This window comes from Miscanthus floridulus, unplaced genomic scaffold (genome assembly GCF_019320115.1).
Source record: "Miscanthus floridulus cultivar M001 unplaced genomic scaffold, ASM1932011v1 fs_116_1_2, whole genome shotgun sequence".
Taxonomy (NCBI): Eukaryota; Viridiplantae; Streptophyta; class Magnoliopsida; order Poales; family Poaceae; genus Miscanthus; species Miscanthus floridulus.
Window position 1 is genome coordinate 1 of NW_027096213.1, and position 60,000 is coordinate 60,000.

A 60,000-nucleotide genomic window follows, 5' to 3' on the forward strand; every position below is an offset into this window, starting at 1 on the left:
AGCATACCTCGTAATCACACATTCTAACAGATGCTCTCAAACTGTAGAGAGATGAACACACCAAAGTCAAAGACAGCACTCAAGCTTATGAAGACAGCAGCTCCATCATGCAAGATGTGGTTTACTTGTAAAGGTCATTTGATATGTACCAGGTAAAGGGCGAGGTTCAGTTGACACCTGAAATTTTAGGACTTCCAGACTTCTAAATCTACAAACAGTACATTTCATTTCAGCTGGTAACCAAATCTGCTGTGTCCTTAACAAGAATTCTTCCCCTGATTGTCCCAGTTCAAAATATAGTCAGCATTAAATTCAGTGCAGTAGGGTTGCAAATGCTGAAATATTGTTAACCAAGCATATCAACACTTACAGGGAAGCAAAGGAAAGCCTTCCTGCAATACTTCCATCACCTGAAAAAAGCAATGAACCACTGTCACCAGCGTACAGCATTTCAAGTCAAATGGGATCAATGGCACTAACTGAGTTGGAATACGAAGAATCAAGCCACAAAGGATACATTTCAAGCTCATCGGCTGCAACAAAAATGACTGAATGGGATTATCTTTTTGGAGGTGACTATCCTAAATATATAGACAGGATGTAACTTGAAAAAAAAAGTTCTGTAGTTCTTTGGACTCAAATATTTAGTTAAAATATTATACGCTCCCATATAAAACTTCCATAGAACGCCTAAGAGATTTGAAATTTAGTTATAAAGTCATCTAACATGAATTTTAGGCATCAGTGGTGTTTACAAATAAATTCAAGACATTACAACTTATGTATGTTTGTAATAAATTGTATTATTTACCTATGCTCAAAGTAATATGATAAATGAAACCTAGGGTTTGCACCCAAACACTGCAACAATTTAATGGGTTTACATAGATGCCACAGATTAAACCAACCATTTTTAGATCATGAAAAGACACCCATACTCACGTGTGGTATGTGTCTACAAAAAGGAGCAGTTTCTTATGTGAGCAGAATGAAGCAGCTTTCAGCCATGCACCCATGTGGTTGAATTTTCTTTTGAAGGTAGTCACACTGATTTTTCACTGCAATGATAACTCCAGATTGGGGAATGATAGTTTACGGATCATCAGGAACTGATGATGCGGTCAGCTTCTCCGAAACTGCTGCTCTACCTTCAGTTATTGGTGATACACACAAAACAACACCAGTGGCGCATTTTACAACTCAAGAACCTGATAGTGTCTACTTGTTGCTAGCATCAGCATATAATCAGGTATGTGTAGTATTAAGCAGATGGTAATGCTATTACTCGATATGGAAACACCAAAATAATCGGATGGTATCATACAGGAAGACGAACCCAGTGTAGATGAAGAAAAGTATGAGAAGCTTCAAGATTCATGTACTGAAGCTAAGTTGTTAAAGGAAGCTGATGATGAATCCAACAAAATCCAGAAAGCTGAAATGGACCTGCTTTCAGCACTTCAAAGAGTAAGCTTTGTTTTATGGGTTCACATTCACACTGCAGCTTGCATTATATGTAAAGCACAGTAATAAGTAGACCATCTAACCATTGTATTGAACATCACACACTTCTAAAGCACCTGCTATAATTGATTACTCATTTAGGTCCAGTATGACCAAAATGGCAAAATCTCCTTGCAGATTAAAGAGTTGGAAGATTCATATCTTCACGAGGTGAACCAGCGAAAAGAAATTGAGAAGACGCTTGCTAGACAAAGGCTGGAGATTGATGAAATGAGGAGACAACGATGCACATTATCTGATAAAATACAGGATTCCGATAAGCGTAAGCTTATACTTGAACAACGTATAACACAAATTAAGTCAGCTGCAAAAGATCACGTGGAAGAAATTACTGATCATTTTATAAAACAATCAAGTGAGGAATCTAAGAAACACCAAAAAATCAAAATGGATCTGCTTTCGACACTTCAAAGAGTAAGTGCATTGCATCAGGACTTCAGGAGTTTATGGTTCAACTAAGGAAGCATGTGCTACAAGATGTAAAGTATTCTTATACAGGTTAAAGAGGTTGAGAGTTTGCTCCAGAATGAGAAGGCACAGAGGGAATATATGGAGGAGAAGGTAGCAAGACAAAGGACAGAGATTGAAGAAATAAAGAGGCAACGAGATAAACTGTATCATGACTTACAAGATTTAAAAGAGCAGAAGCTCAAACTGGAACAAGTTGTAAGTTTGACAGTATATTATTAAGTTTCAGTGTATTGTTGAACATTGTTCAGAATATATGACTGATCTTTTGAAAAGGGTACGTCTGAAGAAACTAACAGAAGAAGAAAAGCTGAAAGAGATCAGCTCTCATATCTTCAAAGGGTATGTTTACTTCTTCCTTTTCTGCATCATTGGTCCTTAATACAAATAACAGGTGGTCATGAAAACGCTGATTGCTATTACAGATTAAAGACCTGGAGCATCAGCACATACATCAGGTGAAAAAACAGGAAATAATGGAGGAGACAATGACAAGACAGAAGGAAGAAATTCAAGCATCAAAAAGAAAGCTACATGAGATACATGGCAAACATATGACTGAGATAAAGTCCGCCGTGAAGGTTCATGAAGAAAAGCTTGCCAGCAGCAAACAGCTTCTCCAAGAGCTCCAAGCAAAGTATGACAAGCTACTGCATGAGAGAGACACTGCAGTAATGAAAGCCAAAGCGTTACACCAAAAGAACAAGCAAAGAGCTTTAGTGACAACTGAAACTCCGAACACTGAGTTCTCAATTGTCGAGCTGCAGAAAGCAACCAAAGGATTTGATGCAGAATTCAAGATTGGCGAAGATGGATTTGCAAGCATCTATAAAGGTTTCGTCCGCAACACAAATGTAGCAATAAAGTTGTTCCATCTGCGAAGCTTAAAAGGACAGGCGAGATTTTATCAAGAGGTAGTTGGCATCGCTTCCCTTTAATTCTATAGCACCCTTTTTTTCCGAATGAGCAGTGACATATCTATTGTTGCATCTGTGGCATCACTATTGACTCCTGCAGGTTGCTGTCCTCAGTAGAGTGAGGCATCCTAACATTGTCACACTGGTAGGAGTATGTCCTGACGATTTTGCACTGGTGTATGAATTCCTCCCAAATGGTAGTCTTGAGGATTGGATCTCATGCAAGAAAAACATGCCACCTCTGACATGGAAGGCGCGCACAAGGATCATTGGGGAGATATGCTCAGCTTTGGCTTTCATCCACTCACACAAGCCTTATCCAATTGTTCATGGTGATCTAAATCTGGGAAACATTCTCCTTGATGCCAATTTCGTCAGCAAGCTGGGAGGCTTGGGCATCTGCTACTTTCTTGGAGAACCTGATATAACAACGACCAGTCTGCAAAGTCACCCTAAAGAGAACCATAAGGGAACACTCTGCTATATGGACCAGGGTGAATTCAAGTCAGCAGCGGAGCTCATGTTGTGGTCCGATGTGAACTCATTCGGCATTATCATCCTTCGCCTATTGACAGGGAGATCACTACAAGGGATTGGTGAAATAGTGGAAGAAGCAATGGAGGAAGGGAACTTGCATTCAATCATTGACACCTCCGCAGGGGAGTGGCCTTTTGTGCAGGCCAACCAGATGGCACATCTTGGGCTTAGATGCATCACCTTGGGCTCGGGGCGCCAGCCAGATCTCGCAGGGGAAGTATGGGAGGAGGTCAAGCGACTGATGAAAGCCGCTTGCCTGACCACCGGGCCGTCTCAATTTGCATCATCGTCAGAAGATGCTTCACCTCCATCGTACTTCATCTGTCCAATTTTTCAGGTAGTTCACCGAATCCACAGTACAAAATGTCGTATTGATTCAATAATGTGCCAATAATAACGGTTTAGATGCTTGATACTGAAGCAGTTGAATTCTGAATTTACCCCCTGATTATCTGATGCAATGGTGGACAGGAGGTGATGAGTGACCCCCACATGGCGGCAGATGGGTTCACATATGAAGCCGAAGCCATCAGGGGGTGGCTTGACAGCGCCAGCACATCGCCGATGACAAACCTGAGACTTGCACACCGCAAGCTCACCCCAAACAAGGCGCTCCGTTCAGCGATTCTCGAGTGGCAACAGAAACAGCATGGGAGATGATGCTTTCGCCGGATGTGGATGTGAGTTGTGAGCAGCTCATCCAGATGCTTCATCCTGCATCTGTAACAGTGTGCGCAGGGTTTTAGAGACCAAAAGGGGATATTTCTGGTGTCGGGAACATAGCGCGCAAAATCAATTTAGCCCTATTATATGAAAGCATCCGTACCTTCGGCTGGGAACAGGCACGAGGGTAGGCGCCGTCGAGTCGACGGCCACAGCAGCGGCCAGCGGGCCAGCGGGCCTGCGGCGTACCAAACGACCCCGAAGGCTGGTCGGAGTTTGGTTGTCCCGCCCGAAGCCCCGAACCATACTGTACAGGCTCACGGCCTGAATCCTGGTCAGCTCCCATCGTCGTATGGCCACCAAGGGCACTTGGAATACCGGAAGAGCTAGGGCCGTGCCCCATGCACCCTGCCGCGTTGAGCGAAGAACAAGGAAGAAGAAGCAGACCAGGCCACGGATGAAGGACGCAGGCGTCTGTACAAGTTGGGCCGGGCTGCAAAGGAGGAGCAAAGCCCACCAGAACAAGGAAGACGGTCCAGATTGGGTGGCCCAGTAGGCTGGAGACTTGCCATGTAGCTCTTGTCTAGTGATTAGTCGACGGGAGGAGCAGGCAGCAGCGAAGCCAAGATTTTGAGGCTTTTCCGTAATTACATACAAATCATTAAAAAATGATCGTACATGAGTGCCATCGTTCTGAACTTCTTTGCTCTCCAAGCCATTCCATCGGTGTTCTATTAGTTTTTCACCGTTTGGAGTCCTGACAAGTGGGTCCGGTCAGTCAAAACGTCCATAATACCCCTCTTGTCACTATCCTCTCTCTCAAACTCTCTCTCTCATCCGACGCCGGGACGAGGTCGATGCAGCGCGAGACGGGCTCGTAGCAGAGCAACGGGCCCAAGGTGGTGCGCCAGAACGCGCATCCGAGCACGCCGACCCCAGATCGCGGCACGACGGTGTCGGCATCGGCGACATCCGCGCCCATGGTCCACTTCCACGCCCAGGACAAGAAGGACTCGAAGGCGTAGATGCTGTCCCCGACGGGGAAAGCGACGGCGATGTGGTAGTGGCGGTAGAACGGCTTGTACTCCAGGGCGTAGAGGACGGCATCGGCGCCGCGCTCGGGGTCGGAGTCGCGCGGGTCGAGGTCGAAGGCGATGACGACGGCGGGGTCGCCGTGGTCGCAAGATGGCGACGGGAGGCGTTCGTGGGCGAAGGTGGCCGGGTTGGCGACGTAGTAGGCGGCGGAGACGGCGCCGCGGAGGCAGACGAGGCTCGGGTGGAGGCGAGCGCTGCCACGGGCTCATCGAAGAAGGCGGCGAAGGTGGGGTCCGGGACCAGCTGCTTGCCAGCGTGGTGGTGGCCCACGGGGACCAGGGCGACCGGGTCAAAGGCGGCGTACGCGATGTCCCCGGACATCGTGTGTTGGAAGAGGCCCGAGAGCGACTTGGGCAGCGGGCGGAGGGGATGGCGGCCGCGAGCGCGAGCGCGAGGCCGGGCGTGGATGACGCCGCCGCTGACGGAGGGGATGGCGGCCACGAGCTCGAGCGCGAGCTCCGTCGGCCGCGGACGCGAGCGCAGGCACGAGCTCCGCCGAGCGGGGCTCTGCCGGCTGCAAGCGCGAGCACGAGCTCCGCCGAGCGCGGATGCGAGAGGAGGAGATGCCGGACGACGAGGGGCAGGCGGTGGCGCGGCGCGGACGCCCAGGCAAGGGACGACGTGCGGGGACCGGAGCGCGGACAGGATGCCCCCCTCGCGCCGCAGGTGCTCGGCCTGCTGCCGTCCCCGTGGGCGCGGACTTGACCGCGAAGAGCGCGCCCCGAGGCTTCGTCGGCGGCGAGCGACACCACCGCGCCCGAGCATGCGGATGCGCGTCCACCGGCCGCTGATGGCCGCTGTTGTTGCCTGTGCGATTTGCTGCCGAAGAGACGCGGATGAGAGAGATAGAGTTTGAGAGAGAGAATAGGGATGAGAGGGGTATTATAGATGTTTTGACTGACTGGACCCACTCATCAGGACTCCAAACGGTGAAAAACGAATGGAACACCGACGGAATGGCTTGGAGAGCAAAGAAGTTCAGAACGATGGCACTCGTGTGCGGTCAAATTTTGTAATGGCTTGTGTGTAATTACAAACTTTTTTAATGACATACATGTAAAAGCCTCCAAGATTTTAGGGTTGGGTATTCCTATTTCCTAACAGGAGTAATAAGTGAAATGAGATCTTACTTGGATTGTCCTGTGTTTTTGTTGTAAAAATAAATTGATTCTCGTGAAATTTCTGCATTTTAAAGATGTCCCCATCCATTAATTCATAAATAAGAGGCTTTCATCAACCTCGGTAACAATTTTAGCATGCAGCCAATAGTGTGCATGAATATAAGGGCCTGTTTGGAATGTGGGATTTTTTTTCATATTCCTGCGTTTTTTCTATGAAATTAAACTACTGTGAAATTCTTGTATGATTTCTGTAAAATTTCTGCGTTCCAAACATGCACTAAATACTGTGGCTTTCAAACCTTTGAGCTGTGCATCTCAATGATTGAGAAGACACGTATGCTTTCAAATCTTTGGCCTCGTTCGCTGGTCTGAAACTTGGCTGAAACTGGCTGAAAAACACTGTTCCGGCTGAATTGTTGTGAGAGAAAAACACTGTTCCGGTTGAAAAAAAAAGAAGCTGAACAAGCCATTTTTAAGAGCAGTACATTGTACTGTATTGAAGCTGCAAGTTTGGGCGAGCACCTTGCAGAGCACTGAATGCGACTACGATAAGAACGGCCCGAAGCATCTGCACGCCGAGGAGAAATCGCTGAGCCGTCGCATTCTATCAACAATCATCAACAGAAGGCCTCGTTTTCCATTTTCTGGGCGGCGCGCGGCGGTTCCAGGTTCCCCCCAAAAGCTAGCCGCCGTCTCTGAATTTGCGCGAAAACCCGGGTGCCGAACAGCCGAACCAGCCACGCCGCACCGCACGCTAACATTCAGAAGCTACGGAAGATCACGGCACGGTCCCATCTCACGGAGCGAGAGCGAGAGTGAGAGCGAGAGCGAGCATGAGCCATGGAGACAGGAAAGGGGCGACCAGCGGGGACGTCGTCCGCATCCGCATGCTCTCGCTCGCCCCAGAAAAGCAAAGCAAATCATGCATGCAGGGCTGCAGTATCAGCTAGTTGATAGAGAATAATAATTACTCCTAATCTCGAATCATACAACAACAAGGACAGCATTGGTCGCTGGCAGTTTGGCTGGCAGTGGATACTACTGGCATCTCGACTTTTGGAATGGAGAGAACGAAAAAGAATCGACAGGTATAATTCGGTTGTCTTCGCCTGCATGGTTCGTACTACTTTGTAGCTACTTTGCACCCCCGTTTTCCAACCTTCCTGTTTGCACCTTCTCCAAATAAGCTCATCGCCTGACCTGTCTCTTCTGCCAGTTTGCCCCCTTTTGCTCTGTGAACTGCGAACAAAGCTGAATCGGTAGAATTGTCAAAAAAAAGCTGTCGGTAGCTACGGAAGCAGGGAATTGAAGCAGAGCCAGTCATTAGCATGACCAAACAACCAGCACTGCCCCAAGTACGCGAGCCAGGCAGTGGCCCCGTTCGCTGGTTTGAACTTTGGCCGAAACTAGCTGAAAAACACTGTTCCGGCTGAATTGTTGTGAGAGAAAACACTGTTCCGACTGAAAAAACAAGCCGAACAAGCCAAATTTAAGACAAGCGAACGGGGCCTAAACTAAACTAATCCTGCCGATAATTTTTTATATACTTTATTATTAAAAATGTTTAATGAGAGTGGATTTATTAGCTCCTCACTCCTATCTGCAGCCGAAGCCAATCATTTGAACTCCTTTCGCTGGCCGTATCCAAAATTCCAAACACCATGGTTCCACCACGAAATTAAAAAAAACGGCAGTGGATTGGATGGTGACGTGGTTGGAGGCAAGGCAACGGAAAATGGCAGGCTGACGACAAAGGCGCGGTAGTTGGTGGCGCCGCCCAGCGCCCATCATGCCGAATTTTTTTTTTATTTTTTAGGTTTTTAAAAAAAATCACAAATAAGCCCCCGCAGGTAATATTTTAAAATCTGGACCCTTAACTTGGCGTCATCGTTGCTGGCGCCGAGGTTACACTTCTCGGCGCCATCGTTGCTGGCGCCGAGGTCTTGGGCTCGACGCAGACTTGGCAGTGACTTGGCAGGCAGCTCGGCGCCGTAGATCCTAGCGCCGAGCTTGGCGCCGTAGATCTTGGCACCAGGATCTATGGCGCCGAGGTGGTGTTTTAACTCCGCCCCCAACCTTCTTGCCCGAACCTTCTTCCTCTTCTTTCTCCTTCCTCTCGGATTTTTTCTCTCCCCACTTTGTCCTACCTCACGAATCGATATATTGGACCTTGGAAATTTTGATTTGATCCGTAGATCTTCGAGGGCAAGGTATCCTTGCTCCCCTGCTTGTTTTTTTCGCATCGATTCGGTATATATTAGTCGGGTTTTTAACCTAAAAATCGTCATTACTTAAAGTTTCATGCAATTTTTAATATTTGTATTATACAACCGTAGGATGCCAAGACGTGAAAAAGCTAGCAAAACAAGGTAACTGCAACGTATGTTGTTATGTTATGGGTTCATTGTTATGCATCAAATGGGAAACACTAGATTTAGGGTTTAATGTTAATTGCTTTCGGTTCTTAGAACGAAATTGATTGTATTGTAGTTATGACCGGATGATCGGAAATGCCTTCGACCCATTGCCTCTGCCTAGTGGTGTTCCAGTACCCATGTGTTTTTACGGCGATCCTTGCAAGGTAGCCAAGTCCGATGAAGAGGACACGTATAGACAGAGGTATTGGATATGTTCTAATTTTATGTTTGAGCTTACACTTCGTCAGCGCCGTATTAACAAGATGATGAGGAATTGATGTTTGTATCATATGACATCTTGCATGATTTTTTTGTTTTGTAATAATTACATTTTTTGCAGACCCCTCCACCGCTCTGTGATTTTGAGCAGTGGATCGACACTGAGATCAAGCCTGAAGGCAAGGAATGGATGCAGAACTATTGCGGTGGGAGGCAAAGGACAAGGAGATGATGGAGAAGAGACGCGGAGAGGAGGCTACAAAAAAGGAGCACAAGGAAGAGGAGAAAAGGAGGCATGTTGCTGCGTACAGGGAGAAGAGGGAGAAGAAGCTTGAGCGTGCACGCCGGGTAAAAACAGCGATGGAGAAGAATCCCGATGCCCTGAGGAAGAGAACGTGGCCTCGTTGCACTCAGTAGTCTCCATGACTTGCTAGTTCTATGGTTTATTCATGAATAATGTTGTCTACTGTCGGCACATACTTATAGTATTATTGTGTTGTTTAATGTGGCATAGTATTGGACTTTTCATAATGTGGTTGTTTTTTATTATTTGTGGTCATAATATTCAGCTTAATATTACGGACATAGTGAAATGTGATCACGTGCTGCAAACAAAACCTAATGAAGTAGGGCATTATATAATTCAACACACAAAACATATGAAATGACATGTGAGAACATGTACCGAACTAGGGTACAGAGTTCCTTCGACTAAACCTAGCATGCCTTAGGTAATTAAACCAAACAACAAACACATAGATATGACATGTGAATAAGATAAAGTTGTCATAGTAGTGTGGCCACATAGCAAATTGTGTTGCACCTTCTCCACAGTAGCCTTCCATTGTTGGTGGTGGGGGGTGACGACGGAGGCCCGTTGTTCTTGTGGTTAGGGCGGGTGCAATATGGATAATTGTAGAGTGCCTCCTATAAATCGACACTATTGTTGTTGTCGTCCTGTCCTTCGTCCTTGTAACCGCTGCTAACTTCTCTTTCTAGATCGAAGATACGGTCCTACAGGTAGTAGATGTACTCCGCATGCGGATAAATAGGTCAAGGATCGACCCACCTAGTGAACCCACGGTTTTCTTTGGCCAAGAAAGACTGCAACAAGTATATCATGTAAGTTGTATAGAAGAGGAACATATTGAAGAAACAAATAGTAATAGCAATTACCCATGCTCGTGGGCATTTGAAGAAACGACGACCTCCATTGTAACACCCCAGGTGTTTGCCACCAGTTAAGCAATGGGTTTGAGCTAAAACATGGTATATTAAGTGATGATGAAGATGTCAAGGTCAAACCTATAGAAACGAGCCCCAACCTAAACTTGGAGATTGCACCTTTGCTCGCCTATAGACCCCTTTTCAAGATATATGCTTGGGTGGTGTGATTGGGATATCTTCATGTGTCTCACATCAATATCCATCTATATTGGACACTCAGAAAGTTTCATGAAGTTTGGAGTCAAAAAAGTCACATAAAATGATAAGTTATATCCTTGTTGGAATGATTTTACTAAGTGCTTGAATTTCACTATTAAGTGAATGCGAACATGAGATGTCAACCAAACCTTGCAACCTTGCCAAAATGACTCTAGATGAACTCTACAACAAAAGTCATGAAAGGTTCATGTTGGGCAAATGCCAAGAAAATGCTCCAATGGATCAAAAAGGATAATTTAAGCTTCATCGTGATCCTACTTTGGTCAAAGTAGAACAACAGGTTCTATACCAGTTTTGAGGTTGGACCTTAAATGAAAGTTGTAGTCCATATCATGTAGAACAAACTTTGTTTTTGGACTAAGAGCTAGATCATCTTGGAAGCAAGTCAAATCGAGGTCACAAGATCAAATTTGCTGCTGATTTCAGCACTTAGAAATATTCTAAGTCTAGAATTTCGCTAAGCAACGACGTTGGCATTCCACGTTCTCCGAAATTCGTTAAGCAACTTGAGTTGGTCCAAAAATAAAAGTTGAAGGTTATATTATGGAGAAGAGCCTGCAAAAAGTTGCACTGAGTTTGACCAAGTTTTGACCTCTGAAGGTGAGTTCCCGTGACCGTTATCAACATGTTGACACTGTCATTTTGAGGCTTAATTACCTGCTGTTACAGAGCTCAAATGATCAGGCACCTTAAATGAGAAACGTAGAGTAGGCCGAGGTGAGCAAACTTCATTTTTGGCCCACTGTCTGATTCGGCCCGGATGCGGCCCAAATCTGCTCCCACCTTGCCCACCGCGACGCTCACCACATGTTTGACGCTTTGCCGACGTGGTTGGCGTGCATGGACGCCGCGCACCCCCACCGCTGCCGCATGCCCAGCCTCGCTGTCGCACCCCTGCTGCTTCAACCGAGTGCCTTAGCTGCCCTAGTCCCCATTCTCCTCTCCACACTCCCTCCCTGGCGTTTTTCCTTCGCGCTCACGCACGCCAGAGCACGGTCGCCATGGGCGCCGCCGCTGTGCTCGCCGCCGCAGCCGTTCTCGCCACTCCTAGCTTTTTCACTCCCCACGAGCATCACCCTCAGCTTCGCCGCCATCTCCTTCACGCCGTGCTCGTGCTCGCCATCGCAACCCGCCACCCTAGCCGTGGAAGCTCCGGCCGCCGCCGCCATAGCTGGCGCCCACGCGTGGCCAAGCCGCCGTGGGCCACCTTGGGCTAAGCCGAGTAGCCCCGCGGGTGCACAAGGGCCCCCTGTTGCTCCCCCACTAATCATCGCCATCAATTGCCGCCTCTCCGGCTGGATTCCGCGAGCCCCGACGACCTCCCTGTTCAAAATCCCGTCAGGGACCTCCTACAAAAATTCGACGAAAGTCAGGGTTCTAACTGCGAAGTCAGTGACTCAGATGAATAGTGCCTATAAGGACCTATATATAGTAATTTGCTGAATCTTTGGAAATTCATAGTAATTCGTAGAAAATTCGTAAAATAGTAAATGAGGACTTTTTGGAATCCTTGTGAAATTGTCTATGCAGTGGATCTATAATATGGCATGTTTTAGTTTAAATATTTTGCGGTAAAAATAGATTTGTGCAGTAAGGTTATAATGCTAGTTGAATTTGTTATTTTTCATAACTGTAGATCTAGGGCTCCAAATGAAGTGAAATTTTTGTGGCATGCTACTCAGGTGATAGTTGATGTGTGGTAAAAATTTCATGAGTATTGGATGAAGTATGAGTGAGTTATTGGTTTATCTTGCTCTCACATGAATTCTTGCTTTAGCAACTTGTCTTTTTCATAGAGGTTGCTATACATATCCAAATGGAGTGAAATTTGTACAGTAGACTATTGAGAGGATATGTGAGTCACTGTAATTTTTGTAGAAGTTATTGTGCACTTTTGGTATATGTTTATTAAGTCACCTTGTTATCTAAAATAAATTAAGAAATGCATTAAAAGAATTTATTTGGTCATGGACACTAGGTTTTCTGGTGTTCTTTAGTCATGTGTGAAATGTTGGTAAAGTTGGTTTTTCCCAATTATGTATTTGCAACATAAGTTAATAATTATTTTCTTGCCGATGTGGGTTATGGACAGATCTGAGAACTTAGCAAAGTTCTTCATGATAATGTGCTTTGTTGTGAAACTTGTTTATACAAAAGTTGTAGATAATTCATGTATCTAGCTTCTATTAAAATTTGGTGTCATTTGGCCAAGTAGTTTAAGAGTTACAGCTGTTTAAAGTTGGGTTTCAGAAATGGCTGTTTTCTGTCAATTGTGGACCAGTTTCTATAAATGGATATATTTGACTTAGTTAACTTGAGAATCATGCTAAGATGATTAAAGATGAATTGTAGAAAATTTCATAAGCTTTCCATAATGTCTTCTTGCAAGTCATTTGGATTTGTGTAACTCCAGTTATAGCTAAATCTTGTAGCTGCTGTTTTCATGTCCATAAATTGGCAGATTCCAATTATAGTGTTTGCTTGTATATTGTTAAGTGTGACTTATGCCTTGAATGATGACTGAGTTAGAGCACCTGAGATCTTGGGAAACTTGTGTCATGCTTGGTGTTGTTGTCTCCATTTGCCATCTTAGCATGATTGATTGTGTGATGTTTAAGTTAAGCATCGCAAAGTACTTAAGTGTGTTAGTGTAAACTATGCTTGTCTTGCTTGCTATTTTGTGATGTGTCTCATGGTACTATTCTTCATATTTATGCACTTGCATATTGCATCTCATCTAGGTACGCTAGATGAACCACGTGAAGGACGTGATGTTGGAGCCAAACCCGAAGACGGTGTTTGATGGATCTGTCCCGAAGATGGAAGGACTAAGCGAGTGCTAGGATCTGAGATGTCACCAGGATGGTGCAAGCTAACTGAACTGACTTGTGTCGGATCCCAGGCAAGCCCCGGAGCATTATAAGTCTCCTAATTTATAAAAGCAATTCTTTCTATATATGAGTTATATATTGTTGCATTAAGTTGTAGGAGTTGATTGAAACCGTTGATGCATTTATTACTATCCTTGCCTACCTTATTACCTTTTTACCCTGTTAGGTCAGGATCGAATAACTGCTTAGCCTTGCTTAGACCGGTAGCGATCGGTGATATCCGGTCACCTATATTTATAGGTGGTTACTGGAAGAATTTAGCTATGGAAAGAATGATATCATGGAATTAACTATGTGTGATGGATAATTGAAGACCGGACGGAAAAAGTTGGAGGCAACCAGACAGGGTTCTGGGGTGCTGTTAGTTTCCGTCTGTGTCGATTAAGGACCGACCGTTGTTGGGCCTCGAGTCATGTTGAACGCATGCCTTACATTTAGCTGGCCGGATAAAGTACCTTCCGACCGCGAAGCTGGGAGATTTTTTGGGCCGAGTAGATTGCCCGCAGCGCACTGTGCCGGAGCAGGTGTGGTAGGACACGGGGGCGAGATGATAAGACCAAAGTGCAGTCGGTCGGCCCCCGGGTACATGTGGTTCCTGGCAAACTCGAGATTCCTGAAAAGTTGACTCGGTGATCAATATCTCACTTTAGCGGGTGAGTGAGGTTTGTGTAAGGAATAAATCACCAGCTGGTTAGGAATCGATTCGAATCGCCATCGCTCCTGGATAGTGAGCACTTGACTCGAGTTACTTCATCGTAGTAATTATTATGGAACAATGATGGTTATCTGGATGGTATGGGATATGCTAAATCTAAATTGGTAACTGGATGTTATTGGTTAATCAAGTGATTGCTATAGTATAGGTGCTTACCTAGATGGATAGGTCATAATAAAGATGATGCAAAGTACATAAAATGGTTTCTTCATGATAGCTTATGCTTTTCGCAAATAAGTCAGCTAGCCTACTAAAGAAAGCCTTGCATAATCCTTGGTGTCACTTTATTTCTGGTTTACGACGGGTAAGTCTGGCTGAGTACATTCGAGTACTCAGGGTTTATCCCACCTTGTTGCAGGTGATGTTCTCGACCTGTTGATGATGGTGGCTAACCACCGGTGGGCTCGGTGATTCTATACTTACTTCTCATCTATATGCTTTTGTCGGATGATGTCACTATGCTAGCAATATATTTGGAACTTATATTAATGTAATCATTTGAAAGCTATGTTATTTTCACTAAGCGGTTTTGAAACCCAAACTTGTACTATTATTTGTTAACCCCTTTGTAATATTATTTCCGCTGCAACCCGATGTATGTGATGTGTATTTGCTTAATCACACGATCTTGGTTGTGATGTTAATTTACCGAGGTCTTTCGGGACACTCGGCGGACTACCGGGTTTATATGAGTGAAAGTATGGGTGTGTCAACGTGTTAGCGGGGACAACCGTACTTGATCTTGTATAAATTGGGCGGTTCTATCACAGCTGGTATCAGAGCGAGATTAAGCATAATACTGTCAGGTACATAGTTTTAAAAGCTAAGTTTTGGTTTTAAAAGGTCTATTTTAACTAAAACTTTAGCTACAGGCAAATTTGTCAAAACTTATTTGCAAAACTATGCTAGCGACATCTTCCTTTATGCCTAGTTAAGGACTATTAGGTGGCTATCTAAGTACTAACTTTAAGGGATGTACTTTATTGCAATTTTTCTTTCGTCGTCCATACGGCGTGCTATTGTATGGATGCCATTCGCTTGAATGGTACTGTATGGATCAATTACCTCTACGCCCAGGTAAGTGTGAGTTGTGAGAGTATGACCATCCAACTGTCGGTCTAGGGGAGAGTTAGCTGTGGTTACTGGAATATTTATATGTTACACACATGTATATATGAAGGTACTTAATTGTGGGTATATCTACCGGGTAGCTATGGATACCGAAGTATATATATCTGGGGATGTATATATGGAAAGTATCTTAGTTTACTGCTTTCATTATGTGCTTATTTATCTCTTATGGGAATAGGCTGCAATGAATTTGCCTGCAGGTACGCTAACCACGAATGCGTAGATTGAATGTAGCTGACGACTAGCTATATATCGAGAGAGTACGTGTTATGCCACCGACACAGAACGTGATTGCCACCTTAGGCTGGCAATTTCGTGAGGACGAATAGGACGAGCATGCATTATAATTGTGCTTGTGCATAAATATGCTTTCCTTCCTTTGTTCTAAGTACTAAGTAACTTGTGGTCGATGTATTGCACTATCTTCCTTGTGTGGAGTTAAACAAGAATGTCGTGTTCCATGTTGTTTGAATAGGAAGTGCTTGAGAAAAGTGTGTGCTTAGCCTTGCTAGAAATAATTGTGGTTACATGCTTAATGTCCTCTAGTTTAGCCAAGTGGTGGGTATGTATGCTTGTTATCAAATTAGTGCCATAGTTATCACCCCTTTTGTCCTCGGTAAGCATACGAGTGTTGAAGAGCGCTATCCTAGAACCACGTCCAAGTTTTGGTAATCACTTGGTGGACACAAGACGTATATGGAAATTTGGCAAGAAGTCCCCTGCTCAGTTGTCTTTGGCAATTAAGCTATGCTCTCTTGCGTTGTGTTTTGATTTTCGGATCCCTTGCTTGTTGACTCCTAACCTTGTGACTACCTTTGTTTGCTATCCCTCCTTCGCATAGTGCTTGCTCCTATGCAACCCAATTTATGCCATGTGAGATTTCTTGTGGGTTGTATGTTCAGTAATGGTGCCACGATTAGCGATCTATGGTGCCGCGATGAAACCGAGAGCCTCCTGTGGGCGCGCACACAAGGTTGTGCTGCTCGGCATGCGCTGGTATTGAGGTTTCTAGTCATGATCCATTGTAGATCTGCACCGATATGTTATTCTCACTTGAGCTCTTCCTTGGTTATCTCTCCTTATCATGTCAAGCGATCTATATGTCGAACTAGATGCAATAGGACTCCCTTGTGAAGTCATCCAACGGTTAACCTTTGAAGAACAGGTCACTAACAGGAACATAAATAGACTGCAAGAGGTGGTAGACAAGTGACTCTACTTGACGATCCCTATAATGATGTCGGTCATCTAGTGAGCAACTTATGTCATTTTCATTGGATCAGAAAGGTGCACCACACTTAAAGTTGAACAAGTTATCAGTCGAATGATAAATGGACCAGGAGATTATGTGCTGTAATAGGTCACCTGGTATATATGAGATTCCTATCCAAGTTCTCAATCTTTAGGTGCATAAGGATGACGTAGATGAACCGACCTCCTTTGGTGTGACCCCTTTCTGCTGACTTCAATGGCGACCATCTGTAGGCTTCGACTAAAATTTTTATTATCAAGAGTGAAGATTTGGAACCTTTTTAGTGTTGAGGGACAACTGATTTGTTACCAGTAGGAAAGTTAGCCTTCAGTTAGGTAACGACTATTTGGTAACTATGAAGGCCAGATCTCACAGAACAATGTTGATCAAGGAAATAGCAAACCTGGCCCCACGATGCAAGTGCTACTTCTTCTCCAAATGTGCTATCAAGTCAATTCCATCTTGGACAATCACGTAGATAGTACAAGACGTGGTATCGGCTAGGTAGGAGCTAGTGAAAGCACGTCCCTAGTTTTTAGTCAGCATCTTTGTGCCCCAAGGTGCCACTAACACATGTGTCCGGACTCTATTGGATGAAGTGCCGAAGGATATATAGGAATGGTTCCTTGTCAATGTAGAAATGCCCTACTTGTGGAATAATGTTGTGCCATGCGAAAACAGCCACAAGTCTAATGCTTGTGCATCGTCAAGTTGGTATCTAGATCAACGGCGGAAATTGTTACCAAAGAAGCATGTAAGGAAAACTCTAGCCTCCATCCTTAGCTAGGGAAAGGCTGCTGCTACTATGAGAAAAGTAGAGAGTGCAAAAACACACACCTCAACGTGTGAAGCAAAGAAAAGGGAGAACACGAAATCTATCTAGATTTTGTGGTACTAAACCGGTTATCTTCAAGCCAGCGATTAGTGACTCAAATGAAGTTGGATTGACCCCAAACTTGGTGACCTCATTCCTCACTTAGGATAGGTCGATGCCTCAAGTTTGTTGGAGTATTGGTTGAGTAAAACATTGGATTTGAGAGATATCTTGTCAGGCTCGGTTTGCTGCCATTTCAGAACAGAGCAGTTTTGGTAGAGGAATTGTTTGGATGGTCAAACGGTGTTTGGTTGAGTTGAATTTTGGTAAGTAGTTAGAAGACCCATGGATCTACATGCCCACCAAAATTTGTGTATATTGGAGTAGTAGTTTGTGAGATATGAATAGAAAACAAAAGGGTACAGAATCTGCAATTTTGCTGTGACTGCGTTCATCATTTGCATTAGACGGTTGTGTTTGTCATTCTGGCCAAGGAATTACAACTTGTAGGTATATTGCTGTTAGATAACCCTCCATACCCTTGAGAAGACTAATTGCACCCCTATGTGCCTTGCCTTTACCCTCTTAGATCAACAATGCGTGAGCAGTCAAGGTGTTCTAGAAGTCAAAATTGTGCCCTTGCAATTCGAAAGCAATTGGAATGGTGTCAAACCGCAGATTTTTGGATTATGGTTTTTGAGATATTGATTGGCCTAAGAATGGAAGCCTCGATGTCAAATATAGTAAGAAAGCTAGTTTTGCTACGATGCAAGTCAACCCAACTTGCTGTGCAACTGCACCACGAAGGCAAATTGTACTCAACCTGCTTGGTAGTAAACTAGTCCTTAGTTTTGTGATTACTTGCAACTTGTGTTGTCCTCCAAGCCTCGCTAACATCCTTCTACGTCAATGGTTCTCCAATGCTGACATGCCTTTGGTACCTTATATGTGTTTTTACCCAAGAGGTTGCATCAGATTCCACCCAGATCCCTATTGCAACCTGGATCCAAAGGCTCCCTAAGGAATGATCATCAAGAACGACAGAGTCAGCTATTACGTTTACCACTCACTCGGTAGACTCAGACCATATAATATTGTTATCAGAGAAAGGGAACTGCACACATGGAACCATTGCAACGAGTATCCTTCAGAAGATTATCATCTAGTGCAAAGTCCATATGGTCTGTGCTATATCCACTTGGGAAGTAGATGTTGCAAGTATTTAGTCTACGTTTGTATCGCTCTTCGTACATTGAGGACGAAGTACGTAGGACATTGCTATCTTGGATTCCTCCTAAAGTAACAATACATCGTGAAGGCCAACGAAGGAAATTCTTTAGACAAAACTTACTACAAAGGATAAGTATCAGAAAGTGTCTTGACAAAATTAGCCTCTCTTATGCTTGAAGCTATGTAGCCTAAAGCTATCGCTGATACTGGAAACTGGTAGCATGTCTCTCTTCCATAAAAGTCTTTCGTCCTGAATCTCGGGACGCGATTCTTTTAAGGGGGGAGGGCTGTAACACCCCAGGTGTTTGCCACCAGTTAAGCAATAGGTTTGAGCTAAAACATGGTATATTAAGTGATGATGAAGATGTCAAGGTCAAACCTATAGAAACGAGCCCCAACCTAAACTTGGAGATTGCACCTTTGCTCGCCTATAGACCCCTTTTCAAGATATATGCTTGGGTGGTGTGATTGGGATATCTTCATGTGTCTCACATCAATATCCATCTATATTGGACACTCGGAAAGTTTCATGAAGTTTGGAGTCAAAAAAGTCACATAAAATGATAAGTTATATCCTTGTTGGAATGACTTTTACTAAGTGCTTGAATTTCACTATTAAGTGAATGCGAACATGAGATGTCAACCAAACCTTGCAACCTTGCCAAAATGACTCTAGATGAACTCTACAACAAAAGTCATGAAAGGTTCATGTTGGGCAAATGCCAAGAAAATGCTCCAATGGATCAAAAAGGATAATTTAAGCTTCATCGTGATCCTACTTTGGTCAAAGTAGAACAACAGGTTCTATACCAGTTTTGAGGTTGGACCTTAAATGAAAGTTGTAGTCCACTATCATGTAGAACAAACTTAGTTTTTGGACTAAGAGCTAGATCATCTTGGAAGCAAGTCAAATCGAGGTCACAAGATCAAATTTGCTGCTGATTTCAGCACTTAGAAATATTCTAAGTCTAGAATTTCGCTAAGCAACGACGTTGGCATTCCGCGTTCTCCGAAATTTGTTAAGCAACTTGAGTTGGTCCAAAAATAAAAGTTGAAGGTTATATTATGGAGAAGAGCCTGCAAAAAGTTGCACTGAGTTTGACCAAGTTTTGACCTCTGAAGGTGAGTTCCACGTGACCGTTATCAACATGTTGACACTGTCATTTTGAGGCTTAATTACCCGCTGTTACAGAGCTCAAATGATCAGGCACGTTAAATGAGAAACGTAGAGTAGGCCAAGGCTGAGCAAACTTCATTTTTGGCCCACTGTCTGATTCGGCCCGGATGCGGCCCAAATCTGCTCCCACCTTGCTCACCGCGACGCTCACCACGTGTTTGACGCTTTGCCGACGTGGTCGCCGTGCATGGACGCCGCGCACCCCCGCCGCTGCCGCTGTGCCCGGCCTCGCTGTCGCACCCCTGCTTGCTTCAATCGAGCGCCTTAGCTGCCCCAGTCCCCATTCTCCTCTCCACTCTCCCTCCCTGGCGTTTTTCCTTCGCGCTCACGCACGCCAGAGCACGGTCGCCATGGGCGCCGCCGCTGTGCTCGCCGCCGCAGCCGTTCTCGCCACTCCTAGCTTTTTCACTCCCCACGAGCATCACCCTCAGCTTCGCCGCCATCTCCTTCACGCCGTGCTCGTGCTCGCCGTCGCAACCCGCCACCCTAGCCGTGGAAGCTCTGGCCACCGCCGCCACAGCCGGCGCCCACGCGTGGCCAAGCCGTCGTGGGCCACCTTGGGCTAAGCCGAGCAGCCCCGCGGGTGCGCAAGGGCCCCCTGTTGCTCCCCCACTACTCGTCGCCATCAATTGCCGCCTCTCCGGCCGGATTCCGCGAGCCCCGACGACCTCCCTATTCAAAATCCCGTCAGGGACCTCCTACAAAAATTCGACGAAAGTCAGGGTTCTAACTGCGAAGTCAGTGACTCAGATGAATAGTGCCTATAAGGACCTATTTGTAGTAATTTTGCATGAATCTTTGGAAATTCATAGTAATCGTAGAAAATTCGTAAAATAGTAAATGAGGACTTTTTGGAATCCTTGTGAAATTGTCTATGCAGTGGATCTATAATATGGCATGTTTTAGTTTAAATATTTTGCAGTAAAAATAGATTTATGCAGTAAGGTTGTAATGCTAGTTGAATTTGTTATTTTTCATAACTGTAGATCTAGGGCTCCAAATGAAGTGAAATTTTTGTGGCATGCTACTCATGTGATAGTTGATGTGTGGTAAAAATTTCATGAGTATTGGATGAAGTATGAGTGAGTTATTGGTTTATCTTGCTCTCACATGAATTCTTGCTTTAGCAACTTGTCTTTTTCATAGAGGTTGCTATACAGATCCAAATGGAGTGAAATTTGTACAGTAGACTATTGAGAGGATATGTGAGCCACTGTAATTTTTGTAGAAGTTATTGTGCACTTTTGGTATATGTTCATTAAGTCACCTTGTTATCTAAAATAAATTAAGAAATGCATTAAAAGAATTTATTTGGTCATGGACACTAGGTTTTCTGGTGTTCTTTAGTCATGTGTGACATGTTGGTAAAGTTGGTTTTGCCTAATTATGTATTTGCAACATAAGTTAATAATTATTTTCTTGCCGATGTGGTTTATGGACAGATCTGGGAACTTAGCAAAGTTCTTCATGATAATGTGCTTTGTTGTGAAACTTGTTTATACAAAAGTTGTAGATAATTCATGTATCTAGCTTCTATTAAAATTTGGTGTCATTTGGCCAAGTAGTTTAAGAGTTACAGCTGTTTAAAGTTGGGTTTCAGAAATGGCTGCTTTCTGTCAGTTGTAGACCAGTTTCTGTAAATAGATATATTTGACTTAGTTAACTTGAGAATCATGCTAAGATGATTAAATATGAATTGTAGAAAATTTCATAAGCTTTCCATAATGTCTTCTTGCAAGTCATTTGGATTTGTGTAACTCCAGTTATAGCTAAATCTTGTAGCTGCTGTTTGCATGTCTAGAAATTGGCAGATTCCAATTATAGTGTTTGCTTGTATATTGTTAAGTGTGACTTATGCCTTGAATGATGACTGAGTTAGAGCACCTGAGATCTTGGGAAACTTGTGTCATGCTTGGTGTTGTCGTCTTCTTTGCCATCTTAACATAATAGATTGTGTGATGTTTAAGTTAAGCATCGCAAAGTACTTAAGTGTGTTAGTGTAAACTATGCTTGTCTTGCTTGCTATTTTGTGATGTGTCTCAGGGTACTATTCTTCATATTTATGCACTTGCATATTACATCTCATCTAGGTACGCTAGATGAACCACGTGAAGGACGTGATGTTGGAGCCAAACCCGAAGACGGTGTTTGATGAATCTGTCCCGAAGATGGAAGGACTAAGCGAGTGCTAGGACCTGAGATGTCACCAGGATGGTGCAAGTTAACTAAACTAACTTGTGTCGGATCCCAGGCAAGCCCCGGAGCATTATAAGTCTCCTAATTTATAAAAGCAATTCTTTCTATATATGAGTTATATATTGTTGCATTAAGTTGTAGGAGTTGATTGAAACCGTTGATGCATTTATTACTATCCTTGCCTACCTTATTACCTTTTTACCCTGTTAGGTCAGGATCGAATAACTGCTTAGCCTTGCTTAGACCGGTAGCGATCGGTGATATCCGGTCACCTACATTTATAGGTGGTTACTGGAAGAATTTAGCTATGGAAAGAATGATATCCTGGAATTAACCATGTGGGATGGATAATTGGAGACCGGACAGAAAAAGTTGGAGGCAACTAGACAGGGTTCTGGGGTGCTGTTAGTTTCCGTCTGTGTCGATTAAGGACCGACCGTTGTTGGGCCTCGAGTCATGTTGAACGCATGCCTTACATTTAGCTGGCCGGATAAAGTACCTTCCGACCGCGAAGCTAGGAGATTTTTCGGGCCGAGTAGATTGCCCGCAACGCACTATGCCGGAGCAGGTGTGGTAGGACACGGGGGCGAGATGATAAGACCAAAGTGCAGTCGGTCGGCCCCCGGGTACATGTGGTTCCTGGCAAACTCGAGATTCCTAGAAAGTTGACTCGGTGATCAATATCTCACTTTAGCGGGTGAGTGAGGTTTGTGTAAGGAATAAATCACCAGCTGGTTAGGAATCGATTCGAATCGCCATCGCTCCTGGATAGTGAGCACTTGACTCGAGTTACTTCATCGTAGTAATTATTATGGAACAATGATGGTTATCTGGATGGTATGGGATATGCTAAATCTAAATTGGTAACTGGATGTTATTGGTTAATCAAGTGATTGCTATAGTACAGGTGCTTACCTAGATGGATAGGTCATAATAAAGATGATGCAAAGTACTTAAAATGGTTTTTTCATGATAGCTTATGCTTTTCGCAAATAAGTCAGCTAGCCCACTAAAGAAAACCTTGCATAATCCTTGGTGTCACTTTATTTCTGGTTTACGATGGGTAAGTCTGGCTGAGTACATTCGAGTACTCAGGGTTTATCCCACCTTGTTGCAGGTGATGTTCTCGACCTATTGATGATGGTGGCTAACCACCGGTGGGCTCGGTGATTCTATACTTACTTCTCATCTATATGCTTTTGTCGGATGATGTCACTATGCTAGCAATATATTTGGAACTTATATTAATGTAATCATTTGAAAGCTATGTTGTTTTCACTAAGCGATTTTGAAACCCAAACTTGTACTATTATTTGTTAACCCTTTTGTAATATTATTTCTGCTGCAACCCGATGTATGTGATGTGTATTTGCTTAATCACGCGATCTTTGTTGTGATGTTGATTTACCGAGGTCTTTCGGGACACTCGGCGGACTACTGGGTTTATATGAGTGAAAGTATGGGTGTGTCAACGTGTTAGCGGGGACAACCGTACTTGATCTTGTATAAATTGGGCGGTTCTGTCACAGACAGCTGGCGCGCTAGGTAGGGGATCTTGGCGCTTTGCGTTCGAGAGCTCGGTGGACCTTAAGATCAAGATTTGTCGCAGTTCTTGTTGGCCTCGTCGACAACTCACTGCAGTTTTCGTCGACAACTCGCTACAACTCTCGTCGATATGGACGATAACATCCGCACAGGATCCCAACTCCAGCAGCCGGTCAACAAGCACTGCCACTGAAGACTACAAGCGATCAAGCAACATGCAAGTCAGAGCTTTCCCTAGAACAAGTCGTCCAAGCCAGATAGCAAGCAAGCCAAGACCGACTACTCGGCCGAGGAGTCCGAGTACTCAAAAACAATTTAAGCGAAAGGAACACATGACCTCCGCAAACAACTCGGATACGATATCCGACTACGGTGACCAGCTACTAGGCTGAACGGCGCACCGATCAACTACCCGGCTGCGGTGGTCAACAACTCTACCATGAACCAAGCTAAGTGATGCTTTAATTTTTTACATTCCGGATATTATTCGTATGCCTCTGTGGCCATATCATCTTCCCTTAATGGTTGTTAATTTCCTCGGATAGTAAGCCTTAATTCGTGAAGCTTGTTTTCTCGAATGGATGGTCACGTCAATGAACCTCTAAACCATACGGATGGTCACGTCAAAGAACCTCTGAACCATACGGGTGGTCACGTCAATGGACCTCTGAACCATACGCGAGATTCAAGTGCTTAAACGTAACAGGCTACTACCTAGGAAATTAACCGACCTAGCAAGAAAAGACACAAAAAATCATCATGCGAGCAAACATAGTGCTCTACAATCATCATGCGAGCAAACATGGTGCTCTAAGTCTTCTCTTAACGGTCGCTAAAGTCCCCAGGTAGAACATGCCTTAATCCGTGAAGCTTGTCTACTCACATGGACGGTCACATCAATGAACCTCTAAACCGAATGCCAGGCTCACATGGTCACGTCAATGAACCTCTGAACCATACGCCAGAGATTCAAGTGCTTAAACGTAACAGGACACTACATGAGGAATTTACATGGCCTAGCAAGAGCAAGATGCGAAAAAAGTTTATATGCATTTTATGATGCCGGGGCCCACCCCTGATTGATTATTCAAATATGGGACATGCTCCCGACTTCATATCCGGAATGTCATTTACAACATATTTTTATGTTTAACATGCAGGGGAGCTACATCTGTACCATGAGATCAGGAAAAACACGCTCCTGAGAGCTAGCCCAGAAACAACCTGGTTTGATAAAAAAAGAACCCCAACAAGGTGCGGCAAGAACCAAGACAAACGCTTAGAAAGAACCCGGATCGATCAGAAAACAACCCCGAAGAGGTGCTGCAAGTACCAATACAAATTCAGAAAGAAGCCGGATTGATCAGAAAACAACCCGGATAAGGTACATACAAGTTCAGAAAGAACCTAGACGAAGTGCAAACAACCTGGAAGAGGTACATCAAGAACCAGAGAAATCTAAAAACGACCTGGATGAATAAAAACAACTCGGAAGAGCATCACGGCTTAGTCAAACACTAAGCTCGGGGGCTCGGCATTCGCTTCAACTACGCCCGAGGGCTCGAATTCAAGGATGAAAGACTAAGAATACAAGTACTCAAGACTACAACAAAGACAACACATCAAGACCCTTCATCCGATTTCTATTCTAAAGAAAAGTACTCGGAGAAGGCTCGGGGGCTGCGGGATACATAACCCCAAAAAAATTTTGAAGACAAGAATCTAGACCCTCCAACTTTTGCAAGCAAAAGCAAGAGACTCAGGGGCTACACTCAGTGAGTGTAATTTTTACGAAAAATTGCACCCACCGAAAAAGAACTCGGAACAACCAAGAAGACTAAAGGGACCCTCTGGCTTCTTGTCCCAACAAGCAAGAGGCTCGGAGGCTACACTCACTGAGTGCACTTTTGTCCAAAAGTGCACATCAGCCGAAGAAAAGACAAAGAAGACCATCTCAAGGTTTCACTTCAGAAGAACCTGGAACGGATTTACAACTCAACGAAGACCAAGAAGAACAAGAAGGCTTCTGAAGCTCATCCATGAAATGTTCGGGGGCTTGTCGATGTGGGACCCATGGGGTTTCCCATGGAGAAGAGAGAAGACCTAGTCCAACTAGGATTCCCTACATGTAATCATACTAGGACTAGTTACACATAATCCTACTAGGATCTCTACTTTGTAACCGACTAAGACTCCCGCCTCTCCTAGACTATATAAAGGAGGACAAGGGTCCCTAGATTAAGACACACATAACCGACAGAACTCGCAACCACAACATACCTCACAACACAACAAATAGCGCAGGGCGCAATATACTATCCACACCAGACTGGATGTAGGGCGCCGTGACTTTTCGGCGCGCCGAACCAGTATAAATCATTGTCTCCCTGCGTTTACCATCAAGTTCCTGCAAACGCCGATACCCCTCCGAACAAATCACCGTCCCGGATACCCCGTGGCGGGTTGCCGGTGGTAAAACATCGACAACGACCCAAAACGTAAATTTTGGGGGTGTGACATCCCATTAGATGCATAGTTATTAGAACCGGACTCGAGATTGAACCAGTGAGGGCATCGGTTTGCTGGTTCTTTGGTCCAACTATAAAGAACTGGTTGCACTGCTAGTTCGATAGTTTTGGACCAGATGAATTGAACAGCCCACAAATACTTCAAAGCGGTGCAATATCATAACAGACAATAGATAATTAGCAACAGCATTGCAATACAAAATTTTCCCAACATCCCTGAATAAATCAATTCATAAAGATGTCTCAAAGTCAACTCTTTTTATTTATGATATGACATCAAATTAATATCATTAGGTACACCAAAAAACTTATTAAAAATATGATTATTTGGTATCATAAATATTTGTACCTTTTTCTTAAAAACTAGTCAAACATAAAAAAGTTTGGGTTAAAACAATTCTAGAAATTGAATTATTCAGAGAGAAAAGGAGTATATGTTCATCAGATTCACCCAAATGCACCCTCCTATAATGCGACTGCATTTGGAGCGAAGCCAATTTTGTTGACAAATGTGGTCTGGAGATATACGATCTACTCGTACACACTTGGTCCAAGTCGGGCACACTGGATGCAGCAGGTTAGCCATCACCCCATTTATCCAATAGTTCAAAAAAACGCTGTGGCCTAGTCAATTTTACCCAAACCCCTAGGCAAACTCCTCCGTCTCTGAGCAAGTCAGCCTTGAAGTGTCCTGCCCGTAGACTGTCTCGTCTCCCATTGCGCTGCATCACGGTTTGAGAAAACAGCTGCAAGCACTGAAGTGCTGATCCAATGTTTGAGATGATATGAGCTCTCTCGAGCTTGCTTCTGCGTTAGTTAGTTTTCAGTTTTAAGTAGAATATAGTTGTGGGCATGACTAATTGATGTACACACATTGCAACACATCTCTGCCAAAATATGCCTAAGATGTGCCTATCAATTTGTTTGCCACACCTTAGGGCACGGTTTGACAAAGGTACCTATGACATGTGAGACATAATGGTAAAAAGTGTGGCCAGTAATAGAGTTGTGATATAGAACCAAAAACCCACCTAATAATATGTGGTGTAGGACGTCCTGCATAAAATCACAAACATAAATACACACTGACACACCTAATAAAAAAAGTATATGATTATATGCACTCAATTACAAAAAAGAAGAAGAAGTTATCAGATAGAACAACAGAGACATGAGAGGTAAAAGTTTCCATGACCAACGAGTTCTGGGCACGAAAAGAACAAAATATTATCAGATCTAGGGGAAATAAAGTATGAGACAGAGAAAACAAAAGAATTAATTTAACTCTGTATAATTTCACGAGTAAGCCACCAGCATAACCCAAATCCTACCACCCACGCCCCAGCTCAGACTAACTGCAGCTATCAAGTAGACTAACCTAAAGACTAGGTACTAAAGAACGGAAAGAAAAATGGCTTTCTGAGTTTGCAAAAAATGTACAGAGTTCAGTTGGGAGGTTGCACATTGGAAATGGGCTCCTGTGAGCAGGCAGCTCATGCAGTAATGACACCAGACATCCATGGCACAACGACAGGAGCAGTCGGATGAGAATCTCTGTATGTCTCAGAGTACCGGTCTTTGAAGTTTAATCTAGGGTGGTCAGCCTGAAATACAAACCAATACAGCCGAAATTACTTCTCAGGTGGAACAGGATCCATTCTGATAACATATATATGAATGGAATACCAGGATTTAAATGACTACATTAGATCAAACGTGAAAAAAACATGAAGTTTCATTTGGAAGGAAGAGTCCAAGAACAGCATCTCACTATTAAGTATCTAAAGGGAGTTTATTAAATAAAGAACCTGAATATTCATTCAGATTTCCTCACATGGTCAAAACTTAGAAATACAAAAATATGAATGTTAAGTCATGAAAGAATAAATTCAAGAGAACTAAAGATAGCATTTTATAGTTTCAAACCATCATGTACAAACATTAGATCTCCAACGTGTATAAAAGGGGGAGAGAATCAACTTCTGGGCATGAATATTTTGAACATGAGAGCAGTTTTTGTGCCTGGGTAGATAGCACCCTGGATATCTGGACCATCCATTTCCATCGGCCCGATCAACCTCAGACGGAGAATAAAGTGGCTACTCAAGTGTACACTATTGCAGCATAATTTTTTCACTTTCATATATATCATGGATTCCATTTTTTTTCCTGGTCAATGTTCCACCTTCTATAGATAGCGCTGGAATGTTCCAGCTGAGGTATCCAATAAATCAGTCATCGCAAAAATTTTGGAGAGCTTCAGAAACCATAATGAAACACATTCCAGTGCATGGTAAGAAATTTTAACCACTGCACGGTAGAAAATTTTCACCATACCAACATGAAAACTTCCATTAAAACGAATCCTAGCAATCGCAAGCAATGGCCTGGATGTCGGGGGTGCCATACAAAGTATCCTCTAACAAGTAACTAGATTTTGTGTTATATCAGCAATTCAGCCAAAATGAGCCACCAAGAAACAGATAACCTGAACACGCAACACAAACATGTTTCCACTAACAGTTTGTACAATACCGCGGACATATTGATTTATTAACTAAGCGATGGAACAAGACTGTATTATCAAGTAAAACAAAAAATAACTCAATGCCAGGCCACCAGAATTGTGTCGGCTGCACTTGCGCTGCCTGCTCTATCCACTGCCCAAAAACCATGATAACCAAGTTAGAGGCCCAGTAGCTACATTTCATGTGTCCTACCGTTGTTAATAAACCAATACTTGTATCATATATGCAACAAACATAACACAATTTGGAAGTCACTATCCCAGGAAACAGGACAAATTTGCTAATAATGAACTGACATCACCAACTATGCATGAGAGCTGGACTTAAGTATATTCTCTTATATCAGTTAAGTACTTAAATATACACATTAACACATAGAAGACAACAGAAAATACCTGCTTCAACCAGCATTCTTGATGTTTGTGTTCATATTTGTCTGGCGAGTAGCATCCATACTCAGACGGACAGTAAACCCAGATATTACACTTTAAAGCTCCTGGTCTGGCCCTCTTAGCCTGATCTATACAGGCTTGACAGCAATCTGCGGCACTTTCTTTGTGATGTGTTAAGCCCCATCTAACAGCAGTGCCACCATAATCAGTATGCAGTTCAGTATTGCATTCAGGGGGCAAAGGTGGACCTGGTATTATCTCTTCATCTGCAACATTAACATGAATCAAGAACCATTATTCAATTGTCTGTTATCTCTTGGAGCAATTTAAAATCACGGCACAATTTGGTAACGATTAATGACCCGTAAGACCTAATCAACAATGCTGGCAACATGAACAGTGTAAACGAAATAACCTTCTGGTTCATTCTCAGGCTTGTCATCATGTTCAATATGATATATAGTGGGAGGTATCCAAAGACCAATGTCCTCCAATAGCATTTGCCAGTTAAACTCCAAGGCTCGCTTTAACATCCCTAAATATCGAATCATTGGACATTACAAATGTTAAAAAAATAAACAAGTATAAATATGTCATCATAGTAACTTCAACTAAGCTCACATACTTGATTCTTCACTGGAGAGGCCAACATTTGATAAATTCTTAGTAGATGTACTTCTCATGTACTTAAGCTTCCCAACACGCCATGCTTCTACAGCTTCTGGCGTATATTAGAAAAATGGAAGGAAAAGATTTTATTTAGGTTAGTAAACATATTAAATAAATCATGTCTAACACTACATATATTTAGCCTTGCAATTAATAACTAAGTGGTACATATTTGTACAGATTAAATGCACAACCAGAAAACAATTTTAGATTTTTCTAACGGTCTAACCTATATCCCCATCGCTTTCTTTTTAAAGAAAAGGTCTCACCTACAACCCTAAAAGGGAAAGTAAGTGTGAAATTCAGTATGACTATGATAATAGTAAACTTTCCTAAACCATCAGTATCGCTTGGTACTTCCCTGTCATTATTTGTCTAAATACGAGACTAAATCATATCTTACAAGCACCTTTATAAAAAAAAACAAAGGAAATCACAGTTTGTCTTGTCCTATTGACTAATAATAGAATGAATGCCAACCAATAAGGTTTCAACAAATCAGACAAAACTTGAAGAAAAAATCCAGTGAGGACAACAAGCCAGATAAAAGAAGCAGCGCGTAAATGGCAAGTCCATGAATAAGTACGCTGGAGTTGTAAGCTGCCAGAACTTGGCTTAATAATTTTTGTACAAGGTTATCATAGAAATGATGGCCCATAGTTCTCAAAAGCATGGATGGGATTTATTGTTTTCGTGTGAAATTACAGGAACAAGTACTCCCTCCATTCCAAATTATAGGTCGCTTTGTATCTAGCCATACCGTATATTTAGGTGCATAGCAAAAGCTATGTAACTAGAAAAGCCAAAGCTACGTACCTACAAAAGCCAAAATGACCTGTAATTTAGGACGGAGGGAGTAGAAGAGAAAAGAGAAATAAAGAAACATGAAAAGTCCACAAGGACCTATATTCTGCTCTTTATCGAAGAAAGGAAATGGTCGGGTAAAGCTCGTCTCGATGTATCTTTTTCAGATCTAAGAGCTGGTACATAGGCGTGAGCCTAACAAAGCACCAGATTAGTAATGGTCCAACTAGCCAGAAGCAGGTATGTTTATGTACAGTCAACCACAGCAACATGGACACATGATTATACGAACTATAAAGGAGCACGACATTCCAGCCTGAGTACTGAAAACAGCAGAGCAACCATCCAGATGCACCGGGCAATAATTCCAACTTGGTAAGTCAACTAAATACTAAATGACAGCCTCGCAAAAAAAAATACTAAATGACAGAAATACAAACCTCGTTGTTCCGTGGTATTAGAATTTCCCCCCAAATCGTGCAGCCTCTGCAAAATCTCAAGCGAAACTTTCTGCTTCAGCTCGAGCGGCAGCCCCCTTCGCCTCTTCTCTTCCCTCGCGAATGCCTTGCGCAGCTTCTTCACCTTCTCGCACCAGACACCAAAACCCAATGTCTCAAAAGCTGTCACCGCTTCAATGGAACACCTGAACAAACTGAATTCCAGACACAAGAGCTCTGTAGAACAGCCATACCGCTTCAATGAGCTCGACGGGCTCAGCCTCGCGGCGAATCCGGATCGACTCGTCCACCCACCTCATCTGCTCCCTGGAATACTTCAGCTCCCCGCCTAAACCCACAGGCACGAACTTAATTGGCAGATTAATTTGATCAGAACAAGCGGATGGACCAACAGTGAGCTGAGGATAGGGAAAACAGCGTACGTCTGGGTGCGAACGCGAAGGAGCCAGGAGCGTAGAGCGCGCGGGCCACGAGCAGCGCGGCGACGAGGTTGCCCACGCAGAGCGCGACGGAGACGCGGCGGCAGGTGCACCACCTCGCCGCGGCGGCCGCGCGGCCACCGAGCCGCAAGCCCCTCACCATGGCGTCACGGGCGGAGCCATCCTAGCACCGCCGCCGGCGCCGCCACGCCCGCGCTAGGGTTGCGCACGCCGGAGTTCGCCTCGGGCGACGAGCTGTAATCACACTGCGGCACGGTAGGTCGGTAGCAGTGCGCGCTCACGAGAGGGATGTGTTCGATGCCTTTTCGTGCGCGTGTCGCCGCAGGCGGCGGTGCATTTTATTTTTGGGGCTGGCCGTTTGGGAAGCGGCTTGGAGTCTTGGACGGTAACTTGACCGGGGAGCTGAACCGGTGACGCCACTCGCTTGACGGCTGGACCTCCACCTACTCCAGATCTCCGACTGCCGACAGGTGGGTCGGAGCGGAAGCTGAGCTGCAGGTGCCATGGACCGATCTTCCGATCTTCGTGGCCCGCCCGCACACCGGTTCACAGGTCACTGTTTACGTTCGGTAGGATTAGTCATTGTTTACCGTAAGAATCTGAAGCTGATTGACTCGGTAGAATGGAGCCTGAGATGTTGGAATGTTCCGTCGTAGATTATTTTGGAGTAGTAGTACTATTATTATAGCTGTCTAATGACCAATTAGTCGTTACTGCGTCGGAAAGCCAACTTTTTTATGAGTAGTTGGTGCTGCGTCAGAAGCCATTTTTGTGGGGCTTCGAAAAGTGGCAGAAATGCAGTGTTCATTTTGCTCTGCATTTTACTACGTCAGCAGAGGTAAGAAAAAGTAAGGTACTACGTCAGCAGAGGTAAGAAAAAGTAAGGTGTGACTTGCTCCCTCCGTAAAAGAAAAAATACAATTCTCCCTCTTCGACAAACAATTTTAAATTTTAACTAAAAATATATAAAATTACTAACATTCATGATAAAAAATAAATATCATTATATTAGTTATGGAATATTTATAATAAATTTATTTAAAGATATAAATGCTAATAGTATTTGCAAAACTTTATCAAACTTGAGCTAGTTTGATTGGCAGGAATACTATAGTTGTATTCTTGTGCAGACAGCAGGGAGTATATTCTAGCTAAATCGATGTCTTGGCATCCAGCAGCAAAGCATGACATCCAAGTGTATCCATGACACCACTCGTAGAATTGCATTTCACCTCCACAATGGCCCCGTTCGCTTGGAGGAATTTGGAGGAATCTGAATAAATCGGGAGAAATTTATGAGAGAAAATCAGTCGTGAACAGTGACTTTTTGGAACTAGCCAAACGGAGCCAATGTTAATTTTTTTTACATAATTAATATTATTAAATAGATCATTAAATATAATAAATTTATTTAGATGTAGATGTTGCTAATATTTTTTTTATGAATTTAGCCTAACTTAAAAAGTTTGACCAGCACAGATAATGTAATGCTCTTTTTACGAGACGGAAGGAGTATTTCTCTTTATGCAGGGGGCGTCCGTCCTACCCATGTTTTTTTTAGTGGAAGCCGTTACCCATGGGTGAACCTTGAAGCTTGAGGAGGAAAAAGTGAACTATTGTACCTTCAAACTGCACCAGTTATAGCCTCTTTGGTAGGGCTCCTGTAGGGGCTTTAGCTCCGGCTCCTGCAGGAGCTGTGCCAAACGCCTGTTTTGAAAATGACTTCGCATGGGGAGCCGGTCAAGAGCCAGAGCCATTTTTTGCCTGCGCAGGAGAAGCCTCAAAAACGAGCTTCGCGCGGCTTCTTGCTGTGGGTTCACGTCGTCTAGCGCGAAGGAGCCGTTTTGCCAAACGTTTTCTAAAACGGCTTCAGCTCCTCCAAAGGAACTGCTCCTCCAGATAAGCCAGAGCCATTTTGAGAGGAGCCGGAGCCCTGCAAAACATGCCGTTAGCTCGCGGATCGCATTCCTACTGCCATGGCTTCGGCCTTCGGCCTTTCGCGTGGGCCTGTCCGGTTTCTGGCCCATGTCACTTCTGCTGCTACTACAAGACCAGGCGCCCAGCATTGCCGCCAGCGTTACCACCCCATTTCAGCCCAGCTTGACAGCCGCATTCACCACTGAGCAGATCAAATGAGCATGGCCGCATGGGTGCCTGCTGCCCGGAAGCATTTGCTACTGGAGTTTTTGAGGTGCCAACTGCCTCAGACCGTCAAGTCCGCAAGTGCTCCGGCGGTCCGGCCTCGCCATTCGACAGCGAGATGTATTTGCGCGCGCGACGCCGCGACGGATACGCGAAACGCGCTTGCTTAATCATCGGCCCGGTCTCACTGCCCTTGCCGCCGGCCGGAAGGGCGAACAAACCGCCGTGCGTCAGGTGGATTGCCTACTAACCGAGCTGTTCAGTGGCGTACGGCACCTGCGAAAATTAGCTGCAATGCCGACGGCGAGCTGAGTGGACACGCTGGAGACTGGAGACGTTCCCGGGGAACTGTGTGACGGCGAGGGCTCTTTCTCCTCCATTAAGCCAGTACATGAAGCACATAACAGAACTCAATCACCGCAAGTTAACAAAAGAGGACACAAATAAGAGGAGCATTGATCACACTGAAACACGAATAAGTTTTAATGTCTCAACAATGCGTGTCCAGGTAGCAACACTTTCAGTCAAATTGTCTGGACTGCGGCATTTCCACAAACACATCGCGTGCGCTGCCATGGATCGTGAGGCAGCAACAGGAAAATTAAAGAAGAGGCCACGGCCTCACCGCTACACATGCGAGCACACGACCGGAGAACAAAACGCGGAGAAAATTTCTCAAGGGAGCCCGCTACTGCTCCTCGGCGGCGGCGGCGGCGGGCGCAGGGTGGGCGGTGAAGATGCGGCGGAGGTGGGACGCGAGGGCGCCGGACGAGTCGTCGTCCGCCTCCCTGCGGAGCGCGTCCTGGAGGTCCCGCATGCGGTGGGAAAGGTCCTCGCGCTCGCGGCGGAGGGCGGCGTTGTCGACGGCGAGGTCGTTCAGGCGGTGCTTCTGGCCCAGGGACCGCAGGCTCATCATGAAGACGCCCGCCATCAGGAACAGCTGCACGAACCCTTCCTTGCGCTTCGCCGCGTTCGCCAGCAGCCCCGGCGGGCGCCGGCCCCCGAAGCCGCTGCCGCTGACGTCCGCCATCTTTGCCTGCGGGGTTGGACTCAGTCCGGTCTCCGGTGGGCTCTGGGCTCTGGGCTCTTGGGAGGTAGATCCGGTAACTTGCCTCTAGTAAGTGACGCGCTGTTGACTTTTCTGGCATCACAGGCGTTCAAATCGAATCCAATGGTCCTTAGCGATCCAAAGAAAAAAAAATAAAAGGGATGAGACTATTATGGGAGGGAGGCAGGCGGGCAGAATAGAACCACGGGGGCTCTTGGCGTCGCGGAATCGCGCTCTCCGCCGCCGCGCCACCGGGGGCCTGCAGGGGTGGGAGGTGGGCTGTGTCGGAAATTTGGCCTGGTCTAAATAAAAATTTCAAATAAATTCTAAAAGCATACTCGCACATATATGATATGGTGGGATACTTTAGTCCTTTATTGCTACTTTAAAAAAAGTGTGGCAACTTAAATAGTGATGAGTCGTCTCCAACTGTTTTAAGCTATTGAGGAGATGAAAGGAAGAAACACACGAGGCGATGCGATAGGGTGTGGGCGCGCGACATACACGTGAATGGTCCGGCAATTTCTCTCTTAGACCTTTTCACTCGATATTTTTTTATGCACATGGAGAAATTTTGCGCTGGCTTATTTTGTTAAGCAATTATTCTCACATTAATGGTGATGGCTCTAATTGCTATAGTCGACTAAGGGCACGTCAATTAACTTAATGTTGTGATTGCGCAGCTAATTACTATCCATACCTACGACACATGTATATATCTGGACGAGACGTCGTCCTCTGTGTATTAATGGTGATTGCTCTAGTTGCTATAGTCAACTAACGGCGGATCAATCACCTTAATGTTGTGATTGCGCGGCTAATTACACACACGACGTGTATATATATCGGACCAGACGTTGTCTTTAGTACATACAATTTATCTTCTCCTCTTACCACTGTGTTGCGTTGCCGCCGTTTTCCCAATCTCATCGCTGACGTGTCATCGACACCAGGAGAGCAGGTCTTCGAAGTCTACGTCCCCTCGTGTCCCTACACGGGTAGGGGCCGTATGAGGTTTTTGGGAAGCGCCGTCGTGACTGCTCGCAGAACGTTTCTTCCCTCTACGCGGGTGTTCGTGGATCTTCATCGACGGTCTGATTCGTCTACTTTTGCACTATCTCTAGCGCCGACACCCTAGTGTAAGAATGCCTATACTTTCTCTGTTGTTCGTTCTTGTGTTTCTTATGTTACTAGCACTAGAGAGTTTGAGTTTGTTTCAGATCGTAGTGCTAGTGTTAAATCGCACACCTATGTTATATGCTGTTGTTCTTTTTCTTAATATCAAAATTAATTTATGGTCACTAAATTGCTATTATTTATAACAGGCTGCACCGAGGAAGCTTTGAAGGAGACCAAGGTTGGTCGTGTAGCTCTCGCTCCTGCCTGTCTGCTCTTGCCGTTCGACATGCTACTCGACGTCTTGACCTCGCCCTCCCGCCGGCGCTCCTCTTCGCAACCCTCCGCGCCGGTATGCGGTGGAGGCGTTGCGCACTTATTGGTGGTGGTGGCGTGCGCGGTCGAGTCCATCTCCTACATGCTCACCTAAGGCCACGGTGCATTGTCGGCAACAAGAGCGATAAAGATAGTGGATGATTCTTGGAAGAAGTATATGTTTCAGGAAGCACAAAGAGAACGAGAGCATGCCGGCAGACTGCTCAACAGTTCACGTGAACCACACACCTTTTAGCTTGCTGATTACCTTTTTTTTCAAAAGCCATCGACAAGAGTATGCCGGGCATATATTGATAGAGAAGGAGTCAAATACAAACATAATTAGAAAAAAAAAGAAAAGAAAACCTCAACACTTACGAAGGCTTGTTGATTACATAATTGGTATTCTATTCCTAGCTATTAGTTATGTTTATCCTCACTCTGGTTGGTGGCTGCTGCGGTGTTGCCTCCACACTTGACATTCATTTCTTTGTGATGGACTTGAGATTGGTTTCTTCCAACAGAACATCAGTTGCTTCGGAGGATTTGTCCAAGAGCACCTGAGATCGCAGAATTCTAGATGGACTTACCTATGGTGGATTGTAGTGCCAAATGCTGGAACTGAGAGCATCTATATCCATAAAAGGTTTAGTATTGTTTCATCTTAATTATATCGAACCTGCAAAAAAATAGTTTGTTTTTGTACGCAACAGCTCCAACAGATAATCCTGTAATGTTCTCCTTACTTCTGGTGAATCTCAAAACTGTAAACCTAACTACAGTCTTTCCTGTACATGATTTGAATAGAAGAAAGGAGTTTGCAGAAACAAGTTCATGTGCACACTGTCCAAAAAAATATATTAGTTAGTAGCATGTAGCAACTGGGATCTAATTGCTTGAACTTGATGGATTCTTAACAAATGCAAAGTATTTGTCAGTTCATCCCAAACTTTAAACACACTTGGCACAAGATCCAAATTAATCCAAACAACTATTAGTATACCATCCCAATATCTTTACCGGGGAGGCGCCTGCCATCCTAGTATATATGAATGATACATCCATACATGTAGAGAAGCATTCAGTAGTTTCATACAAGTTCATTCCTCCCCGCCGAGTATTATTCTTTTGTACCACAACCTTCTTCCTTTATGTCGATCGCCTATTATAATAACAAATTAATAACACGTTTGATCCATTACTTGTACACGCGCTTATTAGTTGTCGTAGATGCGGCACTCGTCGGTCTCTGGGTTGTCCTTGCAGTACTTCTCGAGCGGGTCGCTGTTCTCCTTGAGGTTGTCGCGGGCGTGGCTCGCCGCGGCGCTGATCTCCTCCACATTGTCCCACGCCGCCGCGCACTCCGCGGTGCCCTTCTCGTCCGCGCACGTCGCCTCCGCCTCCTTGATGCTCTCCGACAGCTTGTCGGAGATATCCGGCGGCGTGGCTGGCCCGGTCGACCTCACGGAGAACCCGCCACGGCGCGCCACGGGGAACCAGACGCGGCTGGCGGCCTTCCTCCTTGGGAGCACATCGGCGGCCGCGAAGGTGGTCGCCGGAATAGAGAGGCTTGCCACCGTCGACGCCATTTCTATCTTAGCTAGCTAGCTTCCTGTTACAAACAAACTCGCTCTCTTGCGTCGACAAGGGTTGGTGTGTAGTGCTGGCTGTCACGTAGCTAGAACTGTGATTCAGTACTTGGCATTTTGCGCTGGAGAGACGAGGTTAATATATAGCTTTGTTCGTCGAAGCGCAGGCGTTTTACGTGCACTCGTTTCTTATCGCCTCTTGGCCACTCGTTGTGGTACACGTCGCTGCTGCGTTTAGAGATATTTGAACCCTTGACGGGTAAGCGTGACTTGGGAGGGGGGGCTTTTGCTCGATCGGTTCGGGAGATCGGAGTTGTTGGCAAGAAAAAACTTGCAGGTGTGCAAGCGTTGCACGGTCTTTTTGTGCTTGTTGTAAAGTTCGTGTAGAACACGATATTTCATGCGAGGTCCGTGTTGTGCCGCTTGTGTAGAAAAGTGAACTCGATGCGACAAAAACAACAACTCGTTTTCAGGAGTGAACCAAATATCTGAGATATTGTCGGAGGGTGCAGATCGGAGAAACAAACAAATGGTTAGCACTACTACTATTATTGATAAATTTCTAGATATTTTTGAACTCGATACATTTATAATTGTGGTGCCCGAGGATAACGTAGGAGATGCACGTCTGGCTGACAATAATCCAAACAAAAGTGCACGGGAGTACTAGACATCCAAGACTAGTGGATGCGTGGACCCAGAGCCTCCGACCGGACTCCTCTGATTAGGGTAGTATTTAGTTCCCAAAATTTTTTAAGATTCTCTGTCATATCGAATCTTTGGACGCATGTATGAAGCATTAAATATAAATAAAAAATAAAACTAATTACACAGTTTAGACGAAATTCACGAGACGAATCTTTTAAGCCTAATTAGACGACACTAATTGCCAAATAACAACGAAAGTGCTACAGTATCATTTCCCAGAAAATTTCGCCAACTAAACAAGGCCTAGGCACAATCATTGACAGCTTTCCTAAAGGGGATGTGACATAGTCCTATGAATAAATATATTTTTAAAATTGTCTTAAATTAAACTTTTTAAATTTTAACTAAATTTCTAGAAAAATCCGTCAAAATTTATGACACCAAATTAGTGTCATTGGATATACCTAAAATATATTTTGTTAATATGCTCATTTTATGTTATACATGTTGTTACTCTTTGCTATAAAGTTAGTTAAACTTAAGATAGTTCGACTCGTAAGAATTCTAGGAATTCATTTATCTGGAGACGTAGAGAGTATATAATTATAATATATTGTTTACTAGTGATTTGCCGGCACCCATGCACGCGCGTAGAGACACATAAATCCCTTTTGAACTTCTATACAGCGAATCAGCGATAGTATAGTAATATGAAAGGTAAGGCAAACATAAGTGAAAATGAGTTCGATACATGGTATAGGGTTAGATGACCCAACTTATCAATTTGGTAGGACCAATATGGTTAGGAAGATAGATTTTTCCAAACAAGCATGGGATGTCTGTAATTCTAATTGATATAACTAGAATGAGCATGGGGGTGAATATGACCATGTTATGATAAGATCAATGACAAAGGTTAATGAATATCATATCATAAAGTATATATGACATGATAAGTTGACATAAACATTATAAATAATAAGTGAATACACACATTATATGTTGCAAGCAACATTGTGTTATTCATAGTAAGCTAAGATAGCCCGGACATTTTTCTTGGTATGGCAGCTCAACCACACAAACTAATCACAGGCATACAACCTAACCTGCATAGCGGGATGCTCGATTTCAGTCATGTGTAACCTTATGACTAAGAAGAACATGTTGCCTAGTATTTTGATGCCAATCTTTTATAAGCTCAAGCAGCAGTACACAAAAGATTTAGGAAAGAAAGGGAGAGATAGCATGGAAGCAAACCCGTAACAGTCTAATAGGAACCACGGAGCGTGAGTCCTTCATCCCATCTGGTACTCTTCTTTATCACCGTTGTCTTCAACTACTTTTAAGTTTTTTATAATCACTACTGGTCGGAAGTCCCCATCACTGCAAGTGCGACTTGGGAGGGAGATCTTTTGCTTGGTTCGGGAGATCAGAGTTGTTGGCAAGAAAAACTTGCAGGTGTGCAAGCGTTGCACGGTCTTATGTGCTTGTAAAGTTCGTGTAGAACACGATGTTTGATGCGAGGTCCGTGTTGTGCTGCTTGTGAAGAAAAGTGAACTCGATGCGACCAAAACAACATGTCGTTTTCAGGGGTGAACCAAATATCTGAGATATTGTCAGAGGTTGCAGATCAGAGAAACAAACAAATGATAGCACTGCTACTATTGATAAATTTCTAGATATTTTTGGACAACTTGATACATAATTAGTGGCATTCGCTATGGTAAACAACAAAAAGACTATGTTTCTTAAAAATGAAGTAAATAGTGAGACAGATTAAGATTCCTGCCAAAAGAGATTCACGATGAGTAGTTATCATATTGTTTAGTCCATAGCAATTATGCTTAAAGAGCAACATTGCAAATAACATCACAACTATTATATCTTTTGAAGCCACCTAAATCCTCACACACCTAAGAAATTCTTTTATATCTTCAGGAATGTTGTCTTTAGCTTTGTTGTCTCGTACTTTAACATCTCTACCAGGAATTTGGTCCTCAGTGCATTCCCATCCTATATCTATTGTTTACTCGTGATTTGCCGGCATCCATACACATGTGTAGAGACACATAAATCCCTTTTGAACTTCTATACAACGACAGTATAGGGTTAGATGACCCATAAAAGGTAATGCAAACATAACTGAAAAAGAGTTCGATACATCATGATATACGGTTAGACGACCCAACTTATCCATTTTGTAGGACCAATGGTTAGAAAGATAGATTTTTCCAAACAGACATGTGATGTCTGTAATTCTAATTAATATAGCTAGAATGAGCATGGGATGAATATGGCCATGTTATTATGATAAGATCGACGACAAAGGTTAATGAATATCATATCATAAATTATATGTGACATGATAATAAATTGGCATAAGCATTATAAATAACTTTAACTAAAGATATAACTAGAATCACATTAGTCAAAGACAACACACACACACCTCAAAGATTGCTGGAAGTTTTTTGGTGCGTGTTTCTTAATAACATACTCTGCTTAAAAAATGAAATTATCGCTTTTCGAGGAGTCAACTAACTTGAAGTTTGACTAAAACTATATAAAAACCACTAATAATTATAATACAAAAATAAATACCATTAAATTGGTTATAAAATATATTTTTTATAATAAACTTTATTGGATTATATAAAAAAATAAACTTTCTTGGAGACATAAATATTAATATTATTCACTTTAATCTCAGCGAAAGTTAAACTAGCTACTCGCACGCATCTTATAGTTATATTCTTTTGTGGACTGAGGGGGTAGTACGTAGATTTATTGAAAGGAGCAGTGATTTTTTTTTTTTTGGCACTTTGTGCAGGTGCATTGGAATAGTTTGCTGAAATCAGACCTCACACTGACTGATGATGTTGTTAGAATTTCAATTCAGGGACTGCCAGCGATCCTCTTCACATCGTCTCTGTAGTCTCTAAAGTAAAATGATTTTCACCACGTTCGAGGAGGAATATTTCTCGGTTCTTTGGCCCTCTATATATCATGCATGGAATCATGTGGAGCTAGCCTAAAGCTTGCTCTAGGTCGGCAAACTCATGTTCGAGGCTACCGTGAGTCCTTGACCTGATGCTAGCTAGACATCGGCAGTTCGGCACTGCTTTGTCCGTGGCTCCCTGCCCAAACCAAGCACGTGATGAAAACCAAGTGTTTTTTTTGAGGTCAAGAGGGGAGGGGGTTTAACACTATCCCCACCTGATATACTGCAGCCACACATACCGGCGCGAAGCCGGGGGTAGCGGGGCACGGGGCCCAAAGTACAAATGTTTAGGAATTACATTAGGGGAGAGGTAGATTCAACGGAAATACTATTTTCGAGCTTGCAGGAAGTCGCCGTTCTGCGCGCGCACACTGCCTGCCGTCCGATGCGCGCTCTGATGGCTTGCCCGCGCCTGCCGGAGGCCACGCCCAGCGCCCGCGCCATCGGAGGCCACGCCCGTGCCCGTCGCTGCTTCTCCCTCACCCGCACCCGTCGTTGTCGTCCATCACCCGTTATCGTCCTTCAGTTCGTCGGAGATGAAGATGCCGCCACCTAGGATTCCGGCGAGGAGGAGGTCACCAGAGACGGAGAAGAAGCCAACTCCGGTGGGCTATAGAATGGCCGGTTAGGGGAGGAAGGTAGGCCAGACGGTGGGGATGGTCGATGGGCGGTTTAGGAGAGCTGGCGGCGGCAGCGGTGGCCGACCCAGGTCTGGGCGGGGGCGCCATGGTCGGAGTTCGCCGGAGCTCGCTGGAGTTGGTCGTTGCCGCATGCGGGAGGGGGCGGGGGGAGTGGGAGGGGGAGGGGAAGAAGGTGGTCGCCGCCGGCGGGAGGGTCTCGTCGAAGCTCCATGGTCGCGGCCGCGGCCATAGAGCTCCAGCAAGACCCTACCGTCGGCGGCGGGGCGGTGGCCGCCGGGGCACCGGGAGGTGGTGGAAGCGGGGGCACTCACTGGAGCCGGCCGTGGTAAAGAGGGAGCGGGGAAGGCGACGCTGGTGTCGGGAGAGACGCGGCGAGAAGATAAGGGGGAGAGAGAGTGTGTGCGGGCGCACTTGCTTCTGCGTGCGTGGGCAGCGCCTAGCAGTGTCCTAGATTCAAATGGGCAAATTATTACACCAGAAAGTAGAGAGGCGAGCATCATTTTTGGGGAGGCGGCACCTCCACTGACGTCTGACGAGCTGAGATCCTGCATGCGGCGATGAGGCGCGAATGATCAGGTGCCATGCCTCTGAATACCACATCGTGCCTATGTTTCCAAAGCTCCCAACATATAAGTAGCAGCAGGGAAGAGTGAGCTATCTTCGGCATGAGAACTGGCGCAGTAGATTCCCAAAGTCGCTGCACGCTAGCTATCTGCCCAGCTTGCCAGCCAATTGCAGTCCAGAACGTTTGGGTGAAAGGGCATTCCGAGATGATGTGATCGGCCGTTTCTGATGCTTGATTGCAGATGGCACAGAGATCTTCTTGTAGCACGCTTTTCCTGAGCAAGGCACTCTTGCAATTGATTCTATCCACACGGAGTTGCGATGTTCTTCCACACGAACTGGTAGGCAGGGAAACATACTCCTATGTTTTATGCAACCACTAGCACCAAACTACATTTAAATGGTGATTAGCGATGGTGAACAACAGATCTGACCAAACTTTGTAACACGGCAAGCTCGGCAGTCCTAAGCATCCATGCCTATAGATGAACCGATAGGGCAAGCCCCAATCACAGACTCACAGCTACATCAGCACGAGGCGCAGGGAGAATCTAGGGGCCGTCAGCCCGTCACCCATGTGCCATGTGGCTTGGCTTGCTTTTGCCCGCCTTTGCTTGCCCTTTATTCCCCCTCCGATCCCGCGTAATGGCCATTCTGAAACTCCATGTTCTCTCATCTTTTCTGCTGAGCGGGCGGGGTAACCTTATCCTGTAACCCCAGCGTGTGTATAAGCACAAAAAAAACCCGTTATGCTACACTCGTGAAAGCATTAACAACAAGCACAGTGTAATATCCGCACTGTTCCTTTGCTCGTGCAATCAGGACGTGGTTTCATTAAACATGATGTTTGGGACCAGCAATGCGGCTTGATTTCTAGCGACAAGGAGGGGAAATACAGGACCTGAAGTACATTTTTAACCTACAAGTTGCACCTCACTTTGACTTTCAACCCTTAACTGGACAACAAACACCCTTCAATTGTTAGAACAGGACAAATTTAATCTTTTGGCTGATTTCAACGGTGATTTTATTTAAAATTTGGTTTTATTTCTAGAAATTTATAATTAATTTATTTTAAATCAGAAAAATGTTGTATAGCTATTTTTATGATCTATATATAGTTATCTGGATTGGTTTATTTCTGTCCTATTGCTTTATGGATATCCTTGCTCTATTGCACTCAATCGTGCTCATTATTTATTTAAAATAAATAAGATCTAAATAGCGCCAACAAAGAGATAACATTTTAAGATGAAAACCGATGCTAGTTTTCGTATTTTCTGATTTAAAATAAATTAATTAAGATTCTTTAGAGATCAAACCATATTTCTATTATTTTAGAAAAGAGAAAACCCATCTTTGGAACCAGTTAGAGAACCAAATTGGTTAGGTTTTGGTAGTTTGATTGTATCTGTTACTTGGTTTTGTAGTTCAGAGTTGAAAATCGGACTGTTGTGGAGATTGAAATATGTAGTTTACCCTTTCATCATATATATTGCTCCAGTGGTGTGAGAAGGCGCTCTATTCGGCTTGGTTGGTCCCTCCCTCATGAGTTATGAGGGAGCAATCCATAGTTTTACTTTGAGTAAAATTCATCGTCGGTCCCTTAACTTAGCTGACGATGTCATTCTAGTCAACAAACTTCTATAGTGATATATGCTAGTTCTAAAACTTGGCTAGTAGTGTCATTCCAATCCACAAACTTCCAACATGATCAATGTTGGTCGCTAAACTTGGATGGTGGCGTCGGTCATCACGTGCCCGCTGACTGTCACCATTGACTGGATGCCTACCCGCTGACTGTCACCATTGACCGGACGCATGACCCCAGCGTCCGGTCACTACGTGACCAGTGTCCGGTCCACTCTGTGAGACCCTATCTTTTCGGAACAGGGCGCCGGTGGCACCGTCGGACTGTCCGCACTCTACGGGCGGACACTCCGCCGGTGGAGTTTCAAACCCTTCTCGCCTCCGTTTGATCGCTGAGTTGATCCACATCAACTCCAACTTCATCTCTTTTGTAAATGTGCCAACACCACCAAGTGTACACCATCATGTGTATGTGTGTTAGTATTTTCACAATCATTTTCAAAGGATTAGCCACTCAACTTGCCACGCCACTCAATCCTAGCAACGATGAAAAGTTAGATCACTCGAGTGGCACTAAATGACCGATATGCAAACAAGTTTGCCCCTCTTGATAGTACGGCCATCTATCCTAAACCCGGTCATCAACTTCTCTACACACCTATGACCGGTGAAATGAAATGCCCTAGGTTATACCTTTGCCTTGCGCATTCCATTCCGTCTCCTCCAATGTTGATGCAACACATGCACCAACATGATCAACAATGATATGATCCACTTCATATCATCACGTGATCATATTGGTCCATCGATCTTGACATCACTTGCTTTTCACCGTTGCCTTCGTCCATCGGCGCCAAGTCTTGCTCAAGCTTCACCGCCACGCGGTCCATCGCTCCAAAGCCTCCGACTTGCCCTTCACGCTTGCAACCGGTCCATCAAGCCAAGTCTTGTCTTGATCTTCTCCACCGTGATCACATGACTCAATGTCATGTCTCATGTGCAATGAGCGCCTTTATCATCACATGTGTGAGCTTTGCAACATCTCCAAGCCATTTTCACCTTCATGGCATATGTTGCTCACACATATGTACCTATGGACTAATCACCTGTGTATCTCACATAAACACAATTAGTCCACCTAGGTTGTCACTCAATTACCAAAACCACACAAGGACCTTTCAATCTCCCCCATTTTGGTAATTGATGACAACTCTACAAAGATATGGAAATTAAGCTCTTTTGGATTCATGTTGCTTGCTCAAGCAATTTTACCATGTGAAAATGATTTTGGACAAGTACCACAAACCCAAAATAGTAGTATTAGCTCCCCCTACATATGTGCTAGAGTGTTTGATTTGAAGGTCGCACATATGCATAAATTAAAATTATGGGAGAGTAATTACTACAAAATGATGCTAAGGTGTATAGAATAAACTTTTGAAGCGTGTACCAATCGGAGTTGCACCTTTAAGTTCATCCTTAGCACCATGGTTAGCTAGATATCACTTGGAAATAAAAGCACTAGATACCTTGTGAGATCAACATTAAAAGCAAGGTACTAGCATTACTTGAAAAGCATACCAAGTGTCTAGCTATCATCATATGCATGCTAGTTATCAAATCATCATTCAAGTTTTACAACTAGCATACACCACACAAGCATGCATATTGAATTTGAAAGCTTATGCAATGCAAGCAAGCACATGAATATGCACATATCAAATGCAATCAATCAAAGTTCATGAGCTTGCTTCCCCTACTTGTGTGCTTCTCTTGTCCAAGAAATTTTGATCCATCTCTTTTCTTCAATGTTGCTCCCTCTTTGTCCATATCCATGTCCAACCTCTACTTCTTTGAGCTTTTATATCTTATCTCTCCCCCTTGTATAATCTCAATCTCAAAGCTTTCATATCTTTGTACAATCTCTCCCCCTTTGTCATCAATTTCCATAAAAGGTGAGCTTCTCGTTGATGCAAAGGTATACGTTTGGGGTAGATGGTTGAGGCTTGAATCTTGTATTTTTATGGATATCACTTGATTGTTGGAATGGCACCACTTATAGATACCACTTGTAACTCATACCACTTGTATCTTGTGTAAGGCTTCTTGAGATACCACACATAGGATCTTTGATCTTGATACCAATTTGTGTGACACCTCCCCCTATGTGATAGCATGGGTCATCCATTTGATATACTTGAGCTCTTGTAGGTGAGGGATGCATTCTTCATTTGATGATCACTTAAAGTTGAGGATCACTTGTGGAACCATTTTCTTGCATGATTGATATTATGTGTAGATGTGATATCACTTGGAAGAATCTTCTAGTATGGAACCACTTGTTGGATTTTTCAATAAAAATCATTTCTTGAACATTAGCTATCTTTATGAGTACCACTTATAGGATATCACTTGTGAGTTGATCTAGACATCATTTGTAGATTCTTGATAAAATACTTGAGTCTAGATACTATTTGAAACAAACAAACTAGATATCCATTTGCATTATTTTCTTGTGCTTGTACTCTTATCACTATCATGAGCTTCTATGATTGACTTGAACTAAATTAATTTACCTAAGCTTCCAAGTCCGGTTTGAACCAATGACAAGCTTCTTCACACCTCTTGCAAGGGTTATCTTGCCAATGTTGTACTTGTCACTTGTTAGCAATCCAAATTGAGTCAAGTACTTGAGTTCACTACCTCATGAACAAATTCATGTACTAACCACTAGATCAAGTAATCATTCAAACAATAGTGGTAGGCTATGAATTTAAACATTTCATTTGTTATGCATGATCCTATGAAGCATGTACTATATGTACTAACCGCATACTAGTAAGGGATGAAATAATCATGCACATTACAATGATACATTTGCTATGTTGGAGTAGAGGATAGTCATATAGATTCCAATTCATTACTCCAATAGCAATGTGAAGTCCAATTATAAGCTTGGTGAAGACCAATAGATACTATTTTTGAATTCCATTCTTCACTCATATGTAATGAATATCACTTATGATCAAGTGCACTTTATTGTTGTGGTTGGCTTGCTTTATCTTTTAATCTTTGCTTGCATGAGAGCATCAATTTGAGAATACCACTTGAAATATCATGACTAGCTCTCTTTTGGGTGTTGCTTGCTTTTCTTGATCAACCCTTTTGATTGCTTCAACTAAGCATCTCAAATGTTCCTCGGATCACCACTTCCATGTTAGCCTTCCAAGTACCACACTTGGTTCACCTACACATAGGCGGCAAGCCCCTACACTAGGGAGAAGTGACCTCTCTCTAAGAATCATTCTTGATACTCACTTGAAATGACTTGATTGATTGATCCAAGTGATGGACTTAACTTGGTGAGTAACCTTGATTTCTTCTTTAAGTCATTTTCTTTCTTCTTGTTTAAGTCATTTTCTTTCTACCAAATGATTTCCAATAGTCACTAGAACTTAAACTTCAACTTCATCTTGAGTTTGATCTTGATCTTTCAATTTGAGTACTGAATGTGTGTAAAGTACACTCCACAATCAAATAGCATTGTACTCTTTGCTTGTCATGCTTCTAGATCATCTCAAAACCAAACTTAGGTACCTCAAACACTTGTGAACATGTTTTCAATTTGAGGACCTTTCAATCAAAGTGACTCTAGATCAATCCAACATTTGTCACTTTTCTGACAGATTTTGTACCCTTCAAAGAAATAAGCATATCTCCCAAAGTACAAATCCAAATACCACTAAATTTGGTGGAGGTGTGCAATACTAAGTTACCTAGTAGCTGTAAAATTTTTAGCTTCATCTGACTTCTAAATTGCTACCAGATTTCAATTCTTCCACCACTGCTACATGCTGAAAATAGCTGCATCATAGCTGACAATATCCACTCCAAAACCGAAGCATTTCTTATCCAATTCTCATAAAAATTGTACAGCATCTTATACCATTAGTCTAGAGCATGTACACCAATTTTTATGCCAATCCAATAAGTGTTGATTACTCAAACATGGGTAAGATCATAGCTCACTCAGATTTTCAATATAGGATAGATTTCAATCGCTTGAGAGAAGGGGACACGTGGCGTGCATAGCACGACCGGACGCTGAGGTCCAGCGTCCGGTCGATCTGACCGGAGCGTCCGGTCGTCCCAACTTTTGCCCAGTGAAGGGGTAACGGCTCTATTTGTTCGTGGGGTTATAAATAGAAGCCATGGTCGGCCTTGTGCCATAAGCTGAGCACACTAGAGCCTTGGTGGCTTATGTAGTAGTGCTTGGGAGCCCTCCATCTCATATATACTTGATAGTGATCATTCGATTATGTGAGAGAGCGATTCTAGTGCGATTGCATCATGAGGTTGCATCAAGTGGCACTAGGTGATCGAGTTGCAAGCCGGTGGTGCTTGTTACTCTTGGAGGTTGCCACCTCCTAGATGGTTTGGTCGTGGTCTCCGTTGAAGCCCGTAAGAAGCTTGTGCGGTGCTCTGGAAAAGAGCTTTGTGAGGGGCAATTGTGCTCGCCCCGCGGGAGCCACGAAGAGCAACTCTAGTTGAGCGTGTCATTGAGCTACCCTCACTTTCGGGGTTGGTTCTTGCGGTGCCCGACGTGCAGGCTTGGCGGGTGATGCCAATTAGCCGCCGAACCACCAAGTGAGCGGTCGACACAACGGAGACATAGCGTGTTGGCAAACACATGAATCTCGGGAGAAAAATCATCGTGTCAACCTTGTTCTTCTCATTGGTTTGCATTCTCGTTACACAAGCTTGTAATTACTTTCATATACATTGTGCTTGTGTAGTTGCTCTTGTAACTAGTTAGCTTGTGTAGCTTACTAGTTACCTTCTTGCTTGTGTAGCATAGAAGTAGCTTCCTTGTGTGGCTAATTAGGTTTGTGTAACCTTGTTAGTCACTTTGCTTAGTTTGTATAGCTAAGTATTTGCACTCTCTAATTTGGCATTGGTTGCCTTGTTATTGAGCATTGCTAGTGAGCTTAGTTGGCTTTGTGCTTTTGCTTACTAGCATGTGTAGGAGCTCCCTTGTTGCTTAAAGTATTAGTGGCATAGGTTTGTGTGACCTTGCTCCTAGAATTGGTTAGGTGAGCTCTAGCTAGCCTGGCACCTTTGTTGCTTAATTAGTATCTTTGGAAGGTGCTAGAGAACATAGATAGAGGGGTGTAGTCTTGGCTAGACCGATAGTTCTAATTTCGCACTTGTTTCGGTTAGCCGACGCGATTAATTTTAGAAAGGACTATTCACCTCCCCCCTCTAGTCCGCCATCTCGACCCTTCAGACGACCGACAAGCGGGTCCCACTAGTCAACAAGTAGAGTTGCGGGTCAGCTGTTAGTGGCACATGGCGGGAGAGAGGAAAGTGGCGCGGTGCGGGCTTAGCTAGGCTACTGTGCGTGCGGCTGGGCCGAGGAAAAGGGAAGCGAGCTGGGCTTCGGCGCTGGACTAGGCCGCCTACTGGAAAGGGGCCGCAGCGGTGAAGGGAGCAGGCCACAAGAGAAAAAAAAGCAGAGCAGGCCGCTGCTGGACAAGGCCTGAGCGGGAACAGGAAAACTTAGAGCGGGCCAGAAGGGAAAGGAGGGAGAGCAAGGTTTTCTTCTTTTTATTTATTTTTCTTTTCTTTTATTTCAAAATTATTTTCAAATCATTTCAAAAGCATTTGAAATTATTTTGAATTTTGGACAAAACCACTCATACAAAAAAAACAAATACACCATCATGTATGCACAACCATGTTTCTAAACTTTAGGATGAAAAATATTATTTTTCCTATATTTCATGGCATAAAATGCAAATTCAAATCATTTTAAGCTATTTTTAAAAACATGCAATTTTTAGGGTGTTCCAATTCTACCCCCTTAAAATTAATCTTGTCCTCGAGATTCAGAAGACGTCGACTAGGAGATAGGGATATTCCGTCTTTAAATCCTTCTTTGCTTTGCATACTTGTTAACCTTACTCCAAGTAACTTGCCGAACTGATTCCAAGATTCTGACATATACTCCAAACCATACTCTAGTAACTCCAATCACTAGACCACCTTTCCTTTTTAGTCCATACTATCAATTCTCTTTCTTAAAATATTCAACTTCCAATGGAGCCTTTTGACTTTCTTGGTCAAAAAGAGAATCTACCACCAATCTTTAAAACATTAATGATTCTGGTTAAGTTACTCGAACTTGGAATACAATTCTTAGTCCTTGGTGTCACCCGAACCTTCTTAGCACAATTCTTCATTGCTAAGGGCATCGGCCATGACTTTGCTCCTCGAAGTGATAGCACTTTTCCAAGTCATAATCAATTTCATTCCAACGAGGATATCACAAGCTCAAGACCATCTTAGTGAAGATATACTGTAGATTCTTGTGATCCTCCTAGATGTCACTTTTATACCCAAGTAGATAATACCTCCATGCTCCACAATGGATGACTCCAGATCATACGTCAGATGTTCCACCTCATGTTTTCTTGCATAAGCCTCTACTTTTTCTTCTTGCATAAGGACATATCCCATACCTTGACAGGGTGCATCCTAGTGGATATAAAGCTCTTGTCCGGATCTAGCAAAGCTGATACTTAGGTTTTACTTCAACTTCTTTTTGAACTCCTTCAAACACTTACCTGAGGTTTTTTGATCCAAACGAACTTAAAACCTTCTCCAGCACCACTATCAATACCTTGATGGTCTTGGATAACTTCCCTTAAACCTCTAATCAATTATCATCATTAAAAACTCTGAGTTTCTCTCTTACATCTTTGGGTGGGTCCCTATCACATCATTAACTTTCTTCAATCCAAACCTTCTTGTCATTCTTAGTTTATCATTGGGGTTTCCTGAGACTCCATAGAACCATCTGTAGTTATTAGATATCTCATTCCTATGTCATCAGTGCTTACTTGTCTTGGGTATGTTGAAGATTGGACTCCCAGCTGAGAATAGCTCAAATTGCAGAGCCATATTGATGAATGCATCAATTCCTCATAGATGATTCGATAACTTATCAGTCGAGCAAAGGATACTTACTCTGGATGATGAAACCCTTAAGTGATATATATCCTCTGGGTACCACCTTTCTTATCATATTAACCGATTCTTCCAAGTGAGAGCTAGAGAGCATAACTGAACTTCATATGGCACCTTGAGCATTCGGACCCTTCTTAGTTGGATAGTTTGCATAGGTATGATCATCTATCTTATTGATCTCCTCCAAAGGTTTTGATCCTAGGACTTGTGGGTTATGGGCCTACCACGCTTTCACAGCGCAAACTAGAACGTATGATACTTCATCTTACAAATTCTTCAACTTGAATACTCCCCTTAAGAAAAGATAAAGTAGGGGACACAAAAGTATAGCTTGCACCTTCTTCTAGATGAGCTAACTAGTATCAAGACATTCCGATATCCCAATGATACTCTCATGTATGGGCAATAACAAGAACTCTGAAATTCCTCGCGAGCAGAAAAACAATAGTATGGTAAAACAAATGTAAATCTCATTCTATTAATCCAATGAAGTTATAGCTTATACCGTTGGAAAGCTTATCAAATCCTCCACAACTTCCTTATATAACACTTTTCCAAATTCCAAAATTTAGGTAGTCAAAAACAGTGCACAACCAAAACTATTCTAGGCTTTAGATATCATAGGTGCATCGTCTTGTGATTTTCATAACTCCATAACCAAAATAGATATCAGGGTGATTCTTATGATCGGAGAAAAATATTGAAATCTACTATTGTCAAGAATTTTTCTATGATTTTTGGTTGTCCAAAAATAGAGATATAAGCCAAAGAGTATAGGCTGCTCTGAAAAGACAGGATAGAGGAACAGGAGATAACTAAAACCCAACTACTTATTTCATTAATCCTTATACCTTATGCCTATGAACTAAATGAAATTATGGAAACACCCAACAAGATCATTGCAATCAATGTAAAGATTCAAAACAAGCAGAAGCATAACGATAATTCAACAAAGTACTAAAGGTGCATAATTCAATCATTGACTCAACTTGCAATATTATCGTACTTGTTGTATTAGGGGTAACAATCCTAAGACTCGTCTACAGATTACACAAGAAGATGGTGAGGAATAGTTCTAAAAGCATATCAAATCAAAGAGTGAATGTGAGAACAAAGATTTTAAAATAAACACCAAGGTAGAGATAAAATAGCAAGAGTAGGGATATAGTTGAGAAAAAATATCACGGTTTATATAGCAAGGGGTTTTTAGCAACTTTTAAACCTTAGATCGACCCATTTATACTAGGCTTGTATCTTACAGTCAGCATTGCTCTGATACCACTTTGTAGCACCCGGTTTTAACAACAAAACCAGATACACACCATATATGAGCCCAGGAAGTCAAATCTCACATATAGCTATAAATAAAAATAATATCAATAGACAGTGCTCAATATATAACGTACTTAGCATAAAAAATATAACCTTAGATAGCAAATAGCGGAAAGACAACTTCAAACTTCGGGTGAAGACTCCAATTCCATAGAGGCAACTGACTGGTTAATCACAGGTCTATTTCCTCTAAACACTAGCAATCTGGTACCCATCCGAGATTTTTTCAAAGATTTAAAAAGTAAAACAAGCGTAAGTATATGCCGTACTCAACAAATATAACATGGGGTTCATGAGGCTCAAAAGACTGACACTAATTTAGCTACAATTAGCTTTTAATGAGTCATCTTTTAGCAATTGAGTAGCAATAAAGTTATCATAAGCCTATAAACACATGATCAGGTAAATATAAATAATAAATAGCATAAACAATTAACCATTAGTGAGCATCTTTATCATCCGTATCATTAGTGTTCATCATCTATTCCGTAAGGGTCCAAGGCCGCTCGTGACCGTGAGCACGTCTGATATACTAGTTTTACACTCTGCAGAGGTTGTACACTTTCACTGTGAGTCGTGGTTTACCCTTTCGTCCTAGGTGATCAGCCTCTTGACCCACTACCTAGGAAGGTTGGCAGGGTTCACTATAAAGTCTTTCAAATGTTCGTTTAACAAGTTAGAGCCATTAGATTCACTTGGCAAACAGATATTGAGCTCCCCTTCCCGATGGCACAATGACGTGCAGCCTATACACAAGGGGACAGAGACCGCACTATACTCGATTCGGCAAGCCATTCTTTGCTGGGCTGCTGTGCGTGTGGCTGGGACGAGGAAAAGGGAAGCGAGTTGGGCATCGGCGCTGGATTGGGCCGCCTGCTGGAAAGGGGCCGCGACGGTGAAGGGAGCAGGCCGCGAGAGGAAAAAAAGCAGAGCAGGCCGCTGCTGGACAAGGCCTGAGCGGGAGCAGAAAAATTTAGAGCAGGCCAGAAGGGGAAGGAGGGAGAGTGAGGTTTTCTTCTTTTTTATTTTTTTTCTTTTATTTCAAAATCATTTTTCAAATCATTTCAAAAGCATTTGAAATTATTTTAAATTTTGGACAAAACCACTCATACAAAAAAAAACACAAATGCACCGGTATGTATGCACAACCATGTTTCTAAACCTTAGGATGAAAAATATTATTTTTTCTATATTTCATGGCACAAAATGCAAATTCAAATCATTTTAAGCTATTTTTAAAAACATACAAATTTTAGGGTGTTACAGACATCGTCCGCCAAGTTTAGAAAACCACATATATCACTTTGGAAGTTTGTGGACCTGAATGACATCGCTTGCCAAGTTTAGAAAACCACATATACCACTTCGGAAGTTTGTGGACCGTGATTACACTCTCGGCCAAGTTTATAGGCCAGCAGTAATTTTTTCTCTTTTATTCTAATTTTACCTCTTAGGCAGCGCATCGGCGTGTGTTGACACGGATTGCGCACGAGGTGATTTGTATTTAATTTGCGTGTAAAACATGCACGCGTCTTATTTTCGGCTTGGAAACGGTCGCTCGGTTAGTGACAGTGGTCACGTTCACTTTTCTTATAATCCATCTTTTTCAGCTTGTTTTTTAGTCGAAACAGTGTTTTTCTCTCACAGCAAATTAGCCAAAATAATATTTTAACTTATTTTTTCAGCAAAGCGAACGGGGCCAGTGTATGCAAACGATTGAAGCCAAGAACTGTACTACCACCGTCCATAAAAAATACAATTTTCATTTTTTATAAGCCAAAAATACAATTTTTACTTTTGAAGAGTCAAATAATTTGAGGGTTATATTAAAAAGTAATTATATTTTGATACAAAAATTAATTATAAAATATATCTTTTTAGTAAATTTAGTTGAAGACATAAATGCTATCGATATTCATTACAAACTTGATCAAAGTTAAATCAATTTGACAAACAAATCCTATAATTCTCTCTTTTTGGATGGAAGCAGTGACACGGCTGATGGAAAGTGTCAGGACTCAGGAGTGGCGCCAATTCAGTCGATCACTGCGCCGTACGCACCTGCAGGGTAACTGGTTGTTTCTGAAATTCATATCACATCGAATGTTTAGATACTAATAAGGAGCACTAAATATAGATTAATTACAAAACCAATTACATAGATAGAGGCTAATTTACGAGACGATTTTTTAAGCCTAATTAATCCGTCATTAGCACATGTTTACGGTAGCGCTATGTTGTCAAATCATAGACTAATTAGGCTTAAAAGATTCGTCTCGCAAATTAGTCGCAAGTTGTGCAATTAGTTTCGTAATTAGTATATATTTAATACTCTATGCATGTATCCAAATATTCGATGTGATATGAATTTTAGGAGGCACTGCACGAACCAAACAGGGCCTAAGAGCATCTCCAAGAGTTCCCTACTTTTTTTCTCCTAAAAACTTATAATTTGACAACTCCTAAAAAGATTTGAGGAAGAAAAAAGAAGGTCATCTCCAAAAATTTCTAATAAATGGCATCTAAAAACATCTGCATACGTCGTACCGACGTCGACGCCATCCTTCTGAACTGCCGGAGCTCCGCCGCATCGCGGCCCAGCAGCAGGGCGACCTTGGTCCGGAACACCTCCCCGTTCTCCCGCCGCTCCACGTCGGCGTCCCCCAGGGCGGCCTCGATGTCCTCCTGCACCTTGCGGTAGAACCCGGCGCAGTTGCGCAGCAGCTTGAACAGCATGCCCAGCTGCGCGCCGTGCTCCACCGTGTTCACCGCCGCCGCCAGCAGGCCGCACGCCCACGCGCCGTCGCCGGTCCCGATGAAGGCCGCGGTTGATGGACAGCACCAGCTTCCCCACCGTTAGGTACTGGTGCTCGTCCTTGGCACGGAGCACGCGCAGCAGGCCAGCGCAAGCGAGAGCTGCCGGCACACGAGCGCAGCCAGCGCGGTTGGGCGACCGCGTCCGACGCGGCGGCGCGGCCTGGGCGGAGGCGCGGCCGGGGTGGGCGATGAGTGAGGCCGGGGCGGAGGCACGGCGACGGCGCGGGCGCGTGGCCTGCGCGGACCAGGAGCGTAGCCTGCGGTGGCGCGGCCTGCGCGTATGGCGAGCGCGGCCAGCAGGGCGGTGCGGCCTGGGCGGAGGTGCGGCCGGGGCCAGCGATGAGCGAGGCTTGGGCGGAGGCACGGAGACGGCGCGGACTGCACGGCTGCGCGACCTGGGCAACGGCGAGCGCGCCTGCAGTCCCATCGCGGGCCCCTCCGGCTAGACGTCGGTAGTTTCTTCCCAACGGCAAAGTCACAGTTTCTTCATGCATTGTTTCACGAGTAGACTCCTGACCGGAGCTCCTGGACCGGGTGGTGGTGGTGCTGCTCTTCGGCTGTTGCTGCGGGCGGCGGCGCGGCCACCACCGCACGGGCTCCACGGCCTTGGGGAACTTCTCCGGCATCGCCGAGCGAAGGATACGCGGAGTCGGAGGTGCACGTAAAGTTACGCAGATTGGCTCGGTTTTTTCTGAAGTGCCTAAATTTTAGGAGTTAAGATTAGGAGTTGTTGGAGATGGTTTTTTCTCATCTTTCTAAAAAATAAGGATTATGAGGGAGTTTAAGGAGCTCTTGGAGATGCTCTAAGTTGGTGTTTGGTTCCCGTAACTAAAATTTAGGAGGTGTGTCGGAAGGATGTTGCATGTGATGTTCGGATACTAATAAAAAAACAAATTATATAATCCGTCAGTACTCACCGAGACGAATTTTTTAAGCCTAATTAATCTATCATTAGCACATGTTTACCGTAGGAAAACACTGTCAAATCATGGACTAATTAGGCTTAAAAAATTCGTCTCGCGAATTAATCGTAAACTATGTAATTAATTTTGTAATTAGTCTATATTTAATACTTTATGCATGTGTCCAAATATTAGATGAGACAGCTGCTAAAATTTAGTAGAGACAACACCGCCAAACGCGGTAACGCCCCCGGACTAGAGATGGCAACGGGGAATTCCCCGTCGGGTTTTGCCTCCCCATCCCCGTCCCCGCGGGGGAGAAATTTCCCCGTCCCCGTCCCCGCCAAGGCTCGCGGGGGACGATCTCTCCCCATCCCCGAACCCGAGCGGGGAAACATACCCGACCGGGTCCCCGTCCCCGCTATACAAAGATCTATAGTACTCAAATCAATTATACAGAAGAAGAAATGTCGACCATAGAACGCATCTTGCAACAAGAAATAAGATGCTTAGTTTAGAGACCGGCACACTTGCTTACAAAATTTGCAAAGAAATCGCACACAAGATCTCACAAATCCATTAAATCCACTTCTATATGCTCTAAGCGGGGTGGGTTTGCGGGGATCGGGTTCGGAGGATGGATCCCCATCCCCGTCCCCGCCAGCCCCGACGGGGATTGTTTTCCTACCATTTGGATCCCCATGGGGGAGAAATTGGCCCCGTCCCCGTCCCCTAATAGAGGAATTCCCCGCGGGGAATCGGGGATCGGGGCCCCGTTGCCATCTTTACCCCGGACTCAGTTTTGGCCCAAGCGCACGCGCTGCGGTGTCTCGTCTGTCGTCTCCCGTCGTTACAGTCCCGGCCGGCCGGCACCATCCATCAGTCGTCCATCATGCTCCGCGCCTCCGCCTCCTCGTGCTCGCGGTGACAGGCGCTCACTCATGCGTGTACACCGCGGATCGTGCGCGACCACCGTGGCCGGCGTACGGGCTTGGCCACCGCAAATGAGTGTATGTACGTACACCAACTGCAGCGGTAGCGGACGGGCCGTGGACCGCCCGTGGCACCACCATCTCTTAATAGACGAAATCCGCACCATGAGATTTAGCGTATTATATTGCCACGTGTCTATACGAAATCTGAACTAAAGTCGTCCAAAACTCAGGTTGTAGATAGGGCTACGATCGTCGCGGGTCTCCGACCAAGTCTCAAACTAGGACGTTCGCGAATTGTCTCGAACCAGGCCTCATCAGTCATCGCGACATCGCCGCTCCTGCCGCCGGCCGCAGCGCCCGTGCCTTCCTCGTCCCCTGCTCTCTGGCGCCATCCATCCTCCCACCGCTCACCTCCTCTTGGATCTCGCGCTCGTGAGTCGTGACCGAGCTAGAATCGCGATATATCGAACTGGGTGATGAAGGTGCACCTCCCTCCACCACCTACTTCGCCGACAACAGCGGGGCCGAGGAGGCAGCCGACCACCTCGTCGCCGCGGTCGCCTACCTCCACCCGTTCCTCGACGGCGCGCACCACCTCCTCCTGCAGTCCCCCCAAATCATGCAGCCGACCATCAGCTTGTAAGTACTCATCAGCTCGAGCGATAGTGTAGGAAAAGAAAACAAGAGAATGGAGTGGATTTCTTTCTCTCTTTTTTCCTGTAAAATTGGCATTTCAGCTTCATTTCCTCTATTTCTTGATTCCTGAGATTTTTCTTGGGAATTCCTCCAATCTTTAAGCACTACACACGTTCGTTTTAAGATTAGGATCCATTGGTCGAACTGAAAGGGGCAATGCTGGAAATTAAACCCCGGTTCAGCTTGCATTGATCAGTATTAATTTTACACGGTATGCACTTGTCCGCCACATTTATGCAATTTTTATCTTCATTGAACCGATTGGTGAGTATGATATTGTCTTCAGGTTATGGCATTTTGAATCCATGAGTTGGTTTGTGTAATTTTCTTCCTCTCGAATCGCATTTGGTTTTCGCTGATTTCTCTACACTAGATTAGCTGTTCAGCGCCCATGATACAATGGTTCGTTTAGTTATTCTGCAGTTACAGTAAAAGCTTGCCCACTGCAATCTGTGGGACTAGTTTGTCACTGTTTTACTAAAAATCTTCATGATACCAATTATCAGAACACCTTAAATTAATTTGCAACCAAACTTTACAATTGCGCTTTCCATTTTACTTTGTATATATTTTCATCATTGGAAGATGTTCCATCTGTCGAGAACTTCTCTTTACCTGCTATACTGATCATCTATTCTCATCAAGGTGCCCACCACCTCCCTCATGGAAGGCCTAGATTCGAAGGCCAACTGAGTGCAGGAAATCGCCAGGTCCAACAAGTCCAGTGCCTTTGCCTTCTCATCTTCAGGCCAGTACATGATCTCCTCATCTAGAACGCTCATCACGCTGCAGTAATCAGCATGATTCAGGTTTAGAGGTTTTAGCTAGGTGATGTCATGGAAATCTTACGATATTAATGGATACACGTAACTGTACCAACACGAAAGATAATAAATGTGTGAACCAAAACTGTGTTATCTGAATACATACTTTGGTATCATTGATAACATATGGGAACTTGACTGTGGAGTGGGTATACATATCGCCCCCTTTCGGTGTCGTTGTGTCAAACAACACCAAGTGAATGACTATAGGCTCACAATTGTAGATCTTGACAATCTAGGGTACAGACAAACAAGATCAAAAACAGAGACACTAGTTCACAGCAAGCGATCTTGACGATACAGTTGTAGCAAACGATGTATGTTTCACGAGGAAAACAAGAACGCAACAAAACTCAAACCCTAACGAGAGCGATGGCGGCAAAATATAGTGTCTTGGTCGTCACCCCCTGGATGCGCCCCTAATGGGCTCTAAGACGATACACGGTCCAATGGACCAAAAGACGGTGTCGCAGCACCCAGGCAAATTCTGGATACTGACTTATTTCGACGATTTCCGTTGACTCAGGACGGATTTTAACATGAAACCAAAGTCATTGGTTAGTTTATAAAATTTTCTTTTCATGGATATCTAGATCATCGAAATAGTCTATATGCGCTGTGAGCGTTGATTTTACCCGGGACTGCTCCTGAAATCCAAGATGGACTCCAACATCAGTTGGACTGGACGTCCACTATGATGAAGACGAGGTGGACGCCCATGCTTGTTCTCCTCCTCTCCTTGACTTGTACGCGACAGAGTGATGTCCTCATCAATAGGTTATTGATCATCGCAGTCTAGTTCTCAAGTTAGTTTATTACACATGTTTTAGGAGTGTCGGTGCCGAGGGTCTGATGTTCTAGTAAATGTTCATGGATTCCCGTATGTTATTTGTTCTTTCGGTTCTAGATATACTTGGTGAGTATTTTATTACCCTTGTGTTTATTTGTTTTTAGGTACCAACTGATCGCCACATGCAAGGGAATTGGGAATAGCATCATCATCACGAGCACGTTCATTTACTATACATAATCTTAATCTTTATGCGTAGCAGTTGTAACAGTATTAGTTTAAGTTGAGGTTACTTATTAATTGTTGGTCAAGTTTGAGATGGTCTTGCAGCTCGGATGGTGTGTTCTTATTTTGTCGTTGGGTTAGGCTATGATGCAAATATCATTACTGGCGATGCTACTCTATCTTTGATAGGTGTTTTTGGTTGCTTGGGATGTCCAGTTTATAGGAGAGGTTCTGTCTAAACTTAGTAGAATTTAGGTGATGACTGATAGCCTCTGGTGTTGATTCTAGCCAGAGTGTTACATTTGGTACTGAGATCCATGTTTAGTAAGAAAAGCTTAAAACTTGATGTAGATTAAATAACTTTGACACACTTTTGCACTGTAGGAAGGGTTCCATGGGCTGTGTGCGCATTTACGTTTCAGCTGATTATTTTTCTTATATTTATAAAGTGGATATGATAATATTTTGTTGAAAGTTTCGGTAAGGTGGCTTTTGAATGTGTCATTCGCTAGGGTGCCAATAAGTTAAATAACCCTTTTTACATTGTGTTAATTGAGGTGCGGGAGATTTGGAGGAGGGCGGGGGGCATCAGCCTGTCGGGTTGGATGATTACACTTCA

At 44.0% G+C, this 60,000-nt stretch overlaps 3 protein-coding genes and 1 pseudogene across 4 annotated transcripts; 1 reads left to right on the forward strand and 3 right to left on the reverse strand.

The window, feature by feature from the left end:
- The first annotated feature begins 47 nt into the window (after positions 1-47).
- Positions 48-3,825, forward strand: LOC136530383 (U-box domain-containing protein 70-like; annotated as a pseudogene).
- Positions 3,826-27,058: 23,233 nt separating this feature from the next.
- LOC136530382 (uncharacterized) lies at positions 27,059-31,499 on the reverse strand. 2 transcript variants are annotated; one of them, XM_066523123.1, is made up of 7 exons: positions 31,160-31,499; positions 30,971-31,065; positions 30,720-30,861; positions 29,432-29,527; positions 29,222-29,341; positions 28,810-29,072; positions 27,059-27,490 (listed from the first exon to the last, which is right to left on the reverse strand). In XM_066523123.1, exons 1-7 carry the CDS (start codon positions 31,317-31,319, stop codon positions 27,380-27,382), a joined length of 987 nt encoding a protein of 328 aa, XP_066379220.1. In that variant the 5' UTR covers positions 31,320-31,499; the 3' UTR covers positions 27,059-27,379. The 2 variants fall into 2 exon arrangements, with proteins under 2 accessions (XP_066379220.1, XP_066379221.1); XM_066523124.1 differs by having other exon boundaries at positions 30,971-31,084; positions 31,160-31,285.
- Positions 31,500-33,783: 2,284 nt separating this feature from the next.
- LOC136530386 (uncharacterized) lies at positions 33,784-34,418 on the reverse strand. Its single transcript, XM_066523126.1, has one exon. The coding sequence runs from the start codon at positions 34,347-34,349 to the stop codon at positions 34,008-34,010; it is 342 nt and encodes a 113-aa protein (XP_066379223.1). The 5' UTR covers positions 34,350-34,418; the 3' UTR covers positions 33,784-34,007.
- Positions 34,419-36,776: 2,358 nt separating this feature from the next.
- LOC136530385 (calvin cycle protein CP12-1, chloroplastic-like) lies at positions 36,777-37,515 on the reverse strand. Its single transcript, XM_066523125.1, has one exon. It carries the CDS (start codon positions 37,385-37,387, stop codon positions 37,016-37,018), a length of 372 nt encoding a protein of 123 aa, XP_066379222.1. The 5' UTR covers positions 37,388-37,515; the 3' UTR covers positions 36,777-37,015.
- Positions 37,516-60,000: the final 22,485 nt, after the last annotated feature.

What these genes read in the sequence shown, in the direction of transcription:
- LOC136530382 (XM_066523123.1), bottom strand. Translation starts at nt 31,319, where the DNA reads ATGGTGAGGGGCTTGCGGCTCGGTGGCCGCGCGGCCGCCGCGGCGAGG. An exon ending in CCGTCGAGCTCATTGAAGCG is followed by an intron (nt 30,862 to 30,970) that starts GTATGGCTGTTC and finishes TGGTGCGAGAAG; the next exon opens with GTGAAGAAGCTGCGCAAGGC. An exon ending in CCTCTCCAGTGAAGAATCAA is followed by an intron (nt 29,342 to 29,431) that starts GTATGTGAGCTT and finishes TTCGATATTTAG; the next exon opens with GGATGTTAAAGCGAGCCTTG.
- LOC136530385 (XM_066523125.1), bottom strand. Translation starts at nt 37,387, where the DNA reads ATGGCGTCGACGGTGGCAAGCCTCTCTATTCCGGCGACCACCTTCGCG.
- LOC136530386 (XM_066523126.1), bottom strand. Translation starts at nt 34,349, where the DNA reads ATGGCGGACGTCAGCGGCAGCGGCTTCGGGGGCCGGCGCCCGCCGGGG.